Raw genomic sequence first — 72089 nt, 5'->3', positions numbered from 1 at the left:
CGATAGATCTTTCGACGTGGGATCCTGTTAATGTAAGTCAAAAACCTTTATTTATTTTTATCTTATTTTCATTTTTTTTATACAAACAAAAATATTAACATAAACACATAACACCCACTGATTCTTACAGCAAAATATGTCTGTTAAATATTGTTAACATGAGTAAATCTGCTAAAATGAGCAAACTAAAGAAAAATGTCTTACTTCAAAATTTGATGCTGTGTTTTGTTGTGTCGACGCGCACATCATGTTGTTCAATGTCATCGCGCCGCGAAAACCATGTTGTACCATGTCATCGCGCCACGAAAACCGTGTTGTACCATGTCATGCCTATAACTATTGATGTTGCTGTTATTATGTGTGGTAGCTTGAGTTGAATTGATGTTAACAAATGTCGCATTGTTAGGCAGAATAAAATTGCAAAGCAGAATGATATTGTAAGTAATAAAATATAAATTTATTTGGTATCTCAAAAATACATTTTATTTATTCCAAGTCTTAATAATAATTAACCTAAAAAACTGAAACTACGTTGTTATATCGAATAGCCATATACCCGTTTATGTCGTGTCAGCGTCTGGTTATTGTGTTGTCTTATGACTTATATTTCGTCATTCTTTAGCAATATATTAGTACACAGAAAAAAAAGCACTTCTAAATTTAAGTTTATTTTACTCAAATTTAGCCAGAATTGTACTTAAAAATTTAAGTACGATTCATACTCATTTGTACTTAGAATTTGTATAAACGGGATTGATTATAAAAATCAAGCGGAAATTTTCTTAAAACAAGAACGAAATTCTTGAATTAAGAAGAAAATCTTGTTTTAAGTACAAGTGAGAAGTTAAATCAAGTAGTTAATTCTTAAACTTCAAATTAAGAGTAAGATAACTTGAAATAAGAAAAAAATTCTTATATTGATCCATAATTGAAAAAGAGCGGTATAAAATTTACTCTCTGAGCTGTTCTCAAAGTAATTTTCTACTCGCGCTGTCGGTTAGTTACATGAATAAACAAGCAATTTCATCAGTCTGTTTTGTGCGTTCCGTGTTCGGTGTTGTTCTGTATTGTTTTCGGTATTTTGTGTTTTTTTGTGTTGTGTGAAAAAAATATGAGTGAGGCAGAAGTGGTTCCGGACAAAGAAGACACCCACAAGCTGGAGCAGGACAGCTTCTCCAGGAGTTTCATCAGCCCAGTGTTTATGGGTATTTAAAAGGTAAGTCTATAATTTATTTATTATTGTGATTTATTTTTAAATAATACTGTTATTCTATTTATAAAACATAATACAGCAAGTCAATCGAAAACTTTGGATAAGTTTATTTTTACATGTTTTCTTTTGGCTTACTATATTATGTTTTATAAATAGACTGTTGAATTTGCAACAAATTCTTTAAAAACAAAATAACGGTACAACGTGGTATATACGTACAAATTTTTTCAATAAGAAATATTTTTTCATTTGTACTAACACACACATACATATGTAGTTGCGCATATCGCTTAGAAACAGGTTTTTTAAGACGCAAGCAACAAAATTTGCACTTGTAAACAAATAATACAAGCATTTTGTTCTTAGTTTAAGTATTCTCGTGCTTGATGTTTGTGTGTCTATAATATAGACTCTATATTATAGGGTTCTATAGCTGAAACAAAAAGTCGACTTTTCGACCTTTCGACTTTTTCCGTTTTTTAAAAAGTCGACTTTTCGAACTTTCGACTTTTGGTAGTTTATGAAAAGTCGACTTTTCGAACTTTCGACTTTTTAGTTAATCGACTTTTTTCGACTTTCCGACTATTTTCGACTTTTTTCAACTTTTTACCATTTCTTGTTAAAAATACATGGTTGATGCGCCTTTTGTAATGTTTAGCAATAAAAATGAAATTTATCTAGGCGATAATAGTTAGAATAATGTTGTAAGAATTTTGTGTAGAAAAAAGCTTTATTTTATAAACATTTATTTATTATTTACATATATTAGCATACACTACAAAAAATGCAAGTGCAATATTTTTTTTAACAATCTAAAAAGTCGACTTTTATCGACTTTAATCGACTATTCGACTTTTATCGACTTTTAGATAACATAATCGATTGTTCGACTTTTTTCGAACAATCGAACAATCGACTTATAGAACCCTACTATATTATAGGCACACAAACACCTGTACATATATGTATTTACATGTGCACAATTCGTTGTTAGCGTCGTTGTGTGTATTAGTATAAATAACTGCGTTTTGTCCATGAACTGATGGTATTTTTGTACCACAAATGAAAAATATATTTCTTATTGCAAAAATACAAGTACAGTCACTTAGAAAAAATATAAAAATAACTATACGATATTAATGATTTATCCTCATATTAATAAATAATTTTTAAATTTATCAAAGGTTTATAAAACGAATTTTGTATGGAATTATTGTTTTATAAACCTTTTAAAATTGTTTATGAATATGGGGGTAAATCTTTAATATCGTATAGTTAATATTATAAATGAATTTATAAATAATGTTCATATTACTATATCATTTGTTTGTACATTTTTAGCTTCTCAGGTAACATACAACAGCTTGCAATGGTGAAAACATTAAGGAAGCAATGCCTCCTCTTGGTCTTCGAATCGAATTTAGGAAGAAGCTTTTAAGTGGACAAAATTCAGGTAAGCATTTAATAATACAGATTTTTGCAAATACAATTTAACAAATCTTAATCTTATTCTATAGTTTGGCGTCGATGACGACACAATTTCTGTTGAATCCAAAGTTGACAACTGGCTAATTGAAGAAGATGACTTCCGTGGCAAACGTGTTTTAAGCAAGATAATAATTGTTAAATTGTATTAAATTTAAATTAAAAAAAAAACAAAATAAAATTTATTAAAAATAAAAAATAATGTGTTTTTCTTAAATCAATCTTAGTTTGGCTTACATCAAGTACGAATTCGGGCTTAAAACAATCCTATTTTTGGATTATATCAAGTACGAATTCGTGCTTAAATCTAGTTCAGAATTCTTGAAACAAGCTCATTTTGGGATTAATTCAATCTCGGACATTCTTTAATCAATCCGATTTTTGGATTATATCAAGTATGAATTCGTGCTTAAAACAAGTTTAAAATTCTTGAATCAAACTCATTTTAAGATTAATTCAATCTCGGCCGTACTTAGGGAGAGCTAAAATTAAGATTTTTGGGCTTGATGAATCCGTACTTGAATCAAGTATTATGTACTCGGTTTAAGAAAATCCGTACTTACCCTACTATTGACACCGCTCCGGATTGATTTAAGTACGGATTACTCAATTTTTTTTATGAGTGAATAAGCTGAAGAGGCAGTTTGTTCTTGTTGATGTTTTGTATTCTTATCAACATGCACTGAATTCGTGTTAACTCCTCCCTCGTTTAAGTGAAGGGCGTCCCCGGACTTCTTTAGATCTTCAATAGCAGATTGAATAGCGTGATGCTGACGGGTCTTCTTAGACTTCTGGTGCAATTTGAAACAAGCAAAGCCGATAATTAAAATGCCAAAAATACTACAGGTAGACAACAAAGGTCCAGTTATAAGCTTCTCTTTAATCGTCTCAATATGCCGCAAGTTTTCTTCGTTCAATCTTTTAAGATACGGCAAACTCAATATTGTTTGATGACTCGTAATGTTGAGAAGAGCGGATGCTGGTGATCCTGGTAACTTTTTTGTGATATTCTTTTGGTTTCTGTATTGGGTCTGATTAATTTTTGCTTCATCACTGAAAGTAAGCAGAAATGTGGCAGTGACAGTCTTCTCGATACCATCACTTGTTTTAATGGTAACAGTGTTGTCGTTGATAATGATAACACCCTAGTCAATAGTGTTTATAAAAAACCGACTTTTTAAAAAACCGGTTTGTCGGTTAACCGAAAATTGGCCTTTTTTAGAAAACCGATTTTTCGGTTAACCGACATCGATAAAACCGGTTAAACCGGTTAACCGTCATATATGTGAAGAAAGCATTAAAATGTCCAATACAGTATATACAGCTTTAAAATTTGTAGTTTTTAGTAGTCAGGAATGGTTAATATTAAATAACTATGAATATACAAAAGTGCTAAGTCCATTTTATTTTATAAAAATTTCAAAATTATTATCTCTGTCAAATGGAATTGAGTATAAATATGTTACTAAATATATAATACTTGTTTTAATTATTGGTTTATTCATTAAATTTCAACCAAAAAATGTAAATCAATTTTTTAATTAAATATTTGATAATTTTGAAATTAATTATCACCTCGACTTTCTGATATAGATAGAAAATGTTACAAGTCCCAAACCTATAAGATGCAAACGCACTTCTACTTAGCTGTGCTTATTTGTCATTATAAATCATACCAAATATGTAAGTAATAAAACTCAATTATCAGATTTTATAAATATTTAAAATTATGGATTTCTCCTGTAATACTTCTGAAAAGTACTTTGTACACTAAGCTAACGATAAAATAAAATTTTAAGAACAAACCACACTAATGAAGTCAAATTTATTGAAAGAAGGTATGCACATCATTCAACTTGACGTTTGGTAAAATCATCACTAAGTTTATAATGAATCATTATTAAGATTTAGCTTAACTTCTAGAATTATGCGGAATTTAATTTTTAATAGTTTCATTATGTGCAATTTATTCTGAAAAAGTTTTTAAGTAAACTCATCGTCCTCTACTATTTAGAATCATTATAATTCTTAAAAATATCAATCTAAATAGATTTGTAATGTAAATCAGCAGTATAGGTTTCAAATCACACCAAAAATGTGTGTACAATGAATATAAAAAATGCACAAAACCATGAGATTTCCTAATTTTAGACCTAAATTTTAAAAACCGGTTAACCGAGTGATAAAAACCGGATAAACCGGTTAACCGAAAATCAACATTTTAAATTAACCGGTTCGCAAAAAACCGAGATTTCGAAGAAAAACCGGTTTTTCGGTTAACCGGTTTATAAACACTACTCGTCAATAATTGTAAGAGGTTCGAGATGGGAAGGCCGAGTGGTGCAGTATGCGTGACCACCAGAATAAAGTTGTAGTGCGCATGTTGAATAAGCCAACTTTTTACAAAATGATGTTGTCAGTGTAGTACTGCAATTTCCGATTGCTACCAGTTGATTTCCACAGTCTGCCACATTGTTTTCCCCATTAAAATGAAGAATTGTATTATTATGTTGAACTGGGTATAAGGCTACCTTTTTGCAAACTAAATCTGGTTTTGGATATTTAATTAAGAAATGTAAAAACTTATTATCTAATAAAACTCTTATTTTAGCAACTTCCATTAAATCTGCTACGGTTATGTTTGTAGAGTGCTCATTTATCAGTGTATTCAAATCAACAGAATCTAAAATTTGTGGGTTAACTATACCAATCTTTGTGAGGGTAATCGACAGCATTAAGCTTTCCAACTCAGAAATTAAAATTCTATCTCTTGCAAGCAGAGTCTCATACAAATGTCCACTATCAATTACGTTAGCCTTTGTGTTCCTAACAATGAAATTGACTATGTCCGTAAGGTTGTTTATTTGCTGTTGTGTTTTCGTATTTATGAGAATCTGCCTATTCTCGCTGTCAATGAGCTCGTGCTGATTAAACTTTAAATTTTCAAAATCATCATAGTCCGGTGTGCCAGCGACTACCTTAAGGGCCGTACCCAAAAGATTTATGCTTCTTGCGTGCCTGTGGTGAACATCTATTGTGGCCAGCAATGTCCTTATGTGCCCTATGTCTGCGTCTAGTATCTTCTTCATATGTGACTGGGGAAAATGTTCCTTAAGCCTTTCCGTATCATCAGCCATCTCCGAATACATTGTAATATTCGTCGTATGCCTCAAGCATTGAAAATCTCGCCAAATTACGGCATAGCCGTCCGATACAGGAATGTAGTGTGAACCGGAATAGTCAGTCAATTTCGCTGTCGCTGCCACAACAAGAAGTAGCACCATAAGAATCCTAAGTTAAATAAAAAGAAAACAAAATTAATAAAACTACACTATCTTAAATTGTCCTTATGGACCACCCTCCCTTTAATGAGAACCGTTGTCCCCAGGTCGGCCTCAATAGTTTCCTCAACATATAAGGGTGTAAGCTTGTTGCCCAATCTCCGATTCGCTTTCACGAGAACTTTTTCGCCCACTTCAAATGTTCGATTCCCTCTTGTCTCATTAAGTCGCTGCATTTGAAATTTCTGCGCCCTTTGTAATCTATTTTTCAAATCGACCTCAATCTCCGGAGGAGTTGAGTGAATTACGTCAATAGGTCGTTTATTCGTGACACTATGAATCGTTCTGTTATATTCGATGGTCGCCATGAGTATCAATTGTACCGTATCATTGATAGATTTCTCAAGCTTAAGACAACGGGCAATTTCCAATAGGGTACTATGTATTCCTTCCACCTGTCCATTTGAGGTACTGTGGAGTGGTGGTGCGTTTAATATTTGCACATTAAAACTATTAGCCAGGAGTGACCTTATTGTCTCTGAATTAAGAGAAAGTTCATTGTCACAGAATATTGTTCTTGTGCGATGATAAATATTCATAAGTTGTAAAATCGGTAATTTTACATCCGCTATAGTCCTAGAAGCTATTGTCTGAACAAGTGCAAATTTAGACAGTTTGTCTACACATGTTAAAAAATATACTTTATCTGTGGAAAATATATCTATATGTAGAATTTCCCCAACACATGAAGGAATAGATGTTTCACCGATTATCTGTTTTTGTGGATGGCGATTGTATTTTGCCTTTTTGCAAACTTTACAATTCGCGACAACCTCGTTCGCCAAATGGGTAATTTTTGGGAAAAAATAATCCTCCAGGATTTGTTTCGTATTCTGCCCTTGACCATTTTCTGAAAATGTTTAGCTACTTCTTGAGGTACTTGAATTTCTTCTACCCTTGTGAAATTTACATTTTTGCACTTAAGAAACTGAATGGGTTCTGACCCAGTATTGTTTTCCAGCACCCTATTTCCGAAATCCAGTTTCGAATTTGTGTTGGTTAGTAAGTCGAGTCCGATTATGCCATCGAACGTTGTGAGATTGGGCAGAATGAAAAAAATCGTGTTAATGTTGAAAAGATTCATAATGCATTTTTGTTCTATTGCCATGAAGCGACTTTACCAAAAACGGTTTATCTACCCGTTCTGTGTTTTAATTCTTGCAATGGTTTAATATAATTTTTTGACGCACCTGTGTCTATCAGCAATTTAATAATCCTCCCTGCTATCGTCCTTAAACCTTTCATCAAACTGTCTCTCTTGCAATACAAGAGCACTACTAACAGCGCTTTCCACAATGGTTTTCAATTGATCAGGTGTTATAGCCATTTTCAAATTTAAGTTTTCCGAAACACACAAACTTTCAAATTCTTTCAACAAAATATCTATCTCACTGTTCATAAAACTATCGATAATCACACAGAGATTGCTAATTTTTTACAACTTTTTTCTTCCACTTTTATTTTATATTATGACACAAATATTTATAAGCACTCTACTTACATGTTATAAATTTTGTTAATTATTATTAATTAAATCTAGCCGTCGGTGCTGACGTTTGCTGCTTGCTTGTGCTGATAACGGCTGCCACTTCAATGTTAAAGACAATTTTTGTAGTCGTTGTCCTTTTGTATTCCTTTTTCAACTTTAGGTTGTAGTTGTCAATGGTCTCGTTACAGCTACGAATTTGTTGTTTTTCAAGTCCTGAGTTGAAGGTAATGGTTCAAATACCCGTTGGGCGCCAGTAATAAAATATAAATTTATTTGGTATCTCAAAAATACATTTTATTTATTCCAAGTCTTAATAATAATAAAACTAAAAAACTGAAACTACGTTGTTATATCGAATAGCCATATACCCGTTTATGCCGTGTCAGCGTCTGGTTATTGTGTTGTCTTATGACTTATATTTCGTCATTCTTTAGCAATATATTAGTATAAGCTGAAGAGGCAGTTTGTTCTTGTTGATGTTTTGTATTCTTATCAACATGCACTGAATTCGTGTTAACTTGTACACAACTGCTGAACAGTGAAAATCTGAGAAATATTATTATTTAGCATTATTTTTTTTAAATATTTAGAACAAATAATATAAGGATTTTTTAAAAAATATATGGCCCTAACTATGAAAGAAATTTTAAAGTTAATTTTAGTTAAAGTCGACTTTATTTTAAAATAGAACTTTTGTTTTAAAAATATATTATCTTCTCAATGTCTAGCTGAAATTAATAAAAAATTATGTACATACATAAATATTTTCCAAGAAAAATTTTAAACATTTTTGAATAACATAAAAAAACTATAAAACTGCCTTTCAATTTCTGCACTGTAAAAGGGGACTTAATAATATACCAGCGGTTGTACCTAAGTAGGGTAATATTTAAAATATGTGAAAAACCTTACATTTTTAATTCCATGAAAATTATTGTCAGGTAATATAAAATAAATATAACAGGTAATATTACTAAATATTGTAAAATTTTCCAAAACAATATTGAAAAACCCATTGATGTACTTTCGTATTTTTATTTTGACCTACAATATAATTAATATAAACATAAATTTCAGTTGTATTTTTTCTTATTGCACACAATAAATACTATAAATGAATTGAAATCACCTCATACAACAAGTGCCTCATACATGATTTAAATGACTTGAAATTATTTTCCATGTCATCCGTTAATTTTTATACCCTCCACCACTAAGTCGATTGAGCAATGTCCGTCTGTCTGTCCGTCTGTGTAAAACACGCTCACGTCCAAAATACGCAAACAAACTTAGTAGAGTTGCAAGAAAAATGTTTATTATTGTCCTAATCAGTTTGGTATTGAAAATCAGCGAAATCGGTACAGTGGAACCAAAGTTATGAATGAAAATGTGGGACAACCTCAAAAAAAAAATTTATAATTTTCACATATTTTTGGACATTTTTTGTAAATATATTGCAGCTAATATCATAAAATTTTGCACTCGTTACTTTTATGATAAAAGGAGTAACTCTGGTGAAAATTATAAGAATCGGTTCATGATTTCTCCTAGCCCCCATACAAATTTCTTCCCGAAATATGGTTCTATGGTCTATAAATGCCTACAGAATAGGAATATACACATAAAATTCAGCAAAAATAAGTTCCGTGGTAAAAGAAATTATATTGCAAAATTTTTCGTGGATCGGCCCATATTTGACCATAGCCCCCATATAAAGTACACTTCCGAAAATCTCTTAAATAAGCATAAATGTCTTATAAATATCGCTATCAAGTTGAAATTCGACATGAATAATCCCAATATATACCAAAATCGCTGTACCTAATTCTATGAAGATCGGCCGATAATTGGTTATAGCTCCCATATAAGGACCACTTCCGAAAAACACAATAACCTACATAAATATCTAAAAATATCAATATCAAAACAAAATTTCACACACATCCGTAGTATATATTTAGAAATCATACTACTGGATTTTGTGAATATCGGTCCATATTTGACCATAGCTCCCATATAAGGTCCACTTCCAAAAATCAGTTAAGTACTCATAAATCTCTTACAAATACATTTATCGTGCTAAAATTCGACAAAAATTATACTCCTATACATAGATATCACTGTATCAAATTTTATGCAGATTGGCCGGTAATTGGTCATAGCTCCCCTATAAGGCCCTTTTCCGAAAAAGATATTAACCTTAAAAAATATTTAAAACATATCGATATCAAAATGAAATTATGCACAGATCAGTAATTTGTATCCAGTAATCATACTTTTGGATTTTGTGAATATCGGTCCATATTTAACCATAGCTCCCATATAAGGTCCACTCCCGAAAATCACTAAAATCCTCATAAATTTCTTACAAATATAGTTATCAGGTTGAAATTCAAAACAAATTTATTCAATATATACAAAAATCGATGTACCAAATTTTATGATGATAGGCCCATAATTGGTCATAAACTCCATATAAGAACCACTTCAGGAAAACACATTAACTTGCACAAATATCCATAAAAATTTATACTGAACGAACATTTTACACGGATCAGTAATTTGTATCCAAGGATCGTACAAGATTTTTTAAATATTGGTCTATAATTCGGCATAGCTCCCATATAAGGTCCACTCTTGTTAATAGCGTTGTTTATATGAAATTCTACAAAAATAGCCCTTAAATACTTAGGACCATAATAGGTCCTAAGTATTTAAGTATTTAAGTGTAAATAGTACACAGATCAGTAATTTGTATTCTGAAATCATAATACTGAATTTTGTGAATATTGGTCCATAATTGGCCACAGCTCTCATATAAAAACATCAAAATCACATAAAAATATTTTATGACAATCGAATCATAATAGGTCATAGCTCCCACATAAGTTGCACAACCAAATATTTTGAAATTTGTCTAAATACATTTGTATACCCTTTTTTATACTCTGTTTCTTCACTTGAGGTTAAAAGGGAAAAATGTAGATCCAAACGTATTAACTAATTATTAATTATATAAATTGTTAAATTTCATACGTTCTAATAGGAATTTCAGTTATAAATTGCTGAATTAGATAGAATTTTTTGTACATATGAAATAAAATATCTTCTACGAAAAAAGAAATCCATAAACAAAATTTCATGTAATAACATGTAATATTGAGTTTTAACATTTTATTTTGTCCAATATTACATGAATATTTAATTAAATAATTAACCCGTAATTTTTGAAAACTCACTATAGCCTATTGGTATGAGTCGTAACATACCACTTATTAAGCCCAGTAGTGCGATTCACTATCTTTTATAACGATAATCGTATCGTTAAAATAAATATAACGAAAATTTATCGAATTTGCTATTCAGTAACATTTTTAACGACATTCGCTGTCGGTTGAAGTCAGCTGTTACTTTAAAAAGTTTTTTTTCGTTATATTAGTGACAATAATTTAAGTTGTGTTTATTTAATCGATAAAGTGTATTTGCAATTTTTTCTTCGTCATCTTCATCTTCAGATTATACTACTAATTATTCACCTTGAAGGAGTACTTATTTTTGTTCGCGATTTCCCAAAAGTAATCCTTTACATTTTGGCCGGAAATAAATTGTTTTGTTAGTAGAATTATTTATAAAATTATGTATTTACTAAAAAAAATAAATAAAAAAAGTAAGTCGCAGCCAAGTGTCGAACCAACAACCTTCCGATTGCTAGTCAACGTTGTACACCACTGGTTAATTATTTCATTGTGTGTCAAATGATGGTTTTCTCCTTTTCGCTTATTTTGATATTTTGTAGACAGAGATGTCATATCCTAAACAATCGTTAAAAATAAATTACTGAATCACACTATCGTTACTGCAAGCGATTATTTATGTCGATAAACATTACGATTGTCCGTTCGTTAAAAGTTAGTGAATCGCACTACAGGTTCAAATCCCGGTGAATCCAAATATTTTTTATTTTTTTATTTTTTAAACCCGAGTTCAAATCCCGGTAGAACCAGAATTTTTTTTTGATATTTTTTTTTATTTTTTTAGCATGAAAAACATTTTTTTTATAAATTTATATTGATTTTTGCAATAATATTTAAAACACGCGATAATTTTTCTTTAATTTTTAAAATGTTCAATATTAGTTGATTTTATTTGTTTATTTTAACAATATGTTTAAGGATATATTTCTATTAATAAATATCATGAATTTAAAAATGCAGTTCTAAGCTGTTTTTAATTGGTTCCTGGTGAACTGATCTGGTTAGGGTAAATATCTTTGGGATCATACTAAATATTTGACGCTTTTCCTTCTATGATCATGGTTGGGAGGGGAAAAATACTGTGTTACCATCAAAATACTGTGTTCTCTGTATTTGTTGTCGAAAATGTAGTGTCATCGACTTAGTACATAATTTCCTGGAATTGCTGATTTCTGGAGTTCGATCTAGAAACTGACAGGAAATTTAAGTATTAAGATTGATAATACTCCCTTTTGTGTTTGTATGGTTTGGAAATGACTACTTGGAAAAAATTCAAGCTAGTACCAGCCATTCCCTGTTTTCCTCTTATTCTTTTTCTTCCTTTAATTTCTTGGATACGAATTTTTAATCATTATTGAACATTTTTTTTATTACCATCCGTCAGTTTAACCAGGAATCAAACAATTCCTGATTGTTATATTTTTTTTTTAAACATTTAATATATTTTTTTTATTTCAATTAAATTAAATATTTTTTTTAAACACTTGCTTGGCTCTGAATTTAGAAAAAGTCCAATGCGGTGTTAAATTTTTTTTATCTAATCTCCTTTTACAATTTGGTGATTGTTTCAACACTCATTGTTGATATTTTTTTTTTGTTTATTTCAATATATTTTGTTACCATGTCTCAAACTCAAAGCACCAGTGGTGTTCTTCCCAATTGTGTCTCATACAAGGATGTCATTTTGGAATCTGGATCTATGTATATCCCGCCTTGTGGTCATGTTTGTAATGGCAAACTAAAGGCAACCCAACCAACAAGACCAACTACCAACGTTAATGTCAATGTACCACCACCACCCATTGTGACTCGTGCCCAGTCTCAAAGAGCTTTGGAATTTGACAATAATCGGTCTAATACCGTTCCACCTACACCAGGAAATGTCCCACCGACGGATCAAAACGTTTCCTTTATGTCGGTTAGTTCTCCCCTAGGTCAACTTGACCAATTACAGTCAATTGTTTCAGCTACGGTTAACGCGCAGCAAGCCGCCATGCTGACAACACTCACCCAACATTTAACGAAATTAATCGAATCCAATATAGAAGCCGGACTCCAACGACTAAATTTGAGTACTCAATATATAAGTAATACCCCTACACGACGCAACCTTCAGTATCAGGACAAAATCCGCAAATTTTATCATTGCCATCTGTAGAGCAGCAAAACTTAGAACAGTTGTTAGGTTTACCAACAAATATAAATTCCTCTGTTCAAAATACTACATAATAGATATTTCTGATCGCCTTACGATTCCTCTTCCAGAAAGGGTTCTAGTGGAAATTCTACGCCGTAATTTATTACCGGAAATCCAACATGAGTTGTTGAATTTAGAAATCAACTCAATTTCCCAACTCCGCGACATATGTCGAAAACGTGAATTTTTCATGCAGGAAGTAGGGAAGAGACATAGTATTTCAAAACCTTTAGTTTCACGTAGGCAAGTGAATGAAATGTACGAACAAGATTCTGAATCATCTGATGAGGAAATTTCGGCAATTTTTCTTGTCTGCTGGAATTGTCAGAAATCGGGTCATCGTTTCCAAGATTGCCTTGATGAAAGACGTGTGTTTTGCTATGGTTGCGGAACAGCAAACGCCTATAAGCCAACCTGCACGACCTGAACGGTTCAAAAAACTTGCGGGTGAGTGCACAGAAAAGTGCACGCAAACAGACCCGGTCAACTTACACCAATACAATTAAACTTACACAATGGCAATTAAAAATGTAGAATTGCAAATTAAAACAATTGAGCTTGAGCTGTTAAAAAATCAACAATAATTTTTTATTTATTCAAATTCGTCCAAAAAGTACAAAGAAATGAAGTTCCTTTTTTATTTTATAAATCATTTTATTTTTATTAAATTAAATACAAATTTTAATTATTAAATAAAAAACTAAATTTAGTTCTCTCTAAGAGAAAGTTTGATGTGGTCTCTTATTTGTGACGGGTACGTTTGTTTTCAGGAACAGCACACAACAAATTGCTCTAGTGGCACAGAATAAAACAAAACCTCATCTTCATCGAAGGTTGCACTGACACATGATGGTCATTTTGTTCCAAATTGTTTTTTTTATTTAAATGCACCTTAGTTAACTAAATTATTTTCTTTTAAATTAAAATTTGCAAAACTTGCTTATGTTTATTTACGTTTTTTTTTTTGTTTATTTACATTTTTTTTTTGAGAACTGTCATCTTATGATAATGACGTGTTGTGGTAATAACGTCCCAATGGTAATGACGTTCTCAGATCAAAAGGGTCATTCACAATAAAGAAAACTGTCAAAAAGAACATAGAATGACCTTACAGTGTTCTTGTAAATGCAAAAAATTGTAAAAAAAACCCGAGGGGTGTTGATGGGCACGATTGTTCAAAGTAACCTCAACACGCATGTTTAAGATCAACATGATCATTGTGTGATTAACTGCTAAAGTGCGTGGTTGTTAATGATCATCCAAACCATAAACACATCGTGATTTGAAATTACACACTACTTTTGTAAAAAAAAAAAAAAAAACCTTTAAAGTTAAACAACTGACTGTGTTAAATAGTTAAATATTTCACATACCAATTTAAATTCAGTCAGTTACTATTCATTTATTAAGGTAAGAAAGTTAATTGTAATATTTTGGATAGATTTCAAAAATATTTAGTTCTTTTTACGTTTTTAAAAAATGCATTATTTGTTATATTAGGCTGTATAGTAATACTCTACCTAAATATAATTATTTGTATAATTGTATCTTATGTATTGTATTGTCGTTATGTCCTAATATTATGAATAATGTTCATTAAAATACATATAAATAATAGCAATTAATAATTTGGGTTTTTACAATAAAGGAATCACCAGTGTCAAAGTGCCATCTAAGGTCGAAAAACAAAACTAACATTTGAGCTTAGTGAAGACAACATCAAAATTACGGCAGCCACAGTGAATTCGCCCTAGGTAGAAAATCCCTATTTTTGTAACCAGGACAACAACCTAAAACACTGGGAAGATCAAATTTAGGTTGAAAGGTGAAACAAGATTTAGCATACAATTAGTATACACAAAAAAAACCAGGGTAAGCCTTTATATTTAAAACAAAAAGTGAAAAACCGTTAGACGACACTGGTGATATTTTAGCAAAAAAAGAATAACACCTAAAGGACCTTTGAAGGTCACTACCTTTAAAAAAAAAAGTCACCTTGAATATTATACAAAAAGTGAACAAAAACCAATTAACACAAAAAATTACTGTTATATGTTGTGTAAATGTGTGTATGTGTTTATGTTATTTAAAACGAATATTGTTGTATTTATAAAAATGAACTAATTCTCTAACTCTTAAAAATTCAAGAATAAGTTAATTAAATTTTGAACATAAATATATAAAATAAAACTAGTTATTCATAAATTAGCAATTTTATAAAATATTTTCGTTACTAAATTCTATATTCGTATCAACATATATAAATTATAGTATTAATAAAACTAAAAGACAAAAAAAAAAAAAAAACACTTAATATTAATTTAACATTCATATACACATAAGAATGTATGTCAACATTTCTTATTTCATATTAAAATATTGATATTTTGAGAATTTATATATTTTTAAAATATTATTGATTGATATAATATTGAAATGTTAACATAATCAGTTAATAGACAGATAAAAATAAAATAAAATTAAAATATCCTAAAACAAATAAAATTAACATATTCTAAATAAATAACTGAATATAAATTAATATAATAAATAAATAAATTAATAAATGACTAAATATAATAAATAAATTAATTAATAACTAGACCAATGAATGACTCAATAAATATATTAATAAATTAACATGTTAAATAAATAAATATGATAACAAATAAACTAATAAATAAATAAATATAATAACAAATAAATGTATTAATAAATAAAATAATAACTGAATAAATGTAATCATAAATAAATAAATAAACTAATAAATAAATAGATAAATAAAATGATAAACTAATAAACAAATAATAATAATAAATAAATAATTGATATAAAATGATAGAAAAGAAAATCTAAAATACAATAATAAATAAAGCCAATAAATAAATAAATGAAATAAAAGACATAACAATAAATAACACAATAATAATTAAAAATTCTAAAAATAAAGGCATAAAACGATAGCAACAATCTTAGTTGCTAAAAAAGATTAAAATAACAATAAAGAAAACAAAAAGCAAATCTAAAATTAAATTCTAATAATTAATGCATTTCCAAGTATTTCACAAATAAAAAAAAAAAAAAACCGATTTGAAAACTTATTAAAATAATTTACTTTTAGATATTTTCGTTTTTCTTTATTGTTAATCAAAATTTTGTTACTTTATATTAAAATCTTTTCTAAATATAAAATTGTCATATATAGAATGTTAATTCATAATGAATATTATTAAATGACTGTAAATATTATACATCATATGAAATTATATTATATTAAAATTACATTATATAAAATAATATTATACTAAATTTATGCTATATTAAATTATACTAAATTAAAATTATATTTGTTAGATTGTATCATATTATACCTATATTCTTGTTTAGTAATGCATTTGTAAATTATAGTTAAAAATTTGTTATTTAGTGTATAATTTTGTACTTAATGAATAAAATATTGTCTTTATCTACTATTATAATTTGAAATATACTGTATATTATTAATAATGGAAGGCTAAGCTAAAAAAAAAGGTAATGGTGTGAATATTTTGATTTGTGGTCAGTTATATTTAGGGGCTCAGGAAAATCTAATACGGGTGAACTAGAGCCAAGGATGGCTGCAATAGTGCCATACTAGGGGTGGGCAACCCGTGAAGGTAACTCCATCTTAACCTTCAATGACTCTATCCTCCTATAGAAAACTAGTGAAGCTACTGTCAAATGTCCGTCTGGTCTATTTTGGTTTCCGTTCCCATGTGTTATCGTGAAGTGTTTAATGTTTCAATAAAAATGGCACGAACAAATATTTTAAATGTTGAAGAACTAAGTGGAAAAGAACCTACACCATTCCGACGAGCTAATGCCGTGCCTAGACCAGCGTGCCAATTCCACTTATCACTAAGGTTCCTCACATTTATGGCGCCCAACATATGAGCATTTTTCAAAATGCCATTCAAATCAATGCCTTAATGTTTATATAATATACGCAAGTCCCGGAAGGTGCTATTATAAAGACACCATGCCTGTGTTGCGGCTTTTATTTTATGGTCATTAAAGTATTAGAGAACTTATCAACTTTGATTCGAAATAATTCCTTTAAAGTAAGTCATAAAGCGTCTGACTAAATCGTCTTGACTTTATTCGCGACTTTAAGGAATTCATTGAGATGACAGTTGAATAGTTCCCCTTTATGTAGTATTGTCCTGTGTATATAGTCTAATTTTCTTCGACAGTAGAACTGATAGAGAAATAACATCCATCTCAAATCAAAATCATTATTTATTCTATGGGTTCAGAATTTTATTTAATTTTTGTAATGAAAATAAATATAAAATTTTATAATTTTGATGTTTAATCAAATAAAAATACATTTCACTTATGATTAAATTCATAATATATAGAAAATGTATTATAATATTTGTAACTGTCAAGCATCAAAGAATAGGATTTAGAGTCACCATGTAAAAACTGCCACACAATCAAATTCAATGATTCACATCAACCAGCCATATCTGAAATCGAAAAAAAGAGCAAAAACAATAATTATTAAAAATTAAAACATAACACTATTTCAAACTATTTATAATAACAATAAAAACTAACAAAACCAAAAAAATAAAACTAACTAATATATTGTTGTACAAAGTGTCTTATAGAATTAGAAAATAAATCATTAACAATTTAAGTGTGAAAATTCTTAACATCACTAATTTAACTGATACTCTGTTGAAATATATTAGTGAAAAAGTTAAAAAAAACTTCTTACTAAATTTATTCATAATTTGTCTTATATATATTATATAAGATCTATATTGGTTTTCATAGAAAAACTTTATTAATTCAATTACTGTTTGTTTTCCCTTTTCTTATTAAAAAAATAATTTAATTTAATAATTAAAATATACTTTAAAATTACATAAAAAAATAATATCGATTCAAATTGTTCTTGTCCGTAGAACAAATATTTCACGATTGCGTTCTAAGTCTTTCTTTTTGTTTACTTATTTTCTATTAGTACATAATAGATTCATTTATACATTTTTTTTTAATTTTACTATTTATAGTTTTTCTCTTTTATCAACGTCTTTAACACTAAGATTGTTGCTAATATTTGAAAGCAAACAAGAAAAACAAAACAATTTCTTCAAAATAAAGTTAAAATATATTATATATTATTTTCTTTTATAATTTTCTATTTTTTTTAAATTGCTATCTGAAAAATCACATACTTTCTACAATCAAAATAACATAAACTACATTCGAATAGAATCCAGAGTATTTATTAGTTTTAAATAAATTGGTATTGTGTCAATATTTAATATATAGTTTACTAACCACATTAAAAACAAAAACAACTAATTATACTAATTCTGTTTATTCATTTATATTGTCATTATTATCTGTAATCTTTTCTTATTTAATTTCAACTTTTATTATAAAATTTGTTACATTCTTAATTGAATATAGGTGTTTTGTGTTAGGAAGAATTTTCCATTTACTTATTACCTTTTTTTAGTGAATTTTTTTTTTGAATTTCTTAAGAGTTTAGTCGTAGATTCTCTAGCATGTAGGTATCTTGATATTAGGATATTTGCATCTAATCATGGCAACTGTCTCAAAAGGGGCAATAAGTAAGAGAACTTCAAACCGTTTGCAAGCCAAAAATCTTAATAAAGAACCTTCAATAGTATATAATCCAGTAACCAATACAACAACTACATCGACTAATTCACAACCAACAAATAATAACCCTCCTATAGCTCATTCAAGTACAGGTCCGATACCATCGTTAATGTCATTACAGTTTCCCAAGGCGACAGGTCCTCAAACAACATCATCGCCAGACAGAGCTAGTACTATTCACTCACCAGAATATAGTAGTATTACTGCTAGAATTTTAGTTCAACAACGCGACAATATGCAACGAGCAAACACTCCTATGCCAAGGCTAGATGAGGAAGTGAGTCCGGATATGCCCGTTAACGGAAATGGATTATCAGTACAAGATTATGTCAATGCTTCGGTAGGTGCTGCTCAGGCTACGATAATGAGACAGGTACAGGAAAACTTAATGACTCTTGTTCCTCAAATTATTCGAGATTCCCTAAGATCAGATCAAAATTCTACTTTTGAAAACCAACCAAGGATTCAGACCAACAGATTCAATAACCATGACCGCTTCCCAAACCATAACAGTAACCACAGAAACTACCCAGAACAGAATTTTTTACCACCACAATCTCAACCACAACAACAATATATTCCACCAAATATACCCAGTTACAATCATAATTCACCATTACAGATGGAAAAATGGGGTGTCAAATATGATGGCAACAATCAAGTTTTAAGTGTGGAAGACTTCGTATTCCGTGTTGAAGCTTTACGTGAAGATTACCAATGTCCGTGGAGTATCTTCATGAAAGGATTTCACCATTTGGTTGCAGGAAGTGCACAACAATGGTTTTGGAACTTCCGTAGACAAAATCCTTCATGTGAATGGGGACATTTAAAATATCACCTCATACGTAAGTTCAGAAGATACGAAAGTGATTTTGAGATACAGAGACGAATCATGGAAAGACGTCAACATCCAACAGAATCAGCTGATACTTTCATAGCCGAAATTGTGAAATTGCAGAATCAACTAAGATTTAGTATTCCAGAATACGAGCTGGTAAGATTGGTGAAAGACAATCTTAAAGACGGCGTGACACAACTCATTTTCCCTATGGAGATCAGTACCTTAGACCAATTGCTGGAGGAATGTCGCAGAGCCGAACGTAATCTTGCAAAGAGGCCATCCTACCGCCCACAACCAAACAATATTCGTAGAATAAACGAATTGGACTATGATGGTATTCCTGAAAACGACGGTCAATATCAAATTGAAGCAATTAACCACACAACTACTCCTGGCAAACAACTAGTGTGCTGGAACTGTAAAACTCCTGGCCATTCTTTTGTCGACTGCACTTTAACCCAAAGAAATCTATTTTGTTACAGATGTGGGTTCGACAATGTAATCACCCCAAATTGTCCAAAATGTAAGGGAAACAGCCAGAAGAACATCTTGAAAACTGGACCAACATGTTCTACACAAAATCAGCTCCAGTAAATTGTAATTCTACAACGAACATAATAAACGATACTATACCAGAAGAAAAGTACAAAATACAGGAAAATGAAACCAAAACTAATAATTATAAAATTACTTCTGAAGGTACAGAAATTGGTACAAATGTTATGTTAAAACATAGAAACTCAAATAAGAATTTAAAGGAACTAATCCCATATAAAATCAGGTTAGAAAACTATAATAAGAAAAGAGCTGAGATTTTTAACGATATAGATTCGGAGCAAACAAGAAGAACACATACAATTAGGAAAAGATTTAGAAAACGAAAACAAGAAAGAAATGAAATAGCCGCAACGATTTTGAATAATGACTTCGATATTAGACCTTATATGGAGGTGAATGTAAACGGACTTAAATTAAAAGGACTGATGGATAGTGGCGCTACGATAAGTTGCTTGGGCAGAGATTGTATTGTAAACGCAGAAAAGATGAATACACAAATTATGAATTTCAAATCTTCAATTCGAACTGCAGATGGCAAAACACATCAAATAATAGGTAAAATCAAAACCAAAATACAATGTGGAAATAGAATCGAGGATATGACATTATATTTAGTTCCAAATTTGCAACAAGACCTTATCTTAGGTTATGACTTTTGGCAGCGTTTAGGGATTAAAATATGTGTGAATTCAGGCATTATTAACGAGGTAACAATGACAGAACAGGAAACGAAATGTCACGAGTTAACAGAACAGCAAACAATAGAACTCGAAAAAACAAAACTTTCGTTTAGATGTTATACTAAGTATGGCCTAGGCAAAACACATTTGGAGACTCATACAATTGACACAGGAGACGCACTAGCCAAAAAATGCGATATTACCCAGTGAGCCCAGCTATACAAAGGTTGACATATGCCGAATTAGACCGAATGTTAGAACTTGATGTCATTGAAGTTGCTACAAACGCTGAATGGAACAATCGTACAACCCTCGTCATTAAACCCAATAAGAATCGCCTATGTCTAGATGCAAGAGAATTGAATAAAGTTACAAGAAAAGATGCGTACCCACTTCCCAATATTGATGGACTACTGGCTCGGTTAGGTGACACCCATTATATTTCAGCCATTGATTTAAAAGATGCTTTTTGGCAGATTCCGCTGGAAGAATCGGCCAGACCAAAGACTGCGTTCACAGTCCCAGGTAGACCTCACTACCAGTTTAAGGTGATGCCATTTGGACTGTGTAACGCAGCCCAACGTCTCTGTCGCCTTATGGACAAAATAATTCCATCAGAATTGAAAGATCGCGTTTTTGTCTATTTAGACGATTTGTTGATAGTGTCACCAGACTTTAATACACATATGCAAATGCTAAAAGTTGTGGGAGATAAGCTCTCGGCAGCTGGACTCACTATTAACATGCAAAAATCCAAATTTTGCTATAAAGAGCTGCGCTATCTTGGTTATATCGTAGGGGGTGGAAAGATAAAACCAGACATGACCAAAATGGATGCTATACTAAACATAAAACCACCTAAGAATCCTAAAGACGTAAGAAGATTTCTCGGTACAGTCGGATGGTACCGAAGGTTTATACAAGACTTCTCCACACTAACCTCACCACTCACAGACACGTTAAAAAAATCGTCAAAATTTGTCCTGACACCCGAAGCTTGTAAATCTTTCGAGGAGCTCAAGCAAAGACTAGTATCCAGCCCTGTTCTAACAAGTCCAGATTTCGAACGCCCATTTTTTGTACAGTGTGATGCTTCTAATGTTGGCATTGGGGCCGTTTTATTTCAAAAAGACGACGAAGATGGCGAGCACCCTATAGAATTCTTTTCTAAGAAGCTAAACACTGCACAAAAAAACTATTCTACTACCGAAAAAGAATGTCTTGCGGTCGTCCTTGCAATAGACAAATTTAGACAATATATAGAGCTCATGGAATTTACAGTGATTACCGATCATTCTAGCCTTAAATGGCTGATGAAGCAGAATGACTTAAACGGACGTTTAGCCCGCTGGAGCTTGAAACTACAGCATTACAAATTTAATATTGAACATAGGAAAGGTAGTAAGAATGTTGTGCCCGATATGTTGTCGAGACTAGAGATAGAAGAAGTCACAACACCTACTCCTATAATCGATTTTAACTCCGAGGAATTCAAATGTATGGAATATGTTACACTAATCGACACAATTCAACAAAACCAAAATAGATTGCCAGATTTGAAAGTGGAAGACAACATCATATACAAAAGAGTTAAATTCAATCGGGACGAAGTTGATAATGAAGAAGACTGCTGGAAAATTTGGTTGCCAAATGGACTTACTAACGAAGTTATAAAAAAATCACATGTAAACAATACAGCTCACGGCGGCACAGCAAAAACGCTTTTTAACATTAGGGAATTCTTTTATTGGCCCTCGATGGTCAAACAAATAAAGAAGTTTGTAAGCGAATGCGATACATGCAAGGAAATAAAACATCCGAAACAGACGCTAAGGCCTACTATGGGAAAAGAAGTAGTGACACAAAGGCCCTTTCAAAAAATATACGTCGACTTTCTAGGCCCATACCCGAGGTCAAAGGCAGGTAACGCATACATATTTATTGTATTAGATCACAAAACAAAGTTTGTCTTACTAAGAGCTATGCCTAAAGCTACAACAAAAGCAGTAAATAAATTCTTAACTGATGAACTTTTCCATAAATTCGGTGTTCCGGAGACACTACACTCAGATAACGGAAAGCAGTTTATATCGGATTCATTTCAAGATCTTTTGAAAACATATGGAGTCAATCATATGCGGACGGCAATTCATTCTCCACAAGCTAACGCGAGTGAGAGAGTGAACCAGTCGATTTTAACCAGCATTAGAAGCTATCTACAACAAGACCAGTCAAGATGGGACGAAAACCTATCCAAAATTGAATGTTGCTTGAGGTCCACAATTCATGCGTCCACAGGAGTGACACCATATTATGCTCTTACCGGCTACAATATGATCACTCATGCACAAGCCTATTCAATTCTGCGTAAACTCGGAGCACTTGACAGTAATGAGCTCGTTTTACCTAAATCCGAACAGATTAAACTAATCCACGAAAGAATAAATACAAAGATACATGAAGCTTACAAAAGAAATACAAAGTCGTATAATAAAAGGAGTAGATCTATAACTTTTCAACCCGGACAAGAAGTCTTTAGGAAAAATTTCATACAAAGTAACTTTGCAAAAGGCATTAATGCTAAGTTATGTAGACCCTGGTTAAAGTGTAGAATAAGATCGAAAATAGGAGCAAATCAATATGAGGTCGAAAACTTAAGAGGACAGCTTATTGGCACTATACATGCCCAACACCTAAAACAGTAGACTAAACTTCAATATTGTCAAAAGCAAGACTTACTCAAGTTTTAATGCTTTAAGAAATGTATTATTCATTAATCGGGTTTGTTGTATTTTTGAATAAAACTGTCTGTAAAACACTGTGCGAAAAAAATAGATTTCCATATACAAAATTAAAACAACTACGGTTGAATTTAAAAAAAAAACAAAAATTACAAAAAAAAAAAAAAAATCTTATTACAAAAACTTATCTAATTTCTTGCAATATACTGTTTATGCATACATTTCATAAAAGCTTAATTCTTTGTCTTTACAAAATGGTTTAAGATTTTGAAATCGATCTAAAAATGTGTGATTTAGTGGTACTAAAGTACTACGACCTACACTAAAACAGTTCTTTTTTAAATATCTAAAAATTTCGAGGGTACTTCAAAATCTTTGAAAAAAAGTTTTTTGTATGACCTCACCTAGGCCTACAAACACCATTATTCGGTTTTCAAGTTCTGACAAAGTGTTATTTTGTAACAGTGTATAATTTCAATAATCATTTTTTTAACATAAAATTTCTCGAATAAACCATTAATAATTCCATTAATTGTTTACGAATACAGTGGTAAATAAATCAACACACATGTAAATAATACTTAGCAAAGTTAAACTAAACGACAAAGAATCCTTAAAACCTAAATGTCAAGAAATAACCTGTAAGATTCAACCTAATCGAACGAAAAATCGTTTTTTTTATGTTTTAAATACAAACGCATATAACATTAAAGTCAGTCCTGATATTGAAATCATTCTCTTTTATTTGACATATACACTTGTTGTTAGCTTATGTTACACACAAAGTTTGAAATAGTTTCATCTAATTTTTCCCTTTTTATATTGCTATTGTTTTTCTTAATGGAAACAGCCTCATTAGTACTGATAGTTCTATCTTTTTGTAATGAATATATAATTTTTTTTTACTCACCAACAAATTAAGTAAAAGCTTAGCTTTGTTGTTGTACAAAATTGAATTTAGTCTTCTTTATTGGACAACTCTCCAAACTGCAGGTAAATAAGCTTTAACATACCCAAATAGGAACGATATTGTTGACATAACCATGAACCCTGAAAAAGAAATATTGCATCATTTACTAGCATGTGAGTTAATGTATCAAAATACATACTATAATTTGTTTATAAGTATTAACTTACATTATGTTGTCCGAAATCAATTGTGGATTGTTATTGCCATTCATATATAAACATACCTGCAGAAAATATTTTGAATTAATTGAAAATTAACATAACAGATAATTTTTCTTTTAACAAAAGATACAATGCCCACCATATGCAGGAATGAACCATATCCCAAGGCAGCTAGGAAAATGTAATAATTTCCCCATAGACTTACCATAAAACACATGCTATTTTTCTCACTCCGATAACTATAATACAAAAACAAAACGTTCCCGGACTTCGTGGTTCCCAACTTTTGTGGCTCAGCAATGCTCGCAACAAAAGCTGGCTTTGTGACGGGTACGTTTGTTTTCAGGAACAGCACACAACAAATTGCTCTAGTGGCACAGAATAAAACAAAACCTCATCTTCATCGAAGGTTGCACTGACACATGATGGTCATTTTGTTCCAAATTGTTTTTTTTATTTAAATGCACCTTAGTTAACTAAATTATTTTCTTTTAAATTAAAATTTGCAAAACTTGCTTATGTTTATTTACGTTTTTTTTTTTGTTTATTTACATTTTTTTTTTGAGAACTGTCATCTTATGATAATGACGTGTTGTGGTAATAACGTCCCAATGGTAATGACGTTCTCAGATCAAAAGGGTCATTCACAATAAAGAAAACTGTCAAAAAGAACATAGAATGACCTTACAGTGCTCTTGTAAATGCAAAAAATTGTAAAAAAAACCCGAGGGGTGTTGATGGGCACGATTGTTCAAAGTAACCTCAACACGCATGTTTAAGATCAACATGATCATTGTGTGATTAACTGCTAAAGTGCGTGGTTGTTAATGATCATCCAAACCATAAACACATCGTGATTTGAAATTACACACTACTTTTGTAAAAAAAAAAAAAAAAACCTTTAAAGTTAAACAACTGACTGTGTTAAATAGTTAAATATTTCACATACCAATTTAAATTCAGTCAGTTACTATTCATTTATTAAGGTAAGAAAGTTAATTGTAATATTTTGGATAGATTTCAAAAATATTTAGTTCTTTTTACGTTTTTAAAAAATGCATTATTTGTTATATTAGGCTGTATAGTAATACTCTACCTAAATATAATTATTTGTATAATTGTATCTTATGTATTGTATTGTCGTTATGTCCTAATATTATGAATAATGTTCATTAAAATACATATAAATAATAGCAATTAATAATTTGGGTTTTTACAATAAAGGAATCACCAGTGTCAAAGTGCCATCTAAGGTCGAAAAACAAAACTAACATTTGAGCTTAGTGAAGACAACATCAAAATTACGGCAGCCACAGTGAATTCGCCCTAGGTAGAAAATCCCTATTTTTGTAACCAGGACAACAACCTAAAACACTGGGAAGATCAAATTTAGGTTGAAAGGTGAAACAAGATTTAGCATACAATTAGTATACACAAAAAAAACCAGGGTAAGCCTTTATATTTAAAACAAAAAGTGAAAAACCGTTAGACGACACTGGTGATATTTTAGCAAAAAAAGAATAACACCTAAAGGACCTTTGAAGGTCACTACCTTTAAAAAAAAAAGTCACCTTGAATATTATACAAAAAGTGAACAAAAACCAATTAACACAAAAAATTACTGTTATATGTTGTGTAAATGTGTGTATGTGTTTATGTTATTTAAAACGAATATTGTTGTATTTATAAAAATGAACTAATTCTCTAACTCTTAAAAATTCAAGAATAAGTTAATTAAATTTTGAACATAAATATATAAAATAAAACTAGTTATTCATAAATTAGCAATTTTATAAAATATTTTCGTTACTAAATTCTATATTCGTATCAACATATATAAATTATAGTATTAATAAAACTAAAAGACAAAAAAAAAAAAAAACACTTAATATTAATTTAACATTCATATACACATAAGAATGTATGTCAACATTTCTTATTTCATATTAAAATATTGATATTTTGAGAATTTATATATTTTTAAAATATTATTGATTGATATAATATTGAAATGTTAACATAATCAGTTAATAGACAGATAAAAATAAAATAAAATTAAAATATCCTAAAACAAATAAAATTAACATATTCTAAATAAATAACTGAATATAAATTAATATAATAAATAAATAAATTAATAAATGACTAAATATAATAAATAAATTAATTAATAACTAGACCAATGAATGACTCAATAAATATATTAATAAATTAACATGTTAAATAAATAAATATGATAACAAATAAACTAATAAATAAATAAATATAATAACAAATAAATGTATTAATAAATAAAATAATAACTGAATAAATGTAATCATAAATAAATAAACTAATAAATAAATAGATAAATAAAATGATAAACTAATAAACAAATAATAATAATAAATAAATAATTGATATAAAATGATAGAAAAGAAAATCTAAAATACAATAATAAATAAAGCCAATAAATAAATAAATGAAATAAAAGACATAACAATAAATAACACAATAATAATTAAAAATTCTAAAAATAAAGGCATAAAACGATAGCAACAATCTTAGTTGCTAAAAAAGATTAAAATAACAATAAAGAAAACAAAAAGCAAATCTAAAATTAAATTCTAATAATTAATGCATTTCCAAGTATTTCACAAATAAAAAAAAAAAAAAACCGATTTGAAAACTTATTAAAATAATTTACTTTTAGATATTTTCGTTTTTCTTTATTGTTAATCAAAATTTTGTTACTTTATATTAAAATCTTTTCTAAATATAAAATTGTCATATATAGAATGTTAATTCATAATGAATATTATTAAATGACTGTAAATATTATACATCATATGAAATTATATTATATTAAAATTACATTATATAAAATAATATTATACTAAATTTATGCTATATTAAATTATACTAAATTAAAATTATATTTGTTAGATTGTATCATATTATACCTATATTCTTGTTTAGTAATGCATTTGTAAATTATAGTTAAAAATTTGTTATTTAGTGTATAATTTTGTACTTAATGAATAAAATATTGTCTTTATCTACTATTATAATTTGAAATATACTGTATATTATTAATAATGGAAGGCTAAGCTAAAAAAAAAGGTAATGGTGTGAATATTTTGATTTGTGGTCAGTTATATTTAGGGGCTCAGGAAAATCTAATACGGGTGAACTAGAGCCAAGGATGGCTGCAATAGTGCCATACTAGGGGTGGGCAACCCGTGAAGGTAACTCCATCTTAACCTTCAATGACTCTATCCTCCTATAGAAAACTAGTGAAGCTACTGTCAAATGTCCGTCTGGTCTATTTTGGTTTCCGTTCCCATGTGTTATCGTGAAGTGTTTAATGTTTCAATAAAAATGGCACGAACAAATATTTTAAATGTTGAAGAACTAAGTGGAAAAGAACCTACACCATTCCGACGAGCTAATGCCGTGCCTAGACCAGCGTGCCAATTCCACTTATCACTAAGGTTCCTCACATTTATGGCGCCCAACATATGAGCATTTTTCAAAATGCCATTCAAATCAATGCCTTAATGTTTATATAATATACGCAAGTCCCGGAAGGTGCTATTATAAAGACACCATGCCTGTGTTGCGGCTTTTATTTTATGGTCATTAAAGTATTAGAGAACTTATCAACTTTGATTCGAAATAATTCCTTTAAAGTAAGTCATAAAGCGTCTGACTAAATCGTCTTGACTTTATTCGCGACTTTAAGGAATTCATTGAGATGACAGTTGAATAGTTCCCCTTTATGTAGTATTGTCCTGTGTATATAGTCTAATTTTCTTCGACAGTAGAACTGATAGAGAAATAACATCCATCTCAAATCAAAATCATTATTTATTCTATGGGTTCAGAATTTTATTTAATTTTTGTAATGAAAATAAATATAAAATTTTATAATTTTGATGTTTAATCAAATAAAAATACATTTCACTTATGATTAAATTCATAATATATAGAAAATGTATTATAATATTTGTAACTGTCAAGCATCAAAGAATAGGATTTAGAGTCACCATGTAAAAACTGCCACACAATCAAATTCAATGATTCACATCAACCAGCCATATCTGAAATCGAAAAAAAGAGCAAAAACAATAATTATTAAAAATTAAAACATAACACTATTTCAAACTATTTATAATAACAATAAAAACTAACAAAACCAAAAAAATAAAACTAACTAATATATTGTTGTACAAAGTGTCTTATAGAATTAGAAAATAAATCATTAACAATTTAAGTGTGAAAATTCTTAACATCACTAATTTAACTGATACTCTGTTGAAATATATTAGTGAAAAAGTTAAAAAAAAACTTCTTACTAAATTTATTCATAATTTGTCTTATATATATTATATAAGATCTATATTGGTTTTCATAGAAAAACTTTATTAATTCAATTACTGTTTGTTTTCCCTTTTCTTATTAAAAAAATAATTTAATTTAATAATTAAAATATACTTTAAAATTACATAAAAAAATAATATCGATTCAAATTGTTCTTGTCCGTAGAACAAATATTTCACGATTGCGTTCTAAGTCTTTCTTTTTGTTTACTTATTTTCTATTAGTACATAATAGATTCATTTATACATTTTTTTTTAATTTTACTATTTATAGTTTTTCTCTTTTATCAACGTCTTTAACACTAAGATTGTTGCTAATATTTGAAAGCAAACAAGAAAAACAAAACAATTTCTTCAAAATAAAGTTAAAATATATTATATATTATTTTCTTTTATAATTTTCTATTTTTTTTAAATTGCTATCTGAAAAATCACATACTTTCTACAATCAAAATAACATAAACTACATTCGAATAGAATCCAGAGTATTTATTAGTTTTAAATAAATTGGTATTGTGTCAATATTTAATATATAGTTTACTAACCATATTAAAAACAAAAACAACTAATTATACTAATTCTGTTTATTCATTTATATTGTCATTATTATCTGTAATCTTTTCTTATTTAATTTCAACTTTTATTATAAAATTTGTTACATTCTTAATTGAATATAGGTGTTTTGTGTTAGGAAGAATTTTCCATTTACTTATTACCTTTTTTAGGAACCTTAGTGATAAGTGGAATTGGCACGCTGGTCTAGGCACGGCATTAGCTCGTCGGAATGGTGTAGGTTCTTTTCCACTTAGTTCTTCAACATTTAAAATATTTGTTCGTGCCATTTTTATTGAAACATTAAACACTTCACGATAACACATGGGAACGGAAACCAAAATAGACCAGACGGACATTTGACAGTAGCTTCACTAGTTTTCTATAGGAGGATAGAGTCATTGAAGGTTAAGATGGAGTTACCTTCACGGGTTGCCCACCCCTAGTATGGCACTATTGCAGCCATCCTTGGCTCTAGTTCACCCGTATTAGATTTTCCTGAGCCCCTAAATATAACTGACCACAAATCAAAATATTCACACCATTACCTTTTTTTTAGCTTAGCCTTCCATTATTAATAATATACAGTATATTTCAAATTATAATAGTAGATAAAGACAATATTTTATTCATTAAGTACAAAATTATACACTAAATAACAAATTTTTAACTATAATTTACAAATGCATTACTAAACAAGAATATAGGTATAATATGATACAATCTAACAAATATAATTTTAATTTAGTATAATTTAATATAGCATAAATTTAGTATAATATTATTTTATATAATGTAATTTTAATATAATATAATTTCATATGATGTATAATATTTACAGTCATTTAATAATATTCATTATGAATTAACATTCTATATATGACAATTTTATATTTAGAAAAGATTTTAATATAAAGTAACAAAATTTTGATTAACAATAAAGAAAAACGAAAATATCTAAAAGTAAATTATTTTAATAAGTTTTCAAATCGGTTTTTTTTTTTTTTTATTTGTGAAATACTTGGAAATGCATTAATTATTAGAATTTAATTTTAGATTTGCTTTTTGTTTTCTTTATTGTTATTTTAATCTTTTTTAGCAACTAAGATTGTTGCTATCGTTTTATGCCTTTATTTTTAGAATTTTTAATTATTATTGTGTTATTTATTGTTATGTCTTTTATTTCATTTATTTATTTATTGGCTTTATTTATTATTGTATTTTAGATTTTCTTTTCTATCATTTTATATCAATTATTTATTTATTATTATTATTTGTTTATTAGTTTATCATTTTATTTATCTATTTATTTATTAGTTTATTTATTTATTTATGATTACATTTATTCAGTTATTATTTTATTTATTAATACATTTATTTGTTATTATATTTATTTATTTATTAGTTTATTTGTTATCATATTTATTTATTTAACATGTTAATTTATTAATATATTTATTGAGTCATTCATTGGTCTAGTTATTAATTAATTTATTTATTATATTTAGTCATTTATTAATTTATTTATTTATTATATTAATTTATATTCAGTTATTTATTTAGAATATGTTAATTTTATTTGTTTTAGGATATTTTAATTTTATTTTATTTTTATCTGTCTATTAACTGATTATGTTAACATTTCAATATTATATCAATCAATAATATTTTAAAAATATATAAATTCTCAAAATATCAATATTTTAATATGAAATAAGAAATGTTGACATACATTCTTATGTGTATATGAATGTTAAATTAATATTAAGTGTTTTTTTTTTTTTTTTGTCTTTTAGTTTTATTAATACTATAATTTATATATGTTGATACGAATATAGAATTTAGTAACGAAAATATTTTATAAAATTGCTAATTTATGAATAACTAGTTTTATTTTATATATTTATGTTCAAAATTTAATTAACTTATTCTTGAATTTTTAAGAGTTAGAGAATTAGTTCATTTTTATAAATACAACAATATTCGTTTTAAATAACATAAACACATACACACATTTACACAACATATAACAGTAATTTTTTGTGTTAATTGGTTTTTGTTCACTTTTTGTATAATATTCAAGGTGACTTTTTTTTTTAAAGGTAGTGACCTTCAAAGGTCCTTTAGGTGTTATTCTTTTTTTGCTAAAATATCACCAGTGTCGTCTAACGGTTTTTCACTTTTTGTTTTAAATATAAAGGCTTACCCTGGTTTTTTTTGTGTATACTAATTGTATGCTAAATCTTGTTTCACCTTTCAACCTAAATTTGATCTTCCCAGTGTTTTAGGTTGTTGTCCTGGTTACAAAAATAGGGATTTTCTACCTAGGGCGAATTCACTGTGGCTGCCGTAATTTTGATGTTGTCTTCACTAAGCTCAAATGTTAGTTTTGTTTTTCGACCTTAGATGGCACTTTGACACTGGTGATTCCTTTATTGTAAAAACCCAAATTATTAATTGCTATTATTTATATGTATTTTAATGAACATTATTCATAATATTAGGACATAACGACAATACAATACATAAGATACAATTATACAAATAATTATATTTAGGTAGAGTATTACTATACAGCCTAATATAACAAATAATGCATTTTTTAAAAACGTAAAAAGAACTAAATATTTTTGAAATCTATCCAAAATATTACAATTAACTTTCTTACCTTAATAAATGAATAGTAACTGACTGAATTTAAATTGGTATGTGAAATATTTAACTATTTAACACAGTCAGTTGTTTAACTTTAAAGGTTTTTTTTTTTTTTTTTACAAAAGTAGTGTGTAATTTCAAATCACGATGTGTTTATGGTTTGGATGATCATTAACAACCACGCACTTTAGCAGTTAATCACACAATGATCATGTTGATCTTAAACATGCGTGTTGAGGTTACTTTGAACAATCGTGCCCATCAACACCCCTCGGGTTTTTTTTACAATTTTTTGCATTTACAAGAGCACTGTAAGGTCATTCTATGTTCTTTTTGACAGTTTTCTTTATTGTGAATGACCCTTTTGATCTGAGAACGTCATTACCATTGGGACGTTATTACCACAACACGTCATTATCATAAGATGACAGTTCTCAAAAAAAAAATGTAAATAAACAAAAAAAAAACGTAAATAAACATAAGCAAGTTTTGCAAATTTTAATTTAAAAGAAAATAATTTAGTTAACTAAGGTGCATTTAAATAAAAAAAACAATTTGGAACAAAATGACCATCATGTGTCAGTGCAACCTTCGATGAAGATGAGGTTTTGTTTTATTCTGTGCCACTAGAGCAATTTGTTGTGTGCTGTTCCTGAAAACAAACGTACCCGTCACAAAGCCAGCTTTTGTTGCGAGCATTGCTGAGCCACAAAAGTTGGGAACCACGAAGTCCGGGAACGTTTTGTTTTTGTATTATAGTTATCGGAGTGAGAAAAATAGCATGTGTTTTATGGTAAGTCTATGGGGAAATTATTACATTTTCCTAGCTGCCTTGGGATATGGTTCATTCCTGCATATGGTGGGCATTGTATCTTTTGTTAAAAGAAAAATTATCTGTTATGTTAATTTTCAATTAATTCAAAATATTTTCTGCAGGTATGTTTATATATGAATGGCAATAACAATCCACAATTGATTTCGGACAACATAATGTAAGTTAATACTTATAAACAAATTATAGGATGTATTTTGATACATTAACTCACATGCTAGTAAATGATGCAATATTTCTTTTTCAGGGTTCATGGTTATGTCAACAATATCGTTCCTATTTGGGTATGTTAAAGCTTATTTACCTGCAGTTTGGAGAGTTGTCCAATAAAGAAGACTAAATTCAATTTTGTACAACAACAAAGCTAAGCTTTTACTTAATTTGTTGGTGAGTAAAAAAAAATTATATATTCATTACAAAAAGATAGAACTATCAGTACTAATGAGGCTGTTTCCATTAAGAAAAACAATAGCAATATAAAAAGGGAAAAATTAGATGAAACTATTTCAAACTTTGTGTGTAACATAAGCTAACAACAAGTGTATATGTCAAATAAAAGAGAATGATTTCAATATCAGGACTGACTTTAATGTTATATGCGTTTGTATTTAAAACATAAAAAAAACGATTTTTCGTTCGATTAGGTTGAATCTTACAGGTTATTTCTTGACATTTAGGTTTTAAGGATTCTTTGTCGTTTAGTTTAACTTTGCTAAGTATTATTTACATGTGTGTTGATTTATTTACCACTGTATTCGTAAACAATTAATGGAATTATTAATGGTTTATTCGAGAAATTTTATGTTAAAAAAATGATTATTGAAATTATACACTGTTACAAAATAACACTTTGTCAGAACTTGAAAACCGAATAATGGTGTTTGTAGGCCTAGGTGAGGTCATACAAAAAACTTTTTTTCAAAGATTTTGAAGTACCCTCGAAATTTTTAGATATTTAAAAAAGAACTGTTTTAGTGTAGGTCGTAGTACTTTAGTACCACTAAATCACACATTTTTAGATCGATTTCAAAATCTTAAACCATTTTGTAAAGACAAAGAATTAAGCTTTTATGAAATGTATGCATAAACAGTATATTGCAAGAAATTAGATAAGTTTTTGTAATAAGATTTTTTTTTTTTTTTTGTAATTTTTGTTTTTTTTTAAATTCAACCGTAGTTGTTTTAATTTTGTATATGGAAATCTATTTTTTTCGCACAGTGTTTTACAGACAGTTTTATTCAAAAATACAACAAACCCGATTAATGAATAATACATTTCTTAAAGCATTAAAACTTGAGTAAGTCTTGCTTTTGACAATATTGAAGTTTAGTCTACTGTTTTAGGTGTTGGGCATGTATAGTGCCAATAAGCTGTCCTCTTAAGTTTTCGACCTCATATTGATTTGCTCCTATTTTCGATCTTATTCTACACTTTAACCAGGGTCTACATAACTTAGCAGTAATGCCTTTTGCAAAGTTACTTTGTATGAAATTTTTCCTAAAGACTTCTTGTCCGGGTTGAAAAGTTATAGATCTACTCCTTTTATTATACGACTTTGTATTTCTTTTGTAAGCTTCATGTATCTTTGTATTTATTCTTTCGTGGATTAGTTTAATCTGTTCGGATTTAGGTAAAACGAGCTCATTACTGTCAAGTGCTCCGAGTTTACGCAGAATTGAATAGGCTTGTGCATGAGTGATCATATTGTAGCCGGTAAGAGCATAATATGGTGTTACTCCTGTGGACGCATGAATTGTGGACCTCAAGCAACATTCAATTTTGGATAGGTTTTCGTCCCATCTTGACTGGTCTTGTTGTAGATAGCTTCTAATGCTGGTTAAAATCGACTGGTTCACTCTCTCACTCGCGTTAGCTTGTGGAGAATGAATTGCCGTCCGCATATGATTGACTCCATATGTTTTCAAAAGATCTTGAAATGAATCCGATATAAACTGCTTTCCGTTATCTGAGTGTAGTGTCTCCGGAACACCGAATTTATGGAAAAGTTCATCAGTTAAGAATTTATTTACTGCTTTTGTTGTAGCTTTAGGCATAGCTCTTAGTAAGACAAACTTTGTTTTGTGATCTAATACAATAAATATGTATGCGTTACCTGCCTTTGACCTCGGGTATGGGCCTAGAAAGTCGACGTATATTTTTTGAAAGGGCCTTTGTGTCACTACTTCTTTTCCCATAGTAGGCCTTAGCGTCTGTTTCGGATGTTTTATTTCCTTGCATGTATCGCATTCGCTTACAAACTTCTTTATTTGTTTGACCATCGAGGGCCAATAAAAGAATTCCCTAATGTTAAAAAGCGTTTTTGCTGTGCCGCCGTGAGCTGTATTGTTTACATGTGATTTTTTTATAACTTCGTTAGTAAGTCCATTTGGCAACCAAATTTTCCACCAGTCTTCTTCATTATCAACTTCGTCCCGATTGAATTTAACTCTTTTGTATATGATGTTGTCTTCCACTTTCAAATCTGGCAATCTATTTTGGTTTTGTTGAATTGTGTCGATTAGTGTAACATATTCCATACATTTGAATTCCTCGGAGTTAAAATCGATTATAGGAGTAGGTGTTGTGACTTCTTCTATCTCTAGTCTCGACAACATATCGGGCACAACATTCTTACTACCTTTCCTATGTTCAATATTAAATTTGTAATGCTGTAGTTTCAAGCTCCAGCGGGCTAAACGTCCGTTTAAGTCATTCTGCTTCATCAGCCATTTAAGGCTAGAATGATCGGTAATCACTGTAAATTCCATGAGCTCTATATATTGTCTAAATTTGTCTATTGCAAGGACGACCGCAAGACATTCTTTTTCGGTAGTAGAATAGTTTTTTTGTGCAGTGTTTAGCTTCTTAGAAAAGAATTCTATAGGGTGCTCGCCATCTTCGTCGTCTTTTTGAAATAAAACGGCCCCAATGCCAACATTAGAAGCATCACACTGTACAAAAAATGGGCGTTCGAAATCTGGACTTGTTAGAACAGGGCTGGATACTAGTCTTTGCTTGAGCTCCTCGAAAGATTTACAAGCTTCGGGTGTCAGGACAAATTTTGACGATTTTTTTAACGTGTCTGTGAGTGGTGAGGTTAGTGTGGAGAAGTCTTGTATAAACCTTCGGTACCATCCGACTGTACCGAGAAATCTTCTTACGTCTTTAGGATTCTTAGGTGGTTTTATGTTTAGTATAGCATCCATTTTGGTCATGTCTGGTTTTATCTTTCCACCCCCTACGATATAACCAAGATAGCGCAGCTCTTTATAGCAAAATTTGGATTTTTGCATGTTAATAGTGAGTCCAGCTGCCGAGAGCTTATCTCCCACAACTTTTAGCATTTGCATATGTGTATTAAAGTCTGGTGACACTATCAACAAATCGTCTAAATAGACAAAAACGCGATCTTTCAATTCTGATGGAATTATTTTGTCCATAAGGCGACAGAGACGTTGGGCTGCGTTACACAGTCCAAATGGCATCACCTTAAACTGGTAGTGAGGTCTACCTGGGACTGTGAACGCAGTCTTTGGTCTGGCCGATTCTTCCAGCGGAATCTGCCAAAAAGCATCTTTTAAATCAATGGCTGAAATATAATGGGTGTCACCTAACCGAGCCAGTAGTCCATCAATATTGGGAAGTGGGTACGCATCTTTTCTTGTAACTTTATTCAATTCTCTTGCATCTAGACATAGGCGATTCTTATTGGGTTTAATGACGAGGGTTGTACGATTGTTCCATTCAGCGTTTGTAGCAACTTCAATGACATCAAGTTCTAACATTCGGTCTAATTCGGCATATGTCAACCTTTGTATAGCTGGGCTCACTGGGTAATATCGCATTTTTTTGGCTAGTGCGTCTCCTGTGTCAATTGTATGAGTCTCCAAATGTGTTTTGCCTAGGCCATACTTAGTATAACATCTAAACGAAAGTTTTGTTTTTTCGAGTTCTATTGTTTGCTGTTCTGTTAACTCGTGACATTTCGTTTCCTGTTCTGTCATTGTTACCTCGTTAATAATGCCTGAATTCACACATATTTTAATCCCTAAACGCTGCCAAAAGTCATAACCTAAGATAAGGTCTTGTTGCAAATTTGGAACTAAATATAATGTCATATCCTCGATTCTATTTCCACATTGTATTTTGGTTTTGATTTTACCTATTATTTGATGTGTTTTGCCATCTGCAGTTCGAATTGAAGATTTGAAATTCATAATTTGTGTATTCATCTTTTCTGCGTTTACAATACAATCTCTGCCCAAGCAACTTATCGTAGCACCACTATCCATCAGTCCTTTTAATTTAAGTCCGTTTACATTCACCTCCATATAAGGTCTAATATCGAAGTCATTATTCAAAATCGTTGCGGCTATTTCATTTCTTTCTTGTTTTCGTTTTCTAAATCTTTTCCTAATTGTATGTGTTCTTCTTGTTTGCTCCGAATCTATATCGTTAAAAATCTCAGCTCTTTTCTTATTATAGTTTTCTAACCTGATTTTATATGGGATTAGTTCCTTTAAATTCTTATTTGAGTTTCTATGTTTTAACATAACATTTGTACCAATTTCTGTACCTTCAGAAGTAATTTTATAATTATTAGTTTTGGTTTCATTTTCCTGTATTTTGTACTTTTCTTCTGGTATAGTATCGTTTATTATGTTCGTTGTAGAATTACAATTTACTGGAGCTGATTTTGTGTAGAACATGTTGGTCCAGTTTTCAAGATGTTCTTCTGGCTGTTTCCCTTACATTTTGGACAATTTGGGGTGATTACATTGTCGAACCCACATCTGTAACAAAATAGATTTCTTTGGGTTAAAGTGCAGTCGACAAAAGAATGGCCAGGAGTTTTACAGTTCCAGCACACTAGTTGTTTGCCAGGAGTAGTTGTGTGGTTAATTGCTTCAATTTGATATTGACCGTCGTTTTCAGGAATACCATCATAGTCCAATTCGTTTATTCTACGAATATTGTTTGGTTGTGGGCGGTAGGATGGCCTCTTTGCAAGATTACGTTCGGCTCTGCGACATTCCTCCAGCAATTGGTCTAAGGTACTGATCTCCATAGGGAAAATGAGTTGTGTCACGCCGTCTTTAAGATTGTCTTTCACCAATCTTACCAGCTCGTATTCTGGAATACTAAATCTTAGTTGATTCTGCAATTTCACAATTTCGGCTATGAAAGTATCAGCTGATTCTGTTGGATGTTGACGTCTTTCCATGATTCGTCTCTGTATCTCAAAATCACTTTCGTATCTTCTGAACTTACGTATGAGGTGATATTTTAAATGTCCCCATTCACATGAAGGATTTTGTCTACGGAAGTTCCAAAACCATTGTTGTGCACTTCCTGCAACCAAATGGTGAAATCCTTTCATGAAGATACTCCACGGACATTGGTAATCTTCACGTAAAGCTTCAACACGGAATACGAAGTCTTCCACACTTAAAACTTGATTGTTGCCATCATATTTGACACCCCATTTTTCCATCTGTAATGGTGAATTATGATTGTAACTGGGTATATTTGGTGGAATATATTGTTGTTGTGGTTGAGATTGTGGTGGTAAAAAATTCTGTTCTGGGTAGTTTCTGTGGTTACTGTTATGGTTTGGGAAGCGGTCATGGTTATTGAATCTGTTGGTCTGAATCCTTGGTTGGTTTTCAAAAGTAGAATTTTGATCTGATCTTAGGGAATCTCGAATAATTTGAGGAACAAGAGTCATTAAGTTTTCCTGTACCTGTCTCATTATCGTAGCCTGAGCAGCACCTACCGAAGCATTGACATAATCTTGTACTGATAATCCATTTCCGTTAACGGGCATATCCGGACTCACTTCCTCATCTAGCCTTGGCATAGGAGTGTTTGCTCGTTGCATATTGTCGCGTTGTTGAACTAAAATTCTAGCAGTAATACTACTATATTCTGGTGAGTGAATAGTACTAGCTCTGTCTGGCGATGATGTTGTTTGAGGACCTGTCGCCGTGGGAAACTGTAATGACATTAACGATGGTATCGGACCTGTACTTGAATGAGCTATAGGAGGGTTATTATTTGTTGGTTGTGAATTAGTCGATGTAGTTGTTGTATTGGTTACTGGATTATATACTATTGAAGGTTCTTTATTAAGATTTTTGGCTTGCAAACGGTTTGAAGTTCTCTTACTTATTGCCCCTTTTGAGACAGTTGCCATGATTAGATGCAAATATCCTAATATCAAGATACCTACATGCTAGAGAATCTACGACTAAACTCTTAAGAAATTCAAAAAAAAAATTCACTAAAAAAAGGTAATAAGTAAATGGAAAATTCTTCCTAACACAAAACACCTATATTCAATTAAGAATGTAACAAATTTTATAATAAAAGTTGAAATTAAATAAGAAAAGATTACAGATAATAATGACAATATAAATGAATAAACAGAATTAGTATAATTAGTTGTTTTTGTTTTTAATATGGTTAGTAAACTATATATTAAATATTGACACAATACCAATTTATTTAAAACTAATAAATACTCTGGATTCTATTCGAATGTAGTTTATGTTATTTTGATTGTAGAAAGTATGTGATTTTTCAGATAGCAATTTAAAAAAAATAGAAAATTATAAAAGAAAATAATATATAATATATTTTAACTTTATTTTGAAGAAATTGTTTTGTTTTTCTTGTTTGCTTTCAAATATTAGCAACAATCTTAGTGTTAAAGACGTTGATAAAAGAGAAAAACTATAAATAGTAAAATTAAAAAAAAATGTATAAATGAATCTATTATGTACTAATAGAAAATAAGTAAACAAAAAGAAAGACTTAGAACGCAATCGTGAAATATTTGTTCTACGGACAAGAACAATTTGAATCGATATTATTTTTTTATGTAATTTTAAAGTATATTTTAATTATTAAATTAAATTATTTTTTTAATAAGAAAAGGGAAAACAAACAGTAATTGAATTAATAAAGTTTTTCTATGAAAACCAATATAGATCTTATATAATATATATAAGACAAATTATGAATAAATTTAGTAAGAAGTTTTTTTTAACTTTTTCACTAATATATTTCAACAGAGTATCAGTTAAATTAGTGATGTTAAGAATTTTCACACTTAAATTGTTAATGATTTATTTTCTAATTCTATAAGACACTTTGTACAACAATATATTAGTTAGTTTTATTTTTTTGGTTTTGTTAGTTTGTATTGTTATTATAAATAGTTTGAAATAGTGTTATGTTTTAATTTTTAATAATTATTGTTTTTGCTCTTTTTTTCGATTTCAGATATGGCTGGTTGATGTGAATCATTGAATTTGATTGTGTGGCAGTTTTTACATGGTGACTCTAAATCCTATTCTTTGATGCTTGACAGTTACAAATATTATAATACATTTTCTATATATTATGAATTTAATCATAAGTGAAATGTATTTTTATTTGATTAAACATCAAAATTATAAAATTTTATATTTATTTTCATTACAAAAATTAAATAAAATTCTGAACCCATAGAATAAATAATGATTTTGATTTGAGATGGATGTTATTTCTCTATCAGTTCTACTGTCGAAGAAAATTAGACTATATACACAGGACAATACTACATAAAGGGGAACTATTCAACTGTCATCTCAATGAATTCCTTAAAGTCGCGAATAAAGTCAAGACGATTTAGTCAGACGCTTTATGACTTACTTTAAAGGAATTATTTCGAATCAAAGTTGATAAGTTCTCTAATACTTTAATGACCATAAAATAAAAGCCGCAACACAGGCATGGTGTCTTTATAATAGCACCTTCCGGGACTTGCGTATATTATATAAACATTAAGGCATTGATTTGAATGGCATTTTGAAAAATGCTCATATGTTGGGCGCCATAAATGTGAGGAACCTTAGTGATAAGTGGAATTGGCACGCTGGTCTAGGCACGGCATTAGCTCGTCGGAATGGTGTAGGTTCTTTTCCACTTAGTTCTTCAACATTTAAAATATTTGTTCGTGCCATTTTTATTGAAACATTAAACACTTCACGATAACACATGGGAACGGAAACCAAAATAGACCAGACGGACATTTGACAGTAGCTTCACTAGTTTTCTATAGGAGGATAGAGTCATTGAAGGTTAAGATGGAGTTACCTTCACGGGTTGCCCTGGTTTTTTTTGTGTATACTAATTGTATGCTAAATCTTGTTTCACCTTTCAACCTAAATTTGATCTTCCCAGTGTTTTAGGTTGTTGTCCTGGTTACAAAAATAGGGATTTTCTACCTAGGGCGAATTCACTGTGGCTGCCGTAATTTTGATGTTGTCTTCACTAAGCTCAAATGTTAGTTTTGTTTTTCGACCTTAGATGGCACTTTGACACTGGTGATCAATGGCAATGGTGGCAAATCTAAAATTAAATTCTAATAATTAATGCATTTCCAAGTATTTCACAAATAAAAAAAAAAAAAAACCGATTTGAAAACTTATTAAAATAATTTACTTTTAGATATTTTCGTTTTTCTTTATTGTTAATCAAAATTTTGTTACTTTATATTAAAATCTTTTCTAAATATAAAATTGTCATATATAGAATGTTAATTCATAATGAATATTATTAAATGACTGTAAATATTATACATCATATGAAATTATATTATATTAAAATTACATTATATAAAATAATATTATACTAAATTTATGCTATATTAAATTATACTAAATTAAAATTATATTTGTTAGATTGTATCATATTATACCTATATTCTTGTTTAGTAATGCATTTGTAAATTATAGTTAAAAATTTGTTATTTAGTGTATAATTTTGTACTTAATGAATAAAATATTGTCTTTATCTACTATTATAATTTGAAATATACTGTATATTATTAATAATGGAAGGCTAAGCTAAAAAAAAAGGTAATGGTGTGAATATTTTGATTTGTGGTCAGTTATATTTAGGGGCTCAGGAAAATCTAATACGGGTGAACTAGAGCCAAGGATGGCTGCAATAGTGCCATACTAGGGGTGGGCAACCCGTGAAGGTAACTCCATCTTAACCTTCAATGACTCTATCCTCCTATAGAAAACTAGTGAAGCTACTGTCAAATGTCCGTCTGGTCTATTTTGGTTTCCGTTCCCATGTGTTATCGTGAAGTGTTTAATGTTTCAATAAAAATGGCACGAACAAATATTTTAAATGTTGAAGAACTAAGTGGAAAAGAACCTACACCATTCCGACGAGCTAATGCCGTGCCTAGACCAGCGTGCCAATTCCACTTATCACTAAGGTTCCTAAAAAAGGTAATAAGTAAATGGAAAATTCTTCCTAACACAAAACACCTATATTCAATTAAGAATGTAACAAATTTTATAATAAAAGTTGAAATTAAATAAGAAAAGATTACAGATAATAATGACAATATAAATGAATAAACAGAATTAGTATAATTAGTTGTTTTTGTTTTTAATATGGTTAGTAAACTATATATTAAATATTGACACAATACCAATTTATTTAAAACTAATAAATACTCTGGATTCTATTCGAATGTAGTTTATGTTATTTTGATTGTAGAAAGTATGTGATTTTTCAGATAGCAATTTAAAAAAAATAGAAAATTATAAAAGAAAATAATATATAATATATTTTAACTTTATTTTGAAGAAATTGTTTTGTTTTTCTTGTTTGCTTTCAAATATTAGCAACAATCTTAGTGTTAAAGACGTTGATAAAAGAGAAAAACTATAAATAGTAAAATTAAAAAAAAATGTATAAATGAATCTATTATGTACTAATAGAAAATAAGTAAACAAAAAGAAAGACTTAGAACGCAATCGTGAAATATTTGTTCTACGGACAAGAACAATTTGAATCGATATTATTTTTTTATGTAATTTTAAAGTATATTTTAATTATTAAATTAAATTATTTTTTTAATAAGAAAAGGGAAAACAAACAGTAATTGAATTAATAAAGTTTTTCTATGAAAACCAATATAGATCTTATATAATATATATAAGACAAATTATGAATAAATTTAGTAAGAAGTTTTTTTTAACTTTTTCACTAATATATTTCAACAGAGTATCAGTTAAATTAGTGATGTTAAGAATTTTCACACTTAAATTGTTAATGATTTATTTTCTAATTCTATAAGACACTTTGTACAACAATATATTAGTTAGTTTTATTTTTTTGGTTTTGTTAGTTTTTATTGTTATTATAAATAGTTTGAAATAGTGTTATGTTTTAATTTTTAATAATTATTGTTTTTGCTCTTTTTTTCGATTTCAGATATGGCTGGTTGATGTGAATCATTGAATTTGATTGTGTGGCAGTTTTTACATGGTGACTCTAAATCCTATTCTTTGATGCTTGACAGTTACAAATATTATAATACATTTTCTATATATTATGAATTTAATCATAAGTGAAATGTATTTTTATTTGATTAAACATCAAAATTATAAAATTTTATATTTATTTTCATTACAAAAATTAAATAAAATTCTGAACCCATAGAATAAATAATGATTTTGATTTGAGATGGATGTTATTTCTCTATCAGTTCTACTGTCGAAGAAAATTAGACTATATACACAGGACAATACTACATAAAGGGGAACTATTCAACTGTCATCTCAATGAATTCCTTAAAGTCGCGAATAAAGTCAAGACGATTTAGTCAGACGCTTTATGACTTACTTTAAAGGAATTATTTCGAATCAAAGTTGATAAGTTCTCTAATACTTTAATGACCATAAAATAAAAGCCGCAACACAGGCATGGTGTCTTTATAATAGCACCTTCCGGGACTTGCGTATATTATATTTTTTTCACATATTTTATGACCAATTTTTGTTAAATTGGTTTCATTTTCAATATTAAAATTATGTTGAATTGTTCCACTCTCTTCAACATTTGCGTATTTAGGAACATTAAATTTTATGCATACATTATGTAACGCAGCACACACATTTCCAAAAGCTGCCATTTTTTCCGGACTGTAACGACTTCTTTTATTATTACTAAGAATTTTCCAGCGTCCTTTCAGAATTCCTATTGTCCTTTCTATTATGCATCTACCTTTGGAATGTACGTCGTTAAAATGAGCTTCAAGCGAACCCTCAGGTGGATTTCTGTATAGTGTTATGCACCATGGTTCCAATGGATACCCCGAGTCACCTTAAATTAAAATATATAAAAGAAAATTTCCTAACTTAAAAATAGTGGATAGATATTAAACATACATACATACCTAAAAGCCAAACATTTTTAACATTATTGTTGTAAAGTTCGGACAACAAATTCCTTTCCTCCGAGTGTTTCCAGACGAATGCGTTATGGGCTGCGCCACCGTATTTTGAGTTGATGGACAAAATTTTATGCTCGTGGTCACAAATCTTAAATTTTTACTTAATATAAAACTTTTATTTTTATAAAAATAAAATAACACTTACCACCATTGAGTTGAGACTATGAAACCCTTTCCTATTAAAGAACATATGTTCATTGGACGCTGGTCTTTGAAGTCCAAAGTGTGTGCCATCAACGCAACCAATGACTACAATAAAATATATAGTATTAATAACATTTAAATATCAAATGATGTATAAATACTAACCTCCGGGAATCTTATATTTCTTCATGAATGCATCCATACATTCATACGAGTTTTCCGGGTCAAAATTAATGAACGATGGACACAGTTTGTCCTCCAATTCCTTCACACAGTTGTCAACATACTTACAAATAGTACTTTGACTCATACCAATTAAATAGTCATTACCAACTACGTACTGAAAGCTCCCGCCGGCTAAAAGGGATAATGTTGCTGCTAACTGCAATTTCGCTGGCACCGATGTTGACATGCTCCCGGAAAAATTCATTTGGGAAAGTACAAAGTTAAAAGCCTCCTTCGATAATCTAAATCGTTTTCGGAACCTAAAATATAAATTTATCATTAATTATTTACATATTTACATTCCTATTATTCAAATTTGCTTTTTACTTACGCTATGTTTGATAATAACAAAGGGTCGCTTTTCATTCGCATTTGTCTCTTTGCTGTTCATCCTCTTCAGATGAAGATAAGAAAAATAAAAGGGATGGATCCATTTTCTAAATAATAAAAATTATATTACAATCAATTTAAAAATCTCTAATTTTACTTACCCGCTTTCTTTTAATTGTTTTGTTTACATTTGTACAAATCATATGGTTTGATTCTATTACAAAACAAAAAATCTTTTACGTTTTTGTTTTAAATTTCGATTCGATAGCTATCGAGTGCCGTAATTTGGCTATTCGATACGTCACGAAATTTTACTCGATACGAAAACTCATTTGGACCCAGGTTTTTTTTTAATCCCGATTGAAAATTTAAAAACAAAATTTTTATTGAACTAAAATATTAAAATCTGTGCGAAAAATTTAGAAAAATGTTTGAATTTTCATAAAAAAATTAAAAAAAAATTAAAATCAAAAACATTTAATTTCAAAAAAAAAGAAAAATCACAAAACCTTAAAAACCAAACAACAAGAACAAGTGGGAAAACAATTAGACAAAAGAAACAATGATTTAATCAAAAATAAATTTATTTAAAATTTTCTTTTATTAATATATATACAATTTATAATTTCTTATAAAAATTTAAAAATTAATTTTTTGCTTAAATCTATTCACTTTTTTTTTGTTAAAATTTTATTTTTCAAATGTGTAAATAATTCACTTATTTTTTTATTCACTCGCGTTGTAAAAATCAAAACAAACTAAAATGTAATGCAAAAATCAATATTATAGTGGTGAAAAAGTTAACAAAAAATGTAAAAATCTTTTAAAACAAGTGTCAAAAAGAACCAAAAATATTTGTAAACATTATTAAAAGTCAACACAGAATAATTATTTGAGTAAAAATGTTAACCCATTTGGCGTCGCTGTACTCAATTGAGTACAGCTATATATTAGGCGATATTTTGGAAATTTTAAAAGTTTTTGTGATTTTTTTGCGTTTTTAGCTTAAAAGGAACCTGCTTCCGCTAAAATAATACAAAAAATCTGACTTTATACGTATCAGCTGTCAAAAAATAGACTCCTAAACTTATAGAAAATTGGTGTGGCGAGATAAACACAGATTTTCCGTTTTTTAGCTTTTACTGTATTGGTAATTTTTATTTTATTTTCTAAAAGAAAGCATTTCTATTTATAAAATATGTAAAAATAAATTGTCTGCCATTTACTTTTACAAAGTTATCGTATTTTAAATATAACTGTACTCAATTGAGTACATTGGCAGAATCCATATACAAATTTTGCCAACACTGTTATGTTTACAGAAATATAAAAGCAATATTGGAAGATAGTGACAGTGATTCTTTTTATGATTTCGCAATCAATTAACAGATGGTGGTGATGAGAACATGACAGCTGACAACTTACCGAGAGATGTGACAGACAACATTTAGGTGTTTAATCTAGACTTAAAAAAATATATGGGTGCACTGATATTGATTTGAAATAACAAATAACCCAGAGAGGATTTATAGTGGTATTATGATAAAGATATTGGCATGGAAATTGCGTTAAAGTCAATGTCAAAAAACGGATATTGCTACACTTACGATTTATATTGTAGAAAATCGGAGGCAAATTTGATTGATCCCTTAGGGTCAAAAGTAGTAAAAAATTACTTGAGAAAAAGGAGAGGTATTTTTTGATAACATTTTTACTAGTTGTATTATCTTGGTCGATCTCAAGGAAAATAGAATTCGTGCTATTGGCACAATTTGAGAAAAGGGAACAAAAAAGTTTCCATTAAGATTTGCGAATGAAATGAATAAAGAAGAGTTGGCTTCATATGACTATAGATTTGACAAACAAAATGAAATTCTTTTGGTAAAATGGAAAGACAATAGCGTCTGTACAATGGCAACAAACTATGACACAATTGAGCTATTAGGAGCTGTAAAACGGTGGCCTTCTACACCAAGACAAAAAATTTATGTCAACTTACGAAAGGTGTTTCAGTATTATAACTAACGTATGGGGGGAATAGATGAACTGTACCAGTCCATTTCACTCTACAGAATTCGTGGTATGAAAGGTGGGGGCATTGTTTATCTATGTAAAAGATATGGCCATTACATACGCTTGGCGGTTATATGTTGACTCTATGCAGCGATAGCATGGATCAAATTTTATTCCGACGATTCATTACAAGGTACTATTTACGCCAAAACACGAAAATAAAGCTCGACTTTCATCTTCATTGTTCCTAGGGTATAGGTTACTAACCCAAAAAGTTGTAAAAGCTATTAAAATGTATTTTATGTCATGCAAGAGTTTGCTGGCAATGCAAGAAATGTTTAAAATTATTATGCATTAAACAAAAATATTTTGAAATTTCCCACCTGTATCCCGCCGCTGTACTCAGTTGAGTACACCCATCCCACTCCTCCCATTTATTTTTTTTCTCAGTAATTTCTAAAAATTCCATATATACAGCTACAGGAAGCAGCCGATAGATCTTTCGACGTGGGATCCTGTTAATGTAAGTCAAAAACCTTTATTTATTTTTATCTTATTTTCATTTTTTTTATACAAACAAAAATATTAACATAAACACATAACACCCACTGATTCTTACAGCAAAATATGTCTGTTAAATATTGTTAACATGAGTAAATCTGCTAAAATGAGCAAACTAAAGAAAAATGTCTTACTTCAAAATTTGATGCTGTGTTTTGTTGTGTCGACGCGCACATCATGTTGTTCAATGTCATCGCGCCGCGAAAACCATGTTGTACCATGTCATCGCGCCACGAAAACCGTGTTGTACCATGTCATGCCTATAACTATTGATGTTGCTGTTATTATGTGTGGTAGCTTGAGTTGAATTGATGTTAACAAATGTCGCATTGTTAGGCAGAATAAAATTGCAAAGCAGAATGATATTGTAAGTAATAAAATATAAATTTATTTGGTATCTCAAAAATACATTTTATTTATTCCAAGTCTTAATAATAATTAACCTAAAAAACTGAAACTACGTTGTTATATCGAATAGCCATATACCCGTTTATGCCGTGTCAGCGTCTGGTTATTGTGTTGTCTTATGACTTATATTTCGTCATTCTTTAGCAATATATTAGTACACAGAAAAAAAAGCACTTCTAAATTTAAGTTTATTTTACTCAAATTTAGCCAGAATTGTACTTAAAAATTTAAGTACGATTCATACTCATTTGTACTTAGAATTTGTATAAACGGGATTGATTATAAAAATCAAGCGGAAATTTTCTTAAAACAAGAACGAAATTCTTGAATTAAGAAGAAAATCTTGTTTTAAGTACAAGTGAGAAGTTAAATCAAGTAGTTAATTCTTAAACTTCAAATTAAGAGTAAGATAACTTGAAATAAGAAAAAAATTCTTATATTGATCCATAATTGAAAAAGAGCGGTATAAAATTTACTCTCTGAGCTGTTCTCAAAGTAATTTTCTACTCGCGCTGTCGGTTAGTTACATGAATAAACAAGCAATTTCATCAGTCTGTTTTGTGCGTTCCGTGTTCGGTGTTGTTCTGTATTGTTTTCGGTATTTTGTGTTTTTTTGTGTTGTGTGAAAAAAATATGAGTGAGGCAGAAGTGGTTCCGGACAAAGAAGACACCCACAAGCTGGAGCAGGACAGCTTCTCCAGGAGTTTCATCAGCCCAGTGTTTATGGGTATTTAAAAGGTAAGTCTATAATTTATTTATTATTGTGATTTATTTTTAAATAATACTGTTATTCTATTTATAAAACATAATACAGCAAGTCAATCGAAAACTTTGGATAAGTTTATTTTTACATGTTTTCTTTTGGCTTACTATATTATGTTTTATAAATAGACTGTTGAATTTGCAACAAATTCTTTAAAAACAAAATAACGGTACAACGTGGTATATACGTACAAATTTTTTCAATAAGAAATATTTTTTCATTTGTACTAACACACACATACATATGTAGTTGCGCATATCGCTTAGAAACAGGTTTTTTAAGACGCAAGCAACAAAATTTGCACTTGTAAACAAATAATACAAGCATTTTGTTCTTAGTTTAAGTATTCTCGTGCTTGATGTTTGTGTGTCTATAATATAGACTCTATATTATAGGGTTCTATAGCTGAAACAAAAAGTCGACTTTTCGACCTTTCGACTTTTTCCGTTTTTTAAAAAGTCGACTTTTCGAACTTTCGACTTTTGGTAGTTTATGAAAAGTCGACTTTTCGAACTTTCGACTTTTTAGTTAATCGACTTTTTTCGACTTTCCGACTATTTTCGACTTTTTTCAACTTTTTACCATTTCTTGTTAAAAATACATGGTTGATGCGCCTTTTGTAATGTTTAGCAATAAAAATGAAATTTATCTAGGCGATAATAGTTAGAATAATGTTGTAAGAATTTTGTGTAGAAAAAAGCTTTATTTTATAAACATTTATTTATTATTTACATATATTAGCATACACTACAAAAAATGCAAGTGCAATATTTTTTTTAACAATCTAAAAAGTCGACTTTAATCGACTATTCGACTTTTAGATAACATAATCGATTGTTCGACTTTTTTCCAACCAAAAAGTCGATTTCGACTTTTTTCAGGAAATAGTCGATTGTTCGAACAATCGAACAATCGACTTATAGAACCCTACTATATTATAGGCACACAAACACCTGTACATATATGTATTTACATGTGCACAATTCGTTGTTAGCGTCGTTGTGTGTATTAGTATAAATAACTGCGTTTTGTCCATGAACTGATGGTATTTTTGTACCACAAATGAAAAATATATTTCTTATTGCAAAAATACAAGTACAGTCACTTAGAAAAAATATAAAAATAACTATACGATATTAATGATTTATCCTCATATTAATAAATAATTTTTAAATTTATCAAAGGTTTATAAAACGAATTTTGTATGGAATTATTGTTTTATAAACCTTTTAAAATTGTTTATGAATATGGGGGTAAATCTTTAATATCGTATAGTTAATATTATAAATGAATTTATAAATAATGTTCATATTACTATATCATTTGTTTGTACATTTTTAGCTTCTCAGGTAACATACAACAGCTTGCAATGGTGAAAACATTAAGGAAGCAATGCCTCCTCTTGGTCTTCGAATCGAATTTAGGAAGAAGCTTTTAAGTGGACAAAATTCAGGTAAGCATTTAATAATACAGATTTTTGCAAATACAATTTAACAAATCTTAATCTTATTCTATAGTTTGGCGTCGATGACGACACAATTTCTGTTGAATCCAAAGTTGACAACTGGCTAATTGAAGAAGATGACTTCCGTGGCAAACGTGTTTTAAGCAAGATAATAATTGTTAAATTGTATTAAATTTAAATTAAAAAAAAAACAAAATAAAATTTATTAAAAATAAAAAATAATGTGTTTTTCTTAAATCAATCTTAGTTTGGCTTACATCAAGTACGAATTCGGGCTTAAAACAATCCTATTTTTGGATTATATCAAGTACGAATTCGTGCTTAAATCTAGTTCAGAATTCTTGAAACAAGCTCATTTTGGGATTAATTCAATCTCGGACATTCTTTAATCAATCCGATTTTTGGATTATATCAAGTATGAATTCGTGCTTAAAACAAGTTTAGAATTCTTGAATCAAACTCATTTAAAGATTAATTCAATCTCGGCCGTACTTAGGGAGAGCTAAAATTAAGATTTTTGGGCTTGATGAATCCGTACTTGAATCAAGTATTATGTACTCGGTTTAAGAAAATCCGTACTTACCCTACTATTGACACCGCTCCGGATTGATTTAAGTACGGATTACTCAATTTTTTTTATGAGTGAATAAGCTGAAGAGGCAGTTTGTTCTTGTTGATGTTTTGTATTCTTATCAACATGCACTGAATTCGTGTTAACTTCTCCCTCGTTTAAGTGAAGGGCGTCCCCGGACTTCTTTAGATCTTCAATAGCAGATTGAATAGCGTGATGCTGACGGGTCTTCTTAGACTTCTGGTGCAATTTGAAACAAGCAAAGCCGATAATTAAAATGCCAAAAATACTACAGGTAGACAACAAAGGTCCAGTTATAAGCTTCTCTTTAATCGTCTCAATATGCCGCAAGTTTTCTTCGTTCAATCTTTTAAGATACGGCAAACTCAATATTGTTTGATGACTCGTAATGTTGAGAAGAGCGGATGCTGGTGATCCTGGTAACTTTTTTGTGATATTCTTTTGGTTTCTGTATTGGGTCTGATTAATTTTTGCTTCATCACTGAAAGTAAGCAGAAATGTGCCAGTGACAGTCTTCTCGATACCATCACTTGTTTTAATGGTAACAGTGTTGTCGTTGATAATGATAACACCCTCGTCAATAATTGTAAGAGGTTCGAGATGGGAAGGCCGAGTGGTGCAGTATGCGTGACCACCAGAATGAAGTTGTAGTGCGCATGTTGAATAAGCCAACTTTTTACAAAATGATGTTGTCAGTGTAGTACTGCAATTTCCGATTGCTACCAGTTGATTTCCACAGTCTGCCACATTGTTTTCCCCATTAAAATGAAGAATTGTATTATTATGTTGAACTGGGTATAAGGCTACCTTTTTGCAAACTAAATCTGGTTTTGGATATTTAATTAAGAAATGTAAAAACTTATTATCTAATAAAACTCTTATTTTAGCAACTTCCATTAAATCTGTTACGGTTATGTTTGTAGAGTGCTCATTTATCAGTGTATTCAAATCAACAGAATCTAAAATTTGTGGGTTAACTATACCAATCTTTGTGAGGGTAATCGACAGCATTAAGCTTTCCAACTCAGAAATTAAAATTCTATCTCTTGCAAGCAGAGTCTCATACAAATGTCCACTATCAATTACGTTAGCCTTTGTGTTCCTAACAATGAAATTGACTATGTCCGTAAGGTTGTTTATTTGCTGTTGTGTTTTCGTGTTTATGAGAATCTGCCTATTCTCGCTGTCAATGAGCTCGTGCTGATTAAACTTTAAATTTTCAAAATCATCATAGTTCGGTGTGCCAGCGACTACCTTAAGGGCCGTACCCAAAAGATTTATGCTTCTTGCGTGCCTGTGGTGAACATCTATTGTGGCCAGCAATGTCCTTATGTGCCCTATGTCTGCGTCTAGTATCTTCTTCATATGTGACTGGGGAAAATGTTCCTTAAGCCTTTCCGTATCATCAGCCATCTCCGAATACATTGTAATATTCGTCGTATGCCTCAAGCATTGAAAATCTCGCCAAATTACGGCATAGCCGTCCGATACAGGAATGTAGTGTGAACCGGAATAGTCAGTCAATTTCGCTGTCGCTGCCACAACAAGAAGTAGCACCATAAGAATCCTAAGTTAAATAAAAAGAAAACAAAATTAATAAAACTACACTATCTTAAATTGTCCTTATGGACCACCCTCCCTTTAATGAGAACCGTTGTCCCCAGGTCGGCCTCAATAGTTTCCTCAACATATAAGGGTGTAAGCTTGTTGCCCAATCTCCGATTCGCTTTCACGAGAACTTTTTCGCCCACTTCAAATGTTCGATTCCTTCTTGTCTCATTAAGTCGCTGCATTTGAACTTTCTGCGCCCTTTGTAATCTATTTTTCAAATCGACCTCAATCTCCGGAGGAGTTGAGTGAATTACGTCAATAGGTCGTTTATTCGTGACACTATGAATCGTTCTGTTATATTCGATGGTCGCCATGAGTATCAATTGTACCGTATCATTGATAGATTTCTCAAGCTTAAGACAACGGGCAATTTCCAATAGGGTACTATGTATTCCTTCCACCTGTCCATTTGAGGTACTGTGGAGTGGTGGTGCGTTTAATATTTGCACATTAAAACTATTAGCCAGGAGTGACCTTATTGTCTCTGAATTAAGAGAAAGTTCATTGTCACAGAATATTGTTCTTGTGCGATGATAAATATTCATAAGTTGTAAAATCGGTAATTTTACATCCGCTATAGTCCTAGAAGCTATTGTCTGAACAAGTGCAAATTTAGACAGTTTGTCTACACATGTTAAAAAATATACTTTATCTGTGGAAAATATATCTATATGTAGAATTTCCCCAACACATGAAGGAATAGATGTTTCACCGATTATCTGTTTTTGTGGATGGCGATTGTATTTTGCCTTTTTGCAAACTTTACAATTCGCGACAACCTCGTTCGCCAAATGGGTAATTATTGGGAAAAAATAATCCTCCAGGATTTGTTTCGTATTCTGCCCTTGAACATTTTCTGAAAATATTTAGCTACTTCTTGAGGTACTTGAATTTCTTCTACCCTTGTGAAATTTACATTTTTGCACTTAAGAAACTGAATGGGTTCTGACCCAGTATTGGTTTCCAGCACCCTATTTTCGAAATCCAGTTTCGAATTTGTGTTGGTTAGTAAGTCGAGTCCGATTATGCCATCGAACGTTGTGAGATTGGGCAGAATGAAAAAAATCGTGTTAATGTTGAAAAGATTCATAATGCATTTTTGTTCTATTGCCATTAAGCGACTTTACCAAAAACGGTTTATCTACCCGTTCTGTGTTTTAATTCTTGCAATGGTTTAATATAATTTTTTGACGCACCTGTGTCTATCAGCAATTTAATAATCCTCCCTGCTATCGTCCTTTAACCTTTCATCAAACTGTCTCTCTTGCAATACAAGAGCACTACTAACAGCGCTTTCCACAATGGTTTTCAATTGATCAGGTGTTATAGCCATTTTCCAATTTAAGTTTTCCGAAACACACAAACTTTCAAATTCTTTCAACAAAATATCTATCTCACTGTTCATTATAAGAGAAGAAAATCAAAAGTTGTTTTATTTTTATACCACTTTGCTCGAGCTAAATTACAGCTCAGAGTTGGTAATGCAAAGTGTGTCCATTTATTAAAATTGTATTGATTATATACTAAATTAATGCTTACATTGCATTTTAACCTAAAGTGGAGAATGTAGCAGTTGGACAGAACATTGAACGCAAGAATCACATAAAAATTAAGTAACGATTAGTACAACACACAAAGTGTTTACTGTTTTGTCGTTTCTGTAATATGATATTAATTCTTTTGCATTTCAATATTCTGTCGGTATAGTTGACATATGGTTTATGCTACACCTCCCTTTTACGGAAGAATGTTCATACAGTTTTTAAGTGTATGGACATTCTTTAACAAATGATTACAATAACCTTAATATTAAATTTTATTACAAAATATATATCTTATAAGTAATTTAAAATATATCTACGTAGACTTTATAATGGAAAATTTTAATTCTATTCATTGTTAAAAATCTTAAGTCTATTCTTATGAACTATTTGCTCTTTGTTATTTTTCTTATCTATTATTGTTACATTATTTCTTAAATCTATATTTTTAATTTCAAAAGGTCCTTTATATTGTGGATCTAATTTATGACCTGCTTCATTTTTAACTAAAACTAAATCTCCTATTTTAAATGTATAATCTAACAATGTCTTATCATAATTTAATTTCTGTTTTAACTTATACCTATCAATTAGTTCTCGGGCCCTCTTATGTGCCACTTCTAATCTATATCTAACTTCCTTAGCATAATCTTCTACATTATATACAGGAGCTATTGATTGAACCTCATTAAATTGTTGAAACCCAGTAGGAAGCTTACCAAAAACTAACTCATAAGGACAGTAGTCATGTACCGTAGATGGCGTAGTATTAAAACAATAAGTGAAATACTTGAGCCATTCATCCCAATCGTTTAATATAAAACTTTTGTGGGGTAATCTTTAGCTTACAAAATTTTCTGACGTCAGAATTCATAATTGGTACAAATATATTGGGCTTCTCATTTTCATTTTCTAAATGCCGTTTGTTTATTGTAACTGGAGACTTTTTAAGTGACTCTTTTGCCATTGATCGTGTGTTTATTTTGTATATATTGTTATTTTCATTGTTTATTTTTTTCAAGTCATTTATGGATATACGTGATAATGCATCAGCAACATAGTTATCTTTTCCCCTAAGATATTCAACTGTAAAATCATATTCCTCCAAATCAAGTCTCATTCTTGTTAACTTTGAGCTTGGATTTTTCATTGAAAACAAATAGGATAATGGTCTGTGATCGGTGCGGACTAGGAAATGTTTGCCATAAATGTATGGTCTAAAATATGTTATTGCCCAATGTATGGCAGTCAACTCCTGTTCAATGGTGGATTTGTTGCTTTCACCCTTTGTAAAGGCCTTCGACGCATATGCTACAGGCAAATGTTGTCCTTCATACTCCTGTGTTAATACAGCGCCACAAGCTTGTTTGCTTGCGTCTGTGGTTATGCAAAATTGTTTTGTGAAATCAGGATATTGAAGTAATGTTGGGCTCATTAACTCCCTCTTTAGGTATTCAAATGCATAATTGCAATCTTCTGTCCATTCGAACTTTGCACCCTTCTTGGATAATTTTGTTAAGTGTCTCGAATATTCTGAAAAATTTTTTATAAATCTTCTATAATAGTTGCAAAAAGCGACAAATCTTTTCGCACTATCTGCATCCAATGGTGTTGGATATTTTTTTATTATGGAATATTTACTATCATCTGGAAGTATTCCTTTATCAGTACATTTATGACCAAGATAGGTTACTTCTCTCATAAAGAATGAGCATTTTTCTGGATGCAATTTCAGATTGTGTTTTCTGCATAGTTCAAAAACATCTTTTAAATTAGAAAGCATATGTTTCTCTGAACAACCTAATACAACCAAGTCATCCATATACAGGAAGGCTTGATCTGGTTTTAATCCACTAAAAGCGAGAGTCATCATTCTTTGAAAGGAGTTAGGAGCTACCTTCAGACCATAAGGTAATCTTGTAAATTGGTATGAACCATTATTGGTTGAAAATGATGTTAAATTTCTTGATTCTTTTTCTAAACCAATCTGGTGAAATCCAGACATAAGGTCTAAACAAGAAAAATATTTTGCTCTACCAAGTTGATCTAAAATATCGTCTATTCTAGGCAAAGGGAATTTGTCTGCTATTAGTTTTTTTATTTATTTGCCTATAATCGATCACAAGTCTCCACCTCTTGTTTTCAGAATTTGGTAATGATTTCTTTGGTACCAATAAGATTGGACTATTATACTCAGAATTAGAAGGTTCAACTATTTTGTCATTTATAAGTTTTTTGACTTGTTTATCTATTTCTTCCTTGTGTGTATGAGGTATTCTGTAATTTTTTATGTATACTGGAGTTGAATCTTTTATTCTTAACCTTTGTTCATAGAAATTATTAACAGTTATAGTTTCTGTTTCCAAACCAAAAATGTCACTATATTCAGAACAGATTTTTGTTAAAATTTTATCGAATTGTTGTGGAAAATTTTTCTGTAATTTTTGTAATATCAATGACTTCCTATCTTCGCCATTGCCAGATTTCTCTGTTACTATATCATAATCTGTAATCTTCTCCGTCCTTAAATTTTCTTTATTTACTACTGAAATATTATCATTAGTATTTAGAATACGAATATATGCATTGTCAGATTTTACCAGAGTATTTGCTATGAATACACCTGGCATTATTTCCTGATTTGGTATTAATAACTCTTTTTTGGAAGTGGGAAGATTTACTTTTCGTATCGTTTCTGATCTAGCTGGCAAGACAATGTCATTGTTTGTTAGTGGTATTTTTATAACTTGCGAAATATTAGAAGGTCTAAGGATAAGGTAATCGTTATCGTCATTAAAATCCAATACACAATTGAATTTTTTAATGAAATCCATGCCAATGATTCCATCGCATGGTATTGGGAAATCATCAGGTACCACATGAAAGACATGAGGTATCAGAAAATTTTGATATTTTAATTCGAAAAATTTAGTACCCAATGAGCTAATTTTTCCTTTTCCTATTCCACTTAGTGTTGTTATTTTATTTCTATTTATTTCATTTAGTTTAAAAAATTTAATTTTAATTAAAGAAATATCTGCGCCTGTGTCTACAAGTAGAGTAATTGGTGTTTTAGTTTCGGTAATGTGAACATTTATAAAGAAGCAAAAGCTAAGGTTAAGTTTGTATACTTTTCTTTTTACTGAGTTGATCCTAGGGGAAGATTCGGGTTTTCCGAATCGCTTTCATTTTCGATTGCGTTAACGTATTTTCTATTCCTACGGTTATTATTATTATAATTTTGTCTGTTTCTGTAGTTGTAATTATTTCTGTTATTGTTGTTATTGTTTTGATTGCTATTCTTGTCATTGTTTCGTGGATAGTTATTTCTTCCACGAAATCTATTATATCCTCCACGATAATTGTTGGAGTTTTGCCTATAATGAAGTATTGCATTCTGTTGTCCAGTTGCTTCTGTACAACTATTTACGAATTTGCTTATTGCATCATTCATAGTATTGAATTGACCTGCTTCCATGATAATTTTTACCTTATCTATGGTACAATTTTTAGTTAGTGCTTTTACAGCTACTTGAGTTGAGTATTTGCTTGCTAACTCTGTTTTTAAGCCGTCATTTATGTAAGCACTTTCTAGCGATTTTGTCAAATTTTCAATTTCGCTGCAATATGCGTTTGCAGTTTTATTGTTTTGTTTAATGTTCATGATTTTGGCAGTCAGTACCTCTACTGATTCGCCTTTAATGCTATTATTTAGCTTATTTATAATTGCAATTATTGTGTTTTCATTTTCAATATAATTTCTTGCTGTTCCTTTTAATTTTGTTTTAATAATGGATACAGCAACTGCTTCGTGTTCGCCCTTAATTGAATCTACAAGTTGCAATGAGTCAATGAAAGAACGTAGGTTTTCAGACTTTCCATCAAAGTCATTAATAAGCTTTGAAGCTGTATTAAGAAACTCTACTACTGTTTGGGTCATTTTGGAATGTTTTTTGAAATCTTTATTTGAAAATATAGTTTCGATTTTTATCTTTTCATGTATAGTGTCTGGAAGTTCAATTTCAATTTTCTTTTTGGCTGCTAATGTTGTTATTCTATTCTTGACATCATGAAAAAATGCCTCTGCTGCAATTTTATGTGCAGATGTTAATCGTTCATAATTTACGTTTAGTACTATTCTTATTTCCTCCAAACAATGCAAAAGAATGTTAAAATGTTTGTCTACTGTTTCTTCCTTAGTTGGTCTGTCAACATTTAGACACTTATATGAGCGGTCAAATTCTTCTCTAATTAATCTAACCTTGTTCACTATATCTTGCCACTCCATCTATACTCTATCTAGATCATTTGCTCTACTCGTGTATTTCTTTTTTAATCTTTTATTGTGTAATGCGTAAACACGCAATACCGAATTTAAACCTATCAAAAGTGTTATTATTATTAAGCAAAATTCAATTAATTCTAAATTTACGTTTCCCTGTACTACTTCTACCTCATTGACCACGTTGGCTGAAGGATTTTCTATTTTTGATTGAGGTTTTCCCATTTTAATTTTCGAATTTCCTGATTAATAAAATCTGCAATAATAATGTTTTTATACTTTCTACTCTATTTCAAAGGACCTTAAAATTTTTTACTTAATTAGACTTAATAAGAACTATGTAATTAATTTCTATTTCTTAAAAATTATTTATTATATATTATAGTTTACATTTTATTTTTTCTATATTTTTATGGTTAAATTTTTGTCAAATGGCGGTTAACGCCTACTGACCCTATACGTGCAAATGGATGCACAGTAGTTTTTTTTTTAAATTTATTATATACATATTTTTTTTCTATATTTCTTATTATATACATTTTATTTTGATGAGGCTTTTAGAAGGATATCGATCCGGTCGATTTTTAACCACATGGCAGGATCTTCCTTTGGTTTAGGACTTCTTCTGTCTTCTTCTATAGTGATCGCCTTTGGGCCAGGCGATCTCATTCTGTACTTTGGCCGTACAGAACCTCTGGCGGAGACTTGGCTGTCCGCCAGGAACCACAAGATTACTTTTGGGTGCTCTTTTTTTTGTTTGTTAAGCACTCCAAAAGACTGGTGTAAATAAAATATTACAATTTGTAAACAATATTTTTCCTTGGGTGCTCTAATATTAAGCACACCGAAGGACAGGCAGGATCAAAAATATGCCAATATGCTTTTGGGTGCTTTTTTTATTTTCTAGCACTCCAAAAGACTGGCAGGATCGCCATATAAGAGAAGAAAATCAAAAGTTGTTTTATTTTTATACCACTTTGCTCGAGCTAAATTACAGCTCAGAGTTGGTAATGCAAAGTGTGTCCATTTATTAAAATTGTATTGATTATATACTAAATTAATGCTTACATTGCATTTTAACCTAAAGTGGAGAATGTAGCAGTTGGACAGAACATTGAACGCAAGAATCACATAAAAATTAAGTAACGATTAGTACAACACACAAAGTGTTTACTGTTTTGTCGTTTCTGTAATATGATATTAATTCTTTTGCATTTCAATATTCTGTCGGTATAGTTGACATATGGTTTATGCTACATCATAAAACTATCGATAATCACACAGAGATTGCTAATTTTTTACAACTTTTTTCTTCCACTTTTATTTTATATTATGACACAAATATTTATAAGCACTCTACTTACATGTTATAAATTTTGTTAATTATTATTAATTAAATCTAGCCGTCGGTGCTGACGTTTGCTGCTTGCTTGTGCTGATAACGGCTGCCACTTCAATGTTAAAGACAATTTTTGTAGTCGTTGTCCTTTTGTATTCCTTTTTCAACTTTAGGTTGTAGTTGTCAATGGTCTCGTTACAGCTACGAATTTGTTGTTTTTCAAGTCCTGAGTTGAAGGTAATGGTTCAAATACCCGTTGGGCGCCAGTAATAAAATATAAATTTATTTGGTATCTCAAAAATACATTGTATTTATTCCAAGTCTTAATAATAATAAAACTAAAAAACTGAAACTACGTTGTTATATCGAATAGCCATATACCCGTTTATGCCGTGTCAGCGTCTGGTTATTGTGTTGTCTTATGACTTATATTTCGTCATTCTTTAGCAATATATTAGTATAAGCTGAAGAGGCAGTTTGTTCTTGTTGATGTTTTGTATTCTTATCAACATGCACTGAATTCGTGTTAACTTGTACACAACTGCTGAACAGTGAAAATCTGAGAAATATTATTATTTAGCATTATTTTTTTTAAATATTTAGAACAAATAATATAAGGATTTTTTAAAAAATATATGGCCCTAACTATGAAAAAAATTTTAAAGTTAATTTTAGTTAAAGTCGACTTTATTTTAAAATAGAACTTTTGTTTTAAAAAATATATTATCTTCTTCAAAATGCAGTAAATTTCGCCCATATTTTCTCAATGTCTAGCTGAAATTAATAAAAAATTATGTACATACATAAATATTTTCCAAGAAAAATTTTAAACATTTTTTAATAACATAAAAAAACTATAAAACTGCCTTTCAATTTCTGCACTGTAAAAGGGGACTTAATAATATACCAGCGGTTGTACCTAAGTCGGGTAATATTTAAAATATGTGAAAAACCTTACATTTTTAATTCCATGAAAATTATTGTCATTTTATGGCTTATATTCCACGTATTATTTTTAAGTAATAATATAAGAGGTAATATTACTAAATATTGTAAAATTTTCCAAAACAACATTGAAAAACCCATTGATGTACTTTCGTATTTTTATTTTGACCTACAATATAATTAATATAAACATAAATTTCAGTTGTATTTTTTCTTATTGCACACAATAAATACTACAAATGAATTGAAATCACCTCATACATGATTTAAATGACTTGAAATTATTTTCCATGTCATCCGTTAATTTTTATACCCTCCACCACCATAAGTGGTGAATGAGGGTATATATAAGTTTGTCATTCCGTGTGTAACATTGAGAAATATTCATCTGAGACCCAACAAAGTATATATATTATTGATCCTTATGAAATTCTAAGTCGATTGAGCAATGTCAGTCTGTCTGTCCGTCTGTGTAAAACACGCTCACGTCCAAAATACGCAAACAAACTTAGTAGAGTTGCAAGAAAAATGTTTATTATTGCCCTAAGCAGTTTGGTATTGAAAATCAGCGAAATCGGTACAGTGGAACCAAAGTTATGAATGAAAATGTGGGACAACCTCAAAAAAAATTTATAATTTTCATATATCATAAAATTTTGCACTCGTTACTTTTATGATAAAAGGAGTAACTCTGGTGAAAATTATAAGAATCGGTTCATGATTTCTCCTAGCCCCCATACAAATTTCTTCCCGAAATATGGTTCTATGGTCTATAAATGCCTACAGAATAGGAATATACACATAAAATTCAGCAAAAATAAGTTTCGTGGTAAAAGAAATTATATTGCAAAATTTTTTGTGGATCGGCCCATATTTGACCATAGCCCCCATATAAAGTACACTTCCGAAAATCTCTTAAATAAGCATAAATGTCTTATAAATATCGCTATCAAGTTGAAATTCGACATGAATAATCCCATTATATACCAAAATCGCTGTACCTAATTCTATGAAGATCGGCCGATAATTGGTTATAGCTCCCATATAAGGACCACTTCCGAAAAACACAATAACCTACATAAATATCTAAAAAATATCAATATCAAAACAAAATTTCACACACATCCGTAGTATATATTTAGAAATCATACTACTGGATTTTGTGAATATCGGTCCATATTTGACCATAGCTCCCATATAAGATACTCCTATACATAGATATCACTGTATCAAATTTTATGCAGATTGGCCGGTAATTGGTCATAGCTCCCCTATAAGGCCCATTTCCGATAAAAGATATTAACCTTAAAAAATATTAAAAACATATCGATATCAAAATGAAATTATGCACAGATCAGTAATTTGTATCCAGTAATCATACTTTTGGATTTTGTGAATATCGGTCCATATTTAACCATAGCTCCCATATAAGGTCCACTCCCGAAAATCACTAAAATCCTCATAAATTTCTTACAAATATAGTTATCAGGTTGAAATTCAAAACAAATTTATTCCATATATACAAAAATCGATGTACCAAATTTTATGATGATAGGCCCATAATTGGTCATAAACTCCATATAAGAACCACTTCAGGAAAACACATTAACTTGCACAAATATCCATAAAAATTTATACTGAACGAACATTTTACACGGATCAGTAATTTGTATCCAAGGATCGTACAAGATTTTTTAAATATTGGTCTATAATTCGGCATAGCTCCCACATAAGGTCCACTCTTGTTAATAGCGTTGTTTATATGAAATTCTACAAAAATAGCCCTTAAATACTTAGGACCATAATAGGTCATAGCAGCCATATATTAAACCAAAATAGTACACAGATCAGTAATTTGTATTCTGAAATCATAATACTGAATTTTGTGAATATTGGTCCATAATTGGCCACAGCTCTCATATAAATACATCAAAATCACATAAAAATATTTTATGACAATCGAATCATAATAGGTCATAGCTCCCACATAAGTTGCACAACCAAATATTTTGAAATTTGTCTAAATATATTTGTATACCCTTTTTATACCCTTCAGCTTCGTGAGAAGGGTATATATAAGTTTGTCATTCCGTTTGTAATTTCTACATTTTTCATTTCCGACCCTATAAAGTATATATATTCTGGATCCTTATAGATAGCGGAGTCGATTAAGCCATGTCCGTCTGTCTGTCTGTCTGTCTGTCTGTCTGTCTGTCTGTCTGTCTGTCTGTCTGTCTGTCTGTCTGTCCGTCTGTCTGTCTGTCTGTCTGTTGAAATCAATTTTCTGAAGGCCCCAGATATCTTCGGGATCCAAATCTTCAACAATTCTGTCAGACATACTTTCGAGAATTTTGCTATTTAAAATCAGCAAAATCCGTCCATAAATAACGGAGATATGAGCAAAAATCCGAGACAACCTCTGAAAATTTCATCAAAAAACACAATGTATTGCATGCTTTGACAAAAAAACAACAAAACGTATGCTTGGATGTGCAAGCTTTGTGTATTTTGTTTTTTTTTGTGTTTTGTTTCTTTTGGCGTTGTTGTTGTTTTTATACAACTAAAGTTTAGTTTGGTTGTGTGTTGGTTTTTTTTGACAAAAAAACAACAAATCGTATGTTTGAATGTGCATGCTTTGCGTATTTTGTTTCTTTTGTCGTTGTTGTTGTTTTTTATACAATTAAACGTATGTTTGGATGTGTGTTGGTTTCATTGCCTTGCGTATTTTGTTTTTGTTTTTTTTTTTGGTGTTCTGTTTCGTTTGGCGCTGTTGTTGTTTTTTGTGTTCTTGATAAATTTAGGATGCTGTACGCTGAAAGTGGGCAATGTACATACATATATAAAAATTATAAAAAATAATAATGCATCCACAACAAAGGTGAAGGGTATATAAGATTCGGCATAGCCGAATATAGCACTCTTACTTGTTTATACTCTGTTTCTTCACTTGAGGTTAAAAGGGAAAAATGTTGATCCAAACGTATTAACTAATTATTAATTATATAAATTGTTAAATTTCATGCGTTCTAATAGGAATTTCAGTTATAAATTGCTGAATTAGATAGAATTTTTTGTACATATGAAATAAAATATCTTCTACGTAAACTAGTCTTTCTCACAATTGTTATATTATTTCAGTTTTTATACCATCATATTTAGGTGGAGGGTATTTAAGATTCGGCACGGCCGAATATAGTACTCTTACTTGTTTTGTGTTGTGTGTGTTATGTTGTTAAAATGATGCTGCATTTGCTTTTTGTTTTGATATACATTGCCTTTGCGTGTTGCTGTTAAGTAGGTAAAAGAACATAACATGACAAAGGCATCATGTGGCAATTGTCTTCATGTTAAACAATGCAGCTTGCAGGTCTTTAGAGCAAACATCAGTGTATGTAATGTTTCATGTTTAGTTCAAATTCAATTAAATATTCGAATTTTAAATTTAAAATCATTCAAAATAAGGGGTAATTTAATTATATTTATTAATAAAATAATGAAATTATTTAAATAAAACAATTTAATTATTTTATTAAGTTGAAAATAACTAACTGAAAAAAAAAGAAATCCATAAACAAAATTTCATGTAATAACATGTAATATTGAGTTTTAAGATTTTATTTTGTCCAATATTACATGAATATTTAATTAAATAATTAACCCGTAATTTTTGAAAACTCACCATAGCCTATTGGTATGAGTCGTAACATACCACTTATTAAGCCCAGTAGTGCGATTCACTAACTTTTATAACGATAATCGTATCGTTAAAATAAATATAACGAAAATTTATCGAATTTGCTATTCAGTAACATTTTTAACGACATTCGCTGTCGGTTGAAGTCAGCTGTTACTTTAAAAAGTTTTTTTCGTTATATTAGCGACAATAATTTAAGTTGTGTTTATTTAATCGATAAAGTGTATTTGCAATTTTTTCTTCGTCATCTTCATCTTCAGATTATACTACTAATTATTCACCTTGAAGGAGTACTTATTTTTGTTCGCGATTTCCCAAAAGTAATCCTTTACATTTTGGCCGGAAATAAATTGTTTTGTTAGTAGAATTATTTATAAAATTATGTATTTACTAAAAAAAATAAATAAAAAAAGTAAGTCGCAGCCAAGTGTCGAACCAACAACCTTCCGATTGCTAGTCAACGTTGTACACCACTGGTTAATTATTTCATTGTGTGTCAAATGATGGTTTTCTCCTTTTCGCTTATTTTGATATTTTGTAGACAGAGATGTCATATCCTAAACAATCGTTAAAAATAAATTACTGAATCACACTATCGTTACTGCAAGCGATTATTTATGTCGATAAACATTACGATTGTCCGTTCGTTAAAAGTTAGTGAATCGCACTACAGGTTCAAATCCCGGTGAATCCAAATATTTTTTATTTTTTTATTTTTTAAACCCGAGTTCAAATCCCGGTAGAACCAGAATTTTTTTTTGATATTTTTTTTTATTTTTTTAGCATGAAAAACATTTTTTTTATAAATTTATATTGATTTTTGCAATAATATTTAAAACACGCGATAATTTTTCTTTAATTTTTAAAATGTTCAATATTAGATGATTTTATTTGTTTATTTTAACAATATGTTTAAGGATATATTTCTATTAATAAATATCATGAATTTAAAAATGCAGTTCTAAGCTGTTTTTAATTGGTTCCTGGTGAACTGATCTGGTTAGGGTAAATATCTTTGGGATCATACTAAATATTTGACGCTTTTCCTTCCATGATCATGGTTGGGAGGGGAAAAATACTGTGTTACCATCAACACACAGTGCAGTTCAATATGTTTAATGTTCGTTTCCGTTTTCTTTTATATTTGTCTCTCTGTGTTATATGTTACTGTCCCTTTTTCTTAAAAAAATTTAGCACGCACAAAAATAATTTTGTGCATGTCAACGCTTACTCTACTTAAAGTAGCAACGAATCCTCCCGATTGCCGACGAGATAGAAGCCGGAAACTAATTGCGTGCTAGCTGCTTTAGTAGACGTAGAACAACACCCAACCACAGTGTGAAACCACAAATCAGTTACATGCTACACAATAATTATATGGCGCCCAACGTTCTATCAAATCTCAAAATAACATCTTTTGAATTTATTAAATTCATGTTTTTGTGTGGTCCTCCTTATTTATATAAATTTTCTACTCTTTTTATATGTTCTTTCTCTACTACTTCCTAAAATTTTAATTTTTCTAGTGTGATTATCTAATTGTCTGGAATTTACATGTATTCTCTTTTTATGCTGTTAACCGACATTAATGTTAATCATACGTTATCTATATTTGTTGTCGAAAATGTAGTGTCATCGACTTAGTACATAATTTCCTGGAATTGCTGATTTCTGGAGTTCGATCTAGAAACTGACAGGAAATTTAAGTATTAAGATTGATAATACTCCCTTTTGTGTTTGTATGGTTTGGAAATGACTACTTGGAAAAAATTCAAGCTAGTACCAGCCATTCCCTGTTTTCCTCTTATTCTTTTTCTTCTCTTTAATTTCTTGGATACGGATTTTTAATCATTATTGAACATTTTTTTTATTACCATCCGTCAGTTTAACCAGGAATCAAACAATTCCTGATTGTTATATTTTTTTTTGAAACATTTAATGTATTTTTTTTATTTCAATTAAATTAAATATTTTTTTTTTAACACTTGCATGGCTCTGAATTTAGAAAAAGTCCAATGCGGTGTTAAATTTTTTATCTAATCTCCTTTTACAATTTGGTGATTGTTTCAACACTCATTGTTGATATTTTTTTTTGTATAAGATTTTTATTTCAATATATTTTGTTACCATGTCTCAAACTCAAAGCACCAGTGGTGTTCTTCTCAATTGTGTCTCATACAAGGATGTCATTTTGGAATCTGGATCTATGTTTATCCCGCCTTGTGGTCATCCCTTACATTCATCGTGTTTTGGTAAAATTCCATTAAACAAACAAATTTGTCCAGTTTGTAATGGCAAACTAAAGGCAACCCAACCAACAAGACCAACTACCACCGATAATGTCAATGTACCACCACCACCCATTGTGACTCGTGCCCAGTCTCAAAGATTTTTGGAATTTGACAATAATCGGTCTAATACCGTTCCACCTACACCAGGAAATGTCCCACCGACGGATCAAAACGTTTCCTTTATGTCGGTTAGTTCTCCCCTAGGTCAACTTGACCAATTACAGTCAATTGTTTCAGCTACGGTTAACGCGCAGCAAGCCGCCATGCTGACAACACTCACCCAACATTTAACGAAATTAATCGAATCCAATATAGAAGCCGGACTCCAACGACAAAATTTGAGTACTCAATATATAAGTAATACCCCTACACGAACGCAACCTTCAGTATCAGGACAAAATCCGCAAATTTTAACATTGCCATCTGTAGAGCAGCAAACCTTAGAACAGTTGTTAGGTTTACCAACAAATATAAATTCCTCTGTTCAAAATACTACATAATAGATATTTCTGATCGCCTTACGATTCCTCTTCCAGAAAGGGTTCTAGTGGAAATTCTACGCCGTAATTTATTACCGGAAATCCAACATGAATTGTCGAATTTAGAAATCAACTCAATTTCCCAACTCCGCGACATATGTCGAAAACGTGAATTTTTCATGCAGGAAGTAGGGAAGAGACATGGTATTTCAAAACCTTTAGTTTCACGTAGGCAAGTGAATGAAATGTACGAACAAGATTCTGAATCATCTGATGAGGAAATTTCGGCAATTTCTCTTGTCTGCTGGAATTGTCAGAAATCGGGTCATCGTTTCCAAGATTGCCTTGATGAAAGACGTGTGTTTTGCTATGGTTGCGGTACAGCAAACGCCTATAAGCCAACCTGCACGACCTGAACGGTTCAAAAAACTTGCGGGTGAGTGCACAGAAAAGTGCACGCAAACAGACCCGGTCAACTTACACCAATACCGACTAGAAAAAAAATATCACCAATTATTACCTACCCAAGTTTAGATAACGATTTATCTAAACCAATAAGCCACCCTGACTTACACAATATAGAGGATCATGAATGTGAATCTAATACACCTGATGTGACCATTTACAAATCCATTTCCGAACCCAATACTACAACACCTGTTACGAACTCGAAAGTTCATCCACCAACATATTTCAAACCTTTTCACGTTCGTTTGGCCGAATACAATGCCATTAGAAATATAATTTTTAGTGAATCTTCTCCAAGCTTAAGACAATTAAGATCTTCCAAGCGTCTAAAAACATTTTGGGGAAAAATTAAACATACACGTCGTAAACTACTAAGCTCTATCTATGATAAACCCAACGACATTCGTCCATATGCTGAGGTTCAGCTGTTTAACACAAAACTAATGGGTTTATTGGATACCGGTGCTTCGATTAGTTGCCTAGGTGCTAAAGCTGCGACAGAATTTCTTGATTCTGGTCGTGAATTTAGGAAAATACGATCCGTCGTTAAAACAGCCGACGGAAAATCCCTAAATGTTGCAGGTTTTGTTACCACCAACATTACTTTTAGAGGTAGAACAGAATCCATTATTTTATATATTGTGCCAACGTTAGCCCAAAACCTATATCTAGGTGTAGATTTTTGTCATAGTTTTGATTTGTTGCCACCAGAAATAGTTTCCGAATTGAGTTCGACTTCATTATCAATAGATTGTCTAAAATTTCTGACCAGAGATCCTTGTCTGAAATACAGAAACCCCAACTCCAAATCGTGATTAGCTCGTTTCCATCGTTTTCCAAAGAGGGTTTAGGTAGGTCCAGTGTTATTTCGCACGTCATCGACGTTGGTTCTGCCACCCCGATAAAACAACGTCATTTTCCGGTATCTCCAGCAATGGAGAAACTGATATACACCGAACTCGACCGGATGTTGGAAAACGATGTCATCGAAGAATCCGACAGCTCGTGGTCTTCTCCCATAGTTCTGGTCCGGAAACCAGGGAAGGACCGCAAGGTAAATTCGGTAACTATTAAGGATGCTTATCCTTTGCCTAATATCGACGGCATCCTCAGTCGTTTGCCTAAGGCTGAGTATATCACCAGTTTAGATTTAAAGGACGCGTTGTTAAGTTTTCCCTAATTTATTTGACACGTAAAAAACATAAGGTAGACATGTTATATATCAATGGATAGAGGATTTTGTCTACCTTTCAAAAATGTATACAACTTTTGACAATTAAAAAATTCATGGAATACTTTTTTGAAAAATATGACAAAAAATGCTTTTTATTGAATTTTGCATAGATAAAAATTTTTCAAATTGAAATAAAATTTTTATTTATGAATATTTTTTAATGAAGTTTCACAGTTATGTAAATTTTTCTATTTAAAATGGAAAAATAAAAACAAATTTTGAAATTTGTTATCAAGTATCCCGCAGTTCCCAAAAAAATCTTGAAAAATCCCAAAAATGGGATTTTTTCGTTTTTTGGCTATAATATCCACACCAGGGGCGGGGTTATCGGAACCCTTTACAAAATAATTAAGAACTTATTGGGCCATCTAAAATAGGTTACTATATTTTGATATCGAGTATGCGATTTGAGAATTTTTGTCCAAAAGTTGAATTTTACATAAAAAATAGGCATTTTTTGAATGGACCTGGTCCCCTCGGTATCAAAAATTATAAATTTTTCATTTAGAATATTTGGCGTAAAGTTAGCTTTTCAAATAGTACAAATTCATTATACATCCTCTTAGAAATTTTTTAGATAACTTAAAAAGAATAAAAGTACTTTTTTCCCAAAAAAATTGCGAAAAATCGCCTTTTTTAATTTTTTTAAATTCAAATGCATGTAACTTTGGACTCAGTCATCATTTTTAAACACTTCTTTCTTCGTTTGACATATACATCTATTGTTAATCCTATAAAAGAAAAATAGATAAAATCGGGGAATATTTGGAACCGCGGTCACCAAAAATCTGGAGTAGGGTGGGTAAAAATGTTGAAAATTAAATTTTCAAATGCGAATATCTCATAAGCTATAAGAGATAATTAAATTAATCGGTACACAAACGAAAAAATAGAATCATTTTAAAAATTGAACATACCCGAGGTGTCCTACTTTGGGAACCCCTGGTCCCGCTCCTGGGGAGCTCATGATGTCCAAATTCAAAACTTAAACTCGACTACACTTCCTCTTTGGGCATGTGAAATTTCATTAAAATCGGCGTAAGGGTTTAGAAGTTACAGATTTATTTCCATCTTTTTTTATTCTCATACCACTGTGAGACGTCTAAAAAAGAAACCATAGAAAGGACCAATCTTGTGTCACTACATTTTCTCTTAAAGTTCTTTTTAGTTTTTACAATGAATTAATTTTTAATAATTTCAAATTAAATAATTTTTTTAATTAAATAAATAAACAGAAGTGTCACTACATTTCCTCTTAAAGTTCTTTTTAGTTTTTACAATGAATTCATTTTTAATAATTTCAAATTAAATCATTTTTTTAATTAAATAAATAAACAGAAGTGTCACTACATTTTCTCTTAAAGTTCTTTTTAGTTTTTACAATGAATTAATTTTTAATAATTTCAAATTAAATCATTTTTTTAATTAAATAAATAAACAGAAACATATGTTCCTATTTTAAAAAAATATTTATTGTTATTAATTATCCTATTTTCAAAATCTTGTATGAGTTGTAAGTTGAAAATTTTGTTGGTATTATCAATATAAACATGTTTCGAAATATGTAAGTGTTTATATAGAAATTACCAACAAAAATTTACGAATTATACGATTCGTCAAACCATCATCAAATAAGCCTTTTCCTACTGTCTGTATGAATAATATATGAATTATACGGCTGAGCATTTCACGATTTGTAAGATAACCCCTACATGAGTATCATACGATTCTTAGCATGCTCAAACGATTCTCTCTACGATTAATGTTAGCGTCTTTCGCTTTGTTGTGGAAGAATCTCACAGAAGAATCAGCTGCTGAAACAGTTACTCCATTGCAAGGATCTTCTGTGATTAAAAAATGCGCTCGTCGACGATCAAAAACGCACTTCATTAGATTCCAAGTGGACTCTTCGACAATTTAAAATGCTAGCTGGGATGTGTGAAAAGAGAGTAATTTTTTTATGGAGTGTTGAAAGTGAAATACCTGAGCCAAATTTTAGTGTCCTATTAGTTTATAAGAAACAGTAGATTCCATTACATGTTTTCACCTTATTTTGAGCACTTAAAGTCAACTTTTTAATGAAAAGTTCTTTCCAAGCTAGACAGAACTACGTTAAAAATTAAATCGGGTCAGCAGGCATGATTGCATCACACATAAACGCTTTATTTTATTTATTTCGGAACAAATCAAGATCCCCGTAACAGTTTATATTTTCATAATTTTTTTCTGTTAATATTCATATTTTCTGTATTGCCCGCCTTCTGCCCGACGAGGTGACTTTAAACTCTGGGGTGTATCGAACACCGCCTTCGCTAAAATCAATTTTTCTGTATATCAAAATATAAATTCAAAAAGGAATTTTTGGTTCACAATATTAATAAACACGAGAATCGCTACCACGACTGAAAACACAAAAACCCTTGAATCTTTTTTTCAAGATGATGAATAGAAGAAAATAATAAAATGTTAATATGTGAAAGTATTTAGATCATATTACAACATTTTAAAGACAAAACTAATAGTTTAAACTGATTAGGCGAAAACTAGGCTCCCCATTAGCTTGTAATACAAAATGAATTTGACTCTGATTGTTTTTTTTATACCCTTCAGCTTCGTGAGAAGGGTATATATAAGTTTGTCATTCCGTTTGTAATTTCTACATTTTTCATTTCCGACCCTATAAAGTATATATATTCTGGATCCTTATAGATAGCGGAGTCGATTAAGCCATGTCCGTCTGTCTGTCTGTCTGTCTGTCTGTCCGTCTGTCTGTCTGTCTGTTGAAATCAGTTTTCTGAAGACCCCAGATATCTTCGGGATCCAAATCTTCAATAATTCTGTCAGACATGCTTTCGAGAATTTTGCTATTTAAAATCAGCAAAATCGGTCCACAAATGGCTGAGATATGAGGAAAAAACCAAGACAACCTCGATTTTTGACCAATTTTTGACCTATATCTGGATTACTAAGACATTAATATAGACAATATGGATATCTAATGATAGATATTTCAAAGACATTTGCAACGACGTATATAAGACCATATTAAGTTGGACCTACAATGGGTCAAAATCGGGAAAAAAAATTTTTAACCCGAATTTTTTTTTTCAAAAAAAAATTTTTAAAAACGAAAAAAAATTTTTTAAAATTTTAAAAAAAAAAAATTTAAATTTAAATTTAAAAAAAAAAAATTTATAATAATTTTTTTTCCAAAAAATGAAAAAAACAACTAAAAAAAAATTAAATTTTGTTTACCTAAAAATATTTAAAATTTTGAAGTATAATTTGGTGAAGGGTATATAAGATTCGGCACAGCCGAATATAGCACTCTTACTTGTTTTATTGTCAAATTGTTTATTGAAACCGAATGTATATTTTCTATTCAC

At 30.2% G+C, this 72089-nt stretch overlaps 1 protein-coding gene and 2 long non-coding RNA genes across 5 annotated transcripts; 2 read left to right on the top strand and 1 right to left on the bottom strand.

Annotated features, from left to right (window-relative positions):
• The first annotated feature begins 1051 nt into the window (after positions 1-1051).
• Positions 1052-2900, top strand: LOC135950141 (uncharacterized). Of its 2 annotated transcripts, none has more exons than XR_010575936.1 (3): positions 1052-1216; positions 2555-2666; positions 2731-2900. It is a non-coding gene; the product is annotated as an uncharacterized LOC135950141 (long non-coding RNA). The 2 variants fall into 2 exon arrangements; XR_010575935.1 differs by lacking the exon at positions 1052-1216 and adding an exon at positions 2207-2308.
• Positions 2901-41345: 38445 nt separating this feature from the next.
• On the bottom strand, positions 41346-44874 carry LOC135950597 (putative nuclease HARBI1). Its single transcript, XM_065500130.1, has 5 exons — positions 44628-44874; positions 44464-44567; positions 44262-44406; positions 43844-44188; positions 41346-41410 (listed from the first exon to the last, which is right to left on the bottom strand). The coding sequence occupies exons 1-5, from the start codon at positions 44872-44874 to the stop codon at positions 41346-41348; spliced, it is 906 nt and encodes a 301-aa protein (XP_065356202.1).
• A 3697-nt stretch (positions 44875-48571) lies between these two features.
• Positions 48572-50449, top strand: LOC135950099 (uncharacterized). 2 transcript variants are annotated; one of them, XR_010575933.1, is made up of 3 exons: positions 48572-48737; positions 50104-50215; positions 50280-50449. It is a non-coding gene; the product is annotated as an uncharacterized LOC135950099 (long non-coding RNA). The 2 variants fall into 2 exon arrangements; XR_010575932.1 differs by lacking the exon at positions 48572-48737 and adding an exon at positions 49756-49857.
• Positions 50450-72089: the final 21640 nt, after the last annotated feature.

This window comes from Calliphora vicina, chromosome 2 (genome assembly GCF_958450345.1).
Source record: "Calliphora vicina chromosome 2, idCalVici1.1, whole genome shotgun sequence".
Lineage (NCBI taxonomy): Eukaryota > Metazoa > Arthropoda > Insecta > Diptera > Calliphoridae > Calliphora > Calliphora vicina.
This window is presented reverse-complemented; position numbering and strand designations above follow the sequence as displayed.

Excerpts from the sequence above, each read along its gene's own strand:
- LOC135950597 (XM_065500130.1), bottom strand. The coding sequence starts at position 44,874 with ATGTCAACATCGGTGCCAGCGAAATTGCAGTTAGCAGCAACATTATCC. Across the intron at positions 44,407-44,463 it reads ATAGTCTCAACTCAATGGTG|ATTTGTGACCACGAGCATAA; the intron begins GTAAGTGTTATT and ends TAAAAATTTAAG. Across the intron at positions 41,411-43,843 it reads AAAAATTGGTCATAAAATAT|ATTTGCCACCATTGCCATTG; the intron begins GTGAAAAAAATA and ends ATTTAATTTTAG.